Source organism: Bombina bombina, chromosome 12 (genome assembly GCF_027579735.1).
Source record: "Bombina bombina isolate aBomBom1 chromosome 12, aBomBom1.pri, whole genome shotgun sequence".
NCBI classification, from domain to species: domain Eukaryota; kingdom Metazoa; phylum Chordata; class Amphibia; order Anura; family Bombinatoridae; genus Bombina; species Bombina bombina.
In genome coordinates this window covers 63,952,118-64,024,206 of record NC_069510.1, presented here as the reverse complement: position 1 = coordinate 64,024,206, position 72,089 = coordinate 63,952,118, and the positions used below count along the sequence as shown (strand labels likewise).

The 72,089-nt window shown below is 39.4% G+C and overlaps 1 protein-coding gene across 1 annotated transcript; it reads left to right on the top strand.

The window, feature by feature from the left end:
- The first annotated feature begins 26,487 nt into the window (after window positions 1–26,487).
- On the top strand, window positions 26,488–49,752 carry LOC128643038 (ficolin-1-B). The gene is made up of 6 exons (XM_053695959.1): window positions 26,488–26,595; window positions 29,198–29,311; window positions 29,829–29,882; window positions 38,422–38,457; window positions 38,745–38,872; window positions 49,619–49,752. Exons 1-6 carry the CDS (start codon window positions 26,514–26,516, stop codon window positions 49,703–49,705), a joined length of 501 nt encoding a protein of 166 aa, XP_053551934.1. The 5' UTR covers window positions 26,488–26,513; the 3' UTR covers window positions 49,706–49,752.
- The last annotated feature ends 22,337 nt before the right edge of the window (window positions 49,753–72,089 follow it).

The following is a 72,089-nucleotide window of genomic DNA, read 5'->3' as shown; positions in this document are numbered from 1 at the left end:
AGGCTAAATCTGTACCTCAGACTGTGGGGCCTATTTATTAAAGTGCGAGCGGACATGATCCGATATTGCGGATCATGTCCACTGCACATCGATAAATGCCAACAGCATACACTCTTGGCATTTATCATTGCACCAGCAGTTCTTGTGAACTGCTGGTGCAATGCCGCCCCCTGCAGATTGACGGCCAATCGGCCGCTAGCAGGAGGTGTCAATCAACCCGATCATATTTGATCGGGTTGATTTCTGGCGATGTCTGTCCGCCGCCTTAGAGCAGACAGACAGCTTATCTTTAGACTGCTGCTTCATAACTTCTGTTTCTGGCGAGCCTGAAGGCTCGCCAGATACACGGGACATCAAGCTCCGTATGGAGCTTGATAAATATGCCCCTGTGTATCGACTTCCTGCCTGTCTTGACTACACTCTTGGATTACCCCTTTGTGCCTCATTGCCTGCCTGTTGCTGACCTTGCCTGTTCCACTACATCTTTGCTTTGCCCTCAGCCACTTCTCCACTATGAACTATAACAAACGCTTATGAATGCTCCAACTAATGCAGACTATTGGCTAGTAATTAGAGGAGGGTGTACTTTGCTGTGGTACCTTACAATATCTGCCATTTAAAATGTTAGATCTATTCAACCTTGGACACTATGGGGGAGATTTATCAAGGAGCTGATGCTGCTTGCTCCGCCCAATGTTTTCAGCAGCGGTCGTCTGAGGTGGCGGACTGCAATCATCCCCATCACCAGAAATGCGTGTGCAATGTTAAATTTAGCAATGCCAGGCAGACATGATTCACTACAACAAATCATGTCAGCCCACCATTTCTTAAATCGGCCCCTATATGTTGAGGTATCAAAATATTTAGGATGTCTGATTGGGTAAATATAATAGGGTTAGCAGCTATAAGGAGAATGTCATTGCCTGACAATTTATAATTTATTTCATCCAATTCTATTTCATACATATCATTATTTGCTCTGTAAGATATCACTAATTCAAAAGTGAGAACAATAAGAATTGGCAATGGAGGCATCCTTTTCTAATGCAAATGTAGATTCTGAATGACTCAGGTAGGGTACTGTCACGGATATCAGACGGCTAAGGCTACACCCCACCCCCCTACAACCTCACCCCTGTTGTTTCTCAGTGGTTTTGGGCTCCTCAGAGCAACCACCATCTCTGGAAGCTGCTTGTTTTCTTTGTGTTGGCTTGTTTTTGTGTTCAGAGAAAAGTTGGTGTATGACCAGGAAAACCCTCCTAGGCTGGCCGGGCTCCTGGAACTCCCTGTCGGCCGCCTTACAACGGACACCCGCCTAACCCCTCTCAGGCTGGCGAGGCTCCTGGAACTCCCGGTCGGCCACAGGACAGCAGAACACCCGCTGACTTTAACCCAGGTCGCTCCAGCAACTATGTGCCCCAGAGCTCCGCTCTTTTGGGGATTAGTAGCCCCTGGGGAGTACAAGGGGTGGGGGAATTGCCGGAGGGGAGCTCCTTTGGGAACTGGGGGTTTTGGACACCCCTAACCCCATAACTTCATTGGACTGTAACTCCGGTCCCCAGTAACGAATCATGCTGATTTTTGGACTGTGAAATCTGTGGACCGAGAGCTTTAAAATGACACCCTGGAAGTTCCGCCGCTCCACCGGGATCACCCCGAAACCACCACCCATATGTATTGGGATTATGTGGGACTGTGGCTCCTATGGAGGTGCCGGGCTGTCTGGAGGGGCGGAAATGGGGGGAAAATAGTGGGATTGTCCAGGGTCTTATCAAGATGAGCTGACTGTATAAAAGGAGTGTGTGTTTTAAATAAAATCAGTTCCTGTTAAACCTGAATGCTAGGCTGTCTAGTTATTTGGGTTTGCTCCAGCTAAAATCACTTTTCCTGGGCTACATAGCAGCCTGTTCCAGGCAGAGGAAGGACACTCTGACAGAGCTACCTAGTCTGGTAGCTGGAGTCTGTCACAGGGTGGGACCCTGAGTACTGGTGCTGTCGGGCATCAGGGGTGGCTACAGGCTGTGGTCACTTGCCAGTTACATAGCTGCAGTCGGCAGGGAGGAAGCAGGACCCGTTTGGCGGAGCTACCCAGTCGGGGTAGCCGGGGGTATCCGTCACATTGGCTGGCAGCGGTGGGATCTGCTTCTTTTACAAGGTTCCTGCTGACAGAGGAGACGTATCACAGTAGCCGGTAAATATGGAGGCAGAGTTCCTAGGGAGAGTACAAAAGATGCGTACCGGAACAAAGGATCCTTGTTCGGAACAGGACATTCTGACATGGAGGAACCTTGCCCTCCGAGACCTTTGGTGGGAGGCTCTGCAACAGGAGCAGGAAAATGGAAAGGTCCTCCCCACGAATGACACGAGATTCCGGGTACGCTGGACCGTGAGACTGCCTTTCCTGGGAGAACAGCCAAAGAAGGAATGGCTAGCTGTTCTACATAGACTGATCCAGCAAGAGATGTGGGTGGAGGACGGCTATCGAGCCCTCCAATGGCTCGCTATGCAAGTGCAGCCATGGCTGGAGGAAGGATCCCCCACAGAGGGCTTTGGCTTCAGCGGCCCTGGATTGTTGTTTACAAAAAGGGCAGAGGACCCACAGTTTGGGAGCGAGACAGACCAGGGTCTGGAGGATATCTCTGGGCTCCAAGAGGAACTGCTGGATCTCTTGGAGGAGACCTGGCTGCTGGACGATCTGGATTTTATAATTGACCAGGAAGAGGCACTGGTCAAGGAATACAAAAGGCTGCTGGATCTCGCTAAGCAGCGTGCCAGGGGCATACAGATATGGGATGCAGCCCTCTGGGATTCATGGAGCTCGACTATGGAGGAGTGGCAGCAAAGAGAAAGGGAACCAGGGCTGCTGGATCCTGATCAGCAGTCTGGCTCTGAGATTTTAGACTTGGACAAGGGAGAGATGGATGTCGATAACTCTCCCCATGTCAGGATTTATGTCTTGCCGTATCCTGTAAGGCAAGGAATTTATTTTCAAGAACCTCAACTGCTGAGTTAAAAGGAAAAAACTTAAAATAGTATGTGTGTTGTTCAAAGAATACTGGGAATTATCATTAATTACTATCAGAGTAAAAGATAATCCCAGACATCATAGTTCAGTTATTAGCAGGGGTTAATGGTGATTACACTACAGCTGCCACCTTTGAGTAAACACTAAACAATTGCAGCAGTGTAACACATAGAAACCCCAGTATGGATACATAGAAAAATATATTTACAAACTAGTTCGGAATTTCAGTAGTACTGGCAATAAAAAGAGATCAGGCAAAAGGCTAAATAATAAGTAACTAACTTTAGTGAGCATTATTAAGATAGCTAGTTAAAGTTGGCTCATATCGATTTAGCAATTGCATATACATATGTTAAACAAGAGTCAGGTATGCGCATATATGATTTGAGTCACAGGAGAGTGAATGTTAAGAGCAGGTCTTACTTGAGAAATTATTAGATGGTCCGCAGGAATTAGGAGCTTGCAAGTCCTGGCAGTCTGGGAGACAGTGTAGCTGAACAGTGTGTTGCTGCTGTGTGAAGCAGAATGGCGTGTGACGTCACCGCTCTGTGAAATCCGGAACTGACAGGCAAAAAAAGGCAGAGGCAGACTCGTTTTGCAGAGAAGGTAGGCTTGGCTGTAGCAGTCCTATAGCAAAAGACTCCAATACTAAGCAACTAGGAGAGTGTGGTGAGGAGTTATATAGAGCTGAAGCAGGATAGACACTCCCATATTTAAAGGTACATGACATGACACCCCCTCAAGGAGCAGCTCCGCGGCTCATGGATGCGGGCGATCAGGATTCCGCTGATGGAACCTAGAGATCAACCGAGGAGCAGAAATGTTGGCTGCGGGTTCCCAGGAATCTTCGTCAGGAGAATACCCTTTCCACCTGACAAGGTATTGAAGAGTACCTCTCATCTGTCTGGAGTCCAATATGTCTTGGACCTCGTATTCTGTATCAGGGTCCACAGTTACTGGAGTAAGTGGAACTTGGTCAGGAGGTGATCTAAGGGCTCGATACGGTTTCAGTAAGGAAACATGGAAGGTAGGGTGTACACGTATCGTAGGTGGTAACCTTAATCTCATAGCGTTCTCATTTATGATACGATCTATTGGATACGGCCCAACGTAGAGGACCGACAATTTCTTAGAAGGAGTGGTTAACTTCAGATGTTTCGTGGAGAGCCAAACTAGATCTCCAATGGAATACTTTGGTGCAGGAGTTCTCCTCTAGTCATAATGTAGCTTGTGTATTCGCTTAGCATCATCAGTAGCAGAGCGGACAGATGAGAAATTAGTTGCAATGTCATTAGTAATCTGTGTGACAGATGGAGATGAAGAGTAGTTGTCAGGTAGAAGATGGAAGGTGGGATGGAACCCATAATTAACAAAAAACGGAGTGAGCTTGGTAGTAGAGTGTACTGTGTTATTATAAGTAAACTCTGCGTAAGGAAGGAAAGATGACCATTGATGTTGCTGATCACTACAGAATCCTCTGAGAAATTGCTCCAACCATTGGTTGCATCTCTCGGTCTGCCCATTTGTCTGAGGGTGGTAAGCTGTAGACAATCTTTTCTCTATTTGAAAAGCCTTGCAGAATTTCAGCCAAAACTTACTCGTGAATTGGGTTCCCCGATCTGTTAGAATAGTCTTAGGTAATCCATGATGTTTAAAAACATGAGTGAGCAGTAATTGTAAGGTTTCTGCAGCAGTGGGTAACTTCCGATATGGTATAAAATGACACATCTTACTGAACAAGTCTACCACAACAAGGATTGTGGTATCAGTTCCTGAGTGTGGTAAATCCACAATATAATCCAAGGCGATTTCTTCCCAAGGTCTACTTGGTGTTGCTACCGGCATAAGTAATCCATAGTGAGGCCGTTTGCTTCTTTTAGATAAGGTACAAACTCCACAGGAAGAGATATAATCTGAGATATCCTTATGCATTGTTGGCCACCAGAAAGATCTATTAGCTAAATCTTGTGTTTTACGAAGTCCTGTATGCCCTGCTAAGGGTGCGTCATGTATAGAGTGTAAAACCATCTGCCTGGTGGATGGGGGAATATATAACTTGTCTTGATGATAATGTAAACCATCTGAGCCCCGTTGCATAACACTTAGTGGTTTGGTAATATCTTTCTCTTGTTCTTCCTTAAGGAATGATGTGGAATCAAATGAAAAGGCAGTGAACTTTTCTGTTGGAATGACAGTATCCTTACTAAGTAGGTTTGGTGGTTTCTTGTATTGTCTTGATAAGGCATCAGCCTTGCCATTCCGTGAGGAGGGTCTGTATGTGATAAGAAAATTGAACCTGGAAAAATATAAATTCCACCTTACTTGTCGTGCGGTGAGAGTCTTGGTGGATTGGAGGAATTGAAGGTTTCGGTGATCCGTGAAAATAATGATAGGCAGAATGGTACCTTCCAACAAGTGTCGCCAATGTGCAAGGGAGACCTTGATTGCTAACAGCTCCTTATCCCCAATGGGGTAATGTATTTCAGATGGAGTCATGATACGAGAGTAGAAGGCAACTGGATGTAACGGTTTCTTGAGAGAGAGTCTCTGTGATAGAATGGCGCCTACAGCATAATCCGAGGCATCGACCTCTAAAATATATTGTAGTTCAGGATCCGGTATACTAAGAATAGGTGCAGAGGTAAACTGTGCTTTAAACAATTCAAAAGTCTTTTGACTATCTGGGGTCCAACGAAATGGAACATTTGCTTTAGTGAGGTTTGTTAATGGTCTTGATAAGGAGGCAAAATTTTTGATGAATTTGCGGTAGAAATTGGCGAACCCCATGAATCTTTGAATGTCCTTTTTATATTCAGGGGTAGGCCAATTCTTAACAGCATCTATCTTATTATCCTCCATGCTAATGCCCGAAGCACTAATGCAATAACCAAGGAAAGTTATGCTATTGGAGTTGAAGATGCACTTCTCAGCCTTGGCATATAAGGAGTTGCTTCTCAATCTGCTAAGGACTTGTCTGACATGTGATATATGTTCAGGTAGGGTCTTGGAATAGATTAATATGTCCTCCAAGTAAATAACAAGATAGACATCCAGGATATCCTTAAAGATATCATTTATCAAATACTGGAATGTCGCGGGAGCATTACAGAGTCCGAATGGCATGACGGTGTATTCAAACAACCCGTAACGGGTCCGGAACGCCGTCAGCCATTCGTCTCCAGATCTTACTCGAATTAAATTATAGGCTCCTCTAAGGTCAAACTTGGTAAAGAATTTAGCTCCCTGTAGTCTCTCAATAAGCTCCGGAATCAGTGGGAGAGGATAACGATTCTTTACTGTCCTTTTATTTAGTTGTCTATAATCGATTATCGGGTGTAAAGATCCGTCTTTGTTTTTTACAAAGAACATCCCCGCTCCTGCTGGGGATGTAGAAGGACGTATAAAGCCTTTCCTTAGGTTATCATCAAGGTATGTTTTCAAGTGGTCTAGTTCAGGTTTTGACAATGGAAAGATGTGTCCATAAGGGATATCTGATCCTGGGAGGAGCTCGATAGGACAGTCATACTTCCTATGTGGTGGAAGTTTTTCGGACTCTTTTTTACTAAAAACGTCATTGAAGTCAGCATACTCCTGAGGTATGTCAAATTCTAAAGGGTTCTCTATAGTATGCAGTATAAGTGGTGGGAAACAAGTTGTCTTACAGTAGTGAGAGTTAAAACAAATGGAGAATGGTGACCAGACTATACAGGGGTTGTGTAGTGATAGCCAGTTTAACCCTAGAATGATGGGTACAATGGGGGATGAAAGGACATCAAAGGTTTGAAATTCCCTATGATGGTCTTGTCACTACAAGTAAAGGTACAGTTTCATACATTACGGGGCCTGAGGCCATATTATTACCATCAATAACTCGCAAATACACAGGAGTCTGCTTTTTCACCAAAGGTATTTTATTATCCTTAGTATATTGTACATCAATATAGTTTGCAGTTGCTCCTGAATCAATGATCCCACTGGCGTTGAGGCGACATTGGTCCCACTGTAAAAGAAGTGGGAATTTATGGTAGGTTGTAGCAGAGGTATAACTACCTAAACATTCAGTATGTGACATTGTCTTACCGCGGTTCTGTCGCTGAAGCGCAGGACAGTCCTTAACCCCATGGTCCTCTGCTGCACAATACATGCAGAGATTTTGACTGCGGCGTCTTAGTTTCTCCTGTGCTGTAAGCGGTCCTTTCACAAACCCAATGTCCATGGGCTCAGTGGGGGGCTTTATTGGTGGTATGTGTGCAGGGGTATGGGTATGACGTTTTTGAGTGGTGTCCTGGTAAGACCTTTCCTGTTGCCTTTCCCTAAGGCATCTATCAATAGTGATACTGAGATTTATTAATTCTTCTAAGGTGGGGGGAAGGTCAACTCGAGATAACTCATTTTTAATACCATCAGACAAGCCTAGTCGGAATTGATTCCTTAGAGAAAGGTTATTCCATTGGCTATCTTTTGCCCATTTCTTAAATTTAGTGATATACTCCTCTACATATCTTTTCTTTTGCTTCAATGACCTCATGGCATTTTCGACAGTCATTTGTTTATAAGGATCATCATACAACTGGGCTAAGGCGGTAAAGAAAGCATCTAATGAATTGAGTATGTTATCATTTGTTTCAAAAAAACTGTTTGCCCAGCTCCTGGGCTCACCTCTAAGAAAAGATATGGTTGTTAGAACCTTTACTCTATCTTTGGGATATGTCTGTGGTTTTAGGGTAAACAAAAGAAAACATGCATTTCTAAAATCTCTAAACCTTTAAATAATTCAGGGAGACTGACTTGTGGTTCTATAGCATGAATTTTTGTTTCTACAATATCTTTTATATAAGCTTTTAAATTATCATTTTCTGCCTTTAGGGTATTTAACCCATCAGTGAGTAAATCTACCCTATGACTAAGGGTTTGCATGTGTGCGGTTATCTCAGCTGGGTCCATGCTTATTTTTTCTGGCTTAGTATTCTGTCAGGATTTATGTCTTGCCGTATCCTGTAAGGCAAGGAATTTATTTTCAAGAACCTCAACTGCTGAGTTAAAAGGAAAAAACTTAAAATAGTATGTGTGTTGTTTAAAGAATACTGGGAATTATCATTAATTACTATCAGAGTAAAAGATAATCCCAGACATCATAGTTCAGTTATTAGCAGGGGTTAATGGTGATTACACTACAGCTGCCACCTGTGAGTAAACACTAAACAATTGCAGCAGTGTAACACATAGAAACCCCAGTATGGATACATAGAAAAATATATTTACAAACTAGTTCGGAATTTCAGTAGTACTGGCAATAAAAAGAGATCAGGCAAAAGGCTAAATAATAAGTAACTAACTTTAGTGAGCATTATTAAGATAGCTAGTTAAAGTTGGCTCAGATCGATTTAGCAATTGCATATACATATGATAAACAAGAGTCAGGTATGCGTATATATGATTTGAGTCACAGGAGAGTGAATGTTAAGAGCAGGTCTTACTTGAGAAATTATTAGAGGGTCCGCAGGAATTAGGAGCTTGCAAGTCCTGGCAGTCTGGGAGACAGTGTAGCTGAACAGTGTGTTGCTGCTGTGTGAAGCAGAATGGCGTGTGACGTCACCGCTCTGTGAAATCCGGAACTGACAGGCAAAAAAGGCAGAGGCAGACTCGTTTTGCAGAGAAGGTAGGCTTGGCTGTAGCAGTCCTATAGCAAAAGACTCCAATACTAAGCAACTAGGAGAGTGTGGTGAGGAGTTATGACACCCCAGCAGCAGAATCCCTTCCTGGGAGCGGAGACAGTTGGTGTCTCTCCCCAGCGGCAGAGCCATCCCCTGGGAGCGGAGGTAGTCCTCCTCCCTCCCCATAAACAGAACTCCTTCCTGGGAGAGGAGACAGTCGGTCTCTCTCCCCAGCGGCAGAGCCAGGAGAGGAGACAGTCGGTCTCTCTCCCCAGCGGCAGAGCCATCCCCTGGGAGCGGAGGTAGTCATCCTCCCTCCCAGTAAACAGAACCCCTTCCTGGGAGAGGAGACAGTCGGTCTCTTTCCCCAGTGGCAGAGCCAGGAGCCGGGAGAGGAGACAGTCTGTCTCTCTCCCAAGTGGCAGAGCCATCCCCTGGGAGCGGAGGTAGTCATCCTCCCTCCCCGTAAGCCGAACCCCTTCCTGGGAGAGGAGACAGTCGGTCTCTCTCCCCAGTAGCAGAGCCAGGAGCCGGGAGAGGAGACAGTCAGTCTCTCTCCCCAGCGGCAGAGCCATCCCCTGGGAGCGGAGGTAGTCGTCCCCCCTCCCCTTACAGAGAAGCCCTTGCAGGCAGAGACGGGTATCGATATCTCTCCCCAGCGGCCGAACCCCTTCCTGGGAGAGGAGACAGTCGGTCTTCCTCCCCAGCGGCAGAGCCAGGAGCCGGGAGAGAAGACAGTCGGTCTCTCTCCCCAGCGGCAGAGCCATCCCATTGGAGCTGAGGTAGTCTTCCTCCCTCCCCATAAACAGAACCCCTTCCCAGGAGAGGAGACAGTCGGTCTCTCTCCCCAGCGGCAGAGCCAGGATCCAGGAGAGGAGACAGTCAGTCTCTCTCCCCAGCAGCAGAGCCATCCCCTTACAGAGAAGCCCTTGCAGGGAGAGACGGGTATTGATATCTCTCCCCAGTGGCCGAATCCCTTTCTGGGAGAGGAGACAGTCGGTCTCTCTCCCCAGCGGCAGCACAGTTTCCCATGGAGCGGAGGTAGCAGACCTCCCTCCCCAGCAGTAGATATCCTTCTCGGGAGAGGAGACAGACGGTCTCTCCCCTCAGTAGCTTGGCAGGGTCTATACCCTTTTCTTGTCCTAGAGTATATCTCACAGGGGGCAAGCCAGGGGAGTACCCGCTCATGCAGTTGGTGCCACAAGTTTGGGCACCCGAGTTTTGCCTGCCCCACCAAGGAGCAACTTCCACCAACAGTCTGGGGTGGGTATACAGCCGGGAAACCGGTACTGGCTTTGTTTGTGGGTGGGTCAGCCGGTACTCAACATAGTGTCACAGAGGGAAACAGTTTGGCCATGGAACTTAAGGACACTGGAACTTGTGGAACAGCAATTGTTTGGGAGCCGGCCTTAGCAAACTTGTTTGGGACTTTGCATTTTGTGACTATCCCTGCGCCCAAGGCGCAGGGTATAAACGCCAGCAGAAACCCCCCAGGATGCCCCAAGATCAGGAGAGATGGGATAACCATCTCAGCAACCGAGAAGTGGAGGGCCACTGTCGGACAGCCCCAGGCAGACCCGTTAAGGGTCTAGCCGGGTCTGCCGAACTGGAGGGGGGGAGATGTAACAGATATCAGACGGCTAAGGCTACACCCCACCCCCCTACAACCTCACCCCTGTTGTTTCTCAGTGGTTTTGGGCTCCTCAGAGCAACCACCATCTCTGGAAGCTGTTTGTTTGCTTTGTGTTGGCTTGTTTTTGCGTTCAGAGAAAAGTTGGTGTATGACCAGGAAAACCCTCCTAGGCTGGCCGGGCTCCTGGAACTCCCTGTCGGCCGCCTTACAACGGACACCCGCCTAACCCCTCTCAGGCTGGCGAGGCTCCTGGAACTCCCGGTCGGCCACAGGACAGCAGAACACCCACTGACTTTAACCCAGGTCGCTCCAGCAACCATGTGCCCCAGAGCTCCGCTCTTTTGGGGATTAGTAGCCCCTGAGGAGTACAAGGGGTGGGGGAATTGCCGGAGGGGAGCTCCTTTGGGAACTGGGGGTTTTGGACACCCCTAACCCCATAACTTCATTGGACTGTAACTCCGGTCCCCAGTAACGAATCATGCTGATTTTTGGACTGTGAAATCTATCTGTGGACCGAGAGCTTTAAAATGACACCCTGGAAGTGCCGCCGCTCCACCGGGATCACCCCGAAACCGCCACCCATATGTATTGGGATTATGTGGGACTGTGGCTCCTATGGAGGTGCCGGGCTGTCTGGAGGGGCGGGAATGACGGGAAAATAGTGGGTTGTCCAGGGTCTTATCAAGATGAGCTGACTGTATAAAAGGAGTGTGTGTTTTAAATAAAATCAGTTCCTGTTAAACCTGAATGCTAGGCTGTCTAATTATTTGGGTTTGCTCCAGCTAAAATCACTTTTCCTGGGCTACATAGCAGCCTGTTCCAGGCAGAGGAAGGACAATCTGACAGAGCTACCTAGTCTGGTAGCTGGAGTCTGTCACAGGGTGGGACCCTGAGTACTGGTGTTGTCGGGCATCAGGTGTGGCTACAGACTGTGGTCACTTGCCAGCTACATAGCTGCAGTCGGCAGGGAGGAAGCAGGACCCGTTTGGCGGAGCTACCCAGTCGGGGTAGCCGGGGGTATCCGTCACAGGTAATATTGAATTTAACTCTATCTTTGTGTATGTGTATATATATATATATATATATATATATATTATATATATATATATATATATATATATATATAAAAAGTCTTCCTGAAATCCATAAATGAGTGAAAAATTAGGTCAACTTATGCAACCATCTATAGCTATTACTGGTCACACTGCACTATTCTCTGCTATGTGTCTCTTATTGTACAATGATGTAATCTTTCTGTATGGCAAGATCTTTAAAGGGACATGAAACCCAACATTTTTTTTTCATGATTCAGACAGAGAATACAATATTAAACAACTTTCCATTTAACTTCTATTATTTAATTTGCTTCCTTCTCTTGTTATCCATTGCTGAAATGTTTATCTAGGCAAGCTTAGGAGCAGCACAGAAACTAGGTTCTAGCTGTTGATTGGTGGCTGGATATATATGTTGATTGTGATTGGCTCACACATGTGTTCAGTTAGAAACCATTAGTGCATTGCTGCTCCTTCAACAAATTATACCAAGAGAATGAAACAAATTAGATATTATAAGTAAATTAGAAAGTTGTTTAAAATTATATTCTCTATCTGAATCATGAAAGAAAAAAATTGTGTTTCATGTCCCTTTAAGGACCACTTTATTAGGTTAGTTTAGAACCTTTGCATTTTGTGTGATGATACATAAGGTATGTTTACTGATTGTAATTAATATTATGAGGGCAATATATCTCACTTGATCTGTTAAGGATAGAAATTTAATATAGCCTTGCTCACCATTCATGTTGCTATAAGGAGAGATGCACTATATAATGATGGTATTGAAAGAAAAGAAAGGGTTTTATGCAGAGATAATTGTTTTTTGATGTGTGCAGTATTGGTAAGCAAGGAGGCAGTGTGGCCAGGCTTGGTGAACTCTGAGTAGAAGGTGATGGAGTGAAAATGGTAAATGGTGGTACTTGGACAGTTCTTCAGATATTTGTCACTGCTCCTTAAAACCTGTGACATGGTATATTGGTAAGAAGCCCAGGCAGCTTGCAATGCTCCATTATATCCAGGGTGTCACAGAAAGTGGGTGTCATGTTCTAGCTAGCAGTGCAGGCATGGTCCGACTGGGAATAAAAAGCAACCCTGAAAAATTTGGAGACCAGCCATATTTTCTGTTGACTCAGTATAATGTGCAAGCCCCATTTTACTCAAAGGGGTTTACTGGGATACAATAATTTGTATAGAAAAGTAACTAGCGCCTAGGACCGATATCTGCTCACTATAAGGAAGACCCCCTAATAGGTCTAAAGACAGAACACAGATAATAGGATATATAGGAGCGGCACTGGCTTAGATATACCACAGGAATGGAACAGATCTCTAACTAATGTCCTTAGAATTGGTATAATCCTAAGTATTGTCTGGAAACTCAAGATTAATGATTCACCGAAATTCCATACAAATATATTTAATTAAGCTCATACATAAAAACCACAGTTTAAAATTAATAATTAGATGTAAAACAAATCAATGCTGACCTTAACAATGAAAGAATAAAAGTAAAAATAAAAATAAAAAATAAATATGGAATCTTGTAAGACAGAATATGGTCCGGTTATTTCAACCAGATTGATGGATTACTTGAGATACAATAATCTTGGGTTATTAACCCTCTTGTGTACAAGTGTGTAAATCCTTAACCAAAGATTTGATACAATGTTCTACTAGATTTGGGTTTATCTAGAATTAATACAAATCCTAGTGGTGTCTGTAAGACGATGTTATCTCATACAATGTGAGCAATATGTGAAAAAACAAACTCTAAATAGTGGTGCGTGACCCGTGCTATAGGTCTACATGTGTTTGCATTCAAACAACAAAAAGCAAAAATAAAAATAAAAAACAATTTTGTAATAAATTCCGTGTGTAAAGTGCAATCAAAAACACTCCAAAACCAGTAATAATGATAAGTTATCCCACTTGTGAAAACCTAAACTAAACTGGTACCAGCCAATAATGATGTTATAAACCTATTTCAAATCTAAATTGTAAAAATTGTGTACTTGTGGAGTCGGCGGTCCGTGTGAAGCTGGGATACTCCTTCCCCTAAAATTTTGTATTACATTAGTTTATATGTAAAAAAAAAAGTGCCAGATTGTTGTTATATGCCCTCTAAAGCCCAGTTACATCCATTAATAACCTCTTCAAATTGTAGCTTTCCAGACCCAGCTGCTGCAGCCCACCAGGAAATCTCCTGGTATCCTGGTAGGTCAATCCGTCCTTGAGTGCAGGGTAAGTACACACACAGTATAACTGCAGGCATTTGCAAGACCATGATATGCCCCCTCAAAGCCTGAGAAAAGGGACAACAGCCCAGAAACATAGCTGTTTGCTTTGCACCACTGCTATGAACAAATAATTGATATTTGGAACATTAGGTGTGTCTGCCTTTACTTTTAAAAGAGGCCCCTCAGATGATGCTATGTATACATTGGAATTTACCTTTAATTATAGTGTATGCTTTTACCAAGCATTCATTTATTCATTTACTGCATCTTCCTTTACCATCTCTGCTAGGAGGCTATTCCATGTATGTATTTCCATCACTTAACTTGGAACTTAAGTTAGCAAAATAAAAAATAAAAAGCTATTGATTTATGATAGATGTCACTTTTGTTGTTATCTACATTATAGAAGATATTTTGGTTTCATTTGTTGAAATGGCTAAAAAAAAGAGCAAGTTTTTTTCTGCAGTTATTTCGCCCTGAGTAGCTGCCGCCAAAGACCACACATTGCCCAACTCAATATTTCTTCACTTAGTAGTTTCAACATAGGAAAATTGCGACATTGTAGTATAGATCTGCAATTGTGCTAATGATTATTTCACAACATATTATTGTGTGATTAAGCAATCTAGTGTTGACTACCAGATTACATGGTTCACCCATGGTTCACCCATGTCTTGTACTGGTTACAGGATATTGTGATGACAGAGCTCATTCCAAGTTATCTGAAGTCTTAGCGTCTCAAGGTCACAGATAGTTTATATAAACAGACTGAAATTGCACAAACTGGTTCTAATGGTGAATTTTGACTTCTATCTGAGATTAAAGGATCCAATCCAAAAAATTTGAATTTCAAAGCTATTTAATAACCCACTATAATCCATTTATCTTTTTTAATGTAATGCAATAACCCCCTATGCTGTGTGCGAGGATAATTAGCATTATATATATAGCATTATGGGCAAGAGGCGTAACTAGAAACCACAGGGCCCCAGGTGCAAGATCTAAGAAGGGCCCCCCCCACCACCCCTCCCCCCTCCAAAAAAGGTGAATTTAATACACTTTTTTTTACATTTAACACAGAAAAAAATGTGAATCAGATTACGTCTGCAAAAGGAGGTACCCTGTGCCCACAGTCTGTGAGATGGTCTGACCCCCTATTACTGTGTATATATATAGTGACACCTATTTAACCCCCCCAGTACTAGTAAGATAGTGACACAGTCTGTAATCTGCTGGTGAGATGGCTGGCCTGACCCTACCCGCCCAGTACTTTATAAAGTGATCATAGTAGTCAGTGACATGGTCCACCCCCCATACTGTATATAGTGGTAATGTATAGTGACACTGTTTACCCCCTGCCCCCCCCCATGCTGTAGTAACAAGGTCTGTAATTTGCTGGTTCCACAAACACATACATGCATAAATACACACACAGTCACATACATACACACACACCATACATACACACATAAACACCAATGGGTATAACAGAAACACTAACCCCTGTAGTCATGTCACATTCACATGATATCAGTGCAGGCAGTGGTAGGTTAACGTTTTTTATTTAAAAAAAAAAAAATTATAAAAAAAAAAAACTTTTTTTTTTTTTTTTTTAAGCTGGGCCCCCACCCTCAGGGGCCCAGTCGCACCTGCGACCTCTGCACCCCCTGTAGTTTCGCCCCTGATTATGGGATTTTTTGACTATTCTAATTTGACATCCTGGACATCTTTTGAACAGTTTTGGATGGCATATCTTAGCTGTTGCATTGCTTTTTCCAATCTTAAATAGACAGTAAACACCAGAATTTGTTTTGTTTTAAGAGATAGATAATCCCTTTATTACCCATTCCCCAGTTTTGCAAAACCAACACTGTTTTATCTGTATACATTTTACCTCTGTGATTACCTTGTATCTAAGTATCTTCTGACAGCTCCCTGATCACATGACATTTTATTTATTATATATTGACTTTCATTTTAGCCAATTAGTGCAGTGTCTGCCACAATTCACGGACGTGATCACAATTTCCACCGCTCACCTCCCTACACCTCCCGCCGCTATTACTGGTTTTCATAAACCCGGCGTTAGCAGGCAATATGTGAACATTGAGCAAAATTGAGCTCCATACCTCACACAAATACCAGAGCTGCTTTGAGCTGGTTTTTACGTGCTTGTGCAGGATTTCCCCATAGACATCAATGGGGAGAGCCGGCTAAAAAAAAGCCTAACACCTGCAATAAAGGAGCGTAAAGCTCCGTAATGCAGCCCCATTGATTCCTATGGGGAAACAAAAGTTATGCTTACACCTAACACCCTAACATAAACCTGAGTCTAAACACCCCTAATATGCTGCCCCCGACATCGCCGCCACCTACATTACACTTATTAACCCCTAATCTGCCGCCCCAATGTTGTCGCCACCTACATAAATTTAATAACCCCTAATCTTCCGCCCCTAACATCGCCGCCACCTACATTATACTTATTAACCTCTAATCTGCCGCCCCCAGCGTCGCTGCCACTATACTAAAGTTATTAACCCCTAAACCTAACCCTAAGTCTAACCCTAACACCCACTAACTTAAATATAATTAAAATGAATCTAAATAAAAATTAATATCATTAACTAAATTATTCCTATTTGAAACTAAATACTTACCTATAAAATAAACCCTAAGCTAGCTACAATATATATTGTAGCTAGCTTAGGGTTTATTTTATAGGTAAGTATTTAGTTTCAAATAGGAATAATTTAGTTAATGATATTAATTTTTATTTAGATTCATTTTAATTATATTTAAGTTAGTGGGTTACATTGTATCTATCTTAGGTTTTATTTTTATTTCACAGGCACGTTTGTATTTATTTTAACTAGGTAGACTAGTTAGTAAATAGTTATTAACTAATCAATCAATCAATCAATCAATCAATCAAAATAAAACCCCCCCCCCAAAATAAAAAAAAAACCCTAGCCTAAACTAAACTGCCAATAGCCCTTAAAAGGGTCTTTTACATGCCTGTAAAAAAAATAATACAACAACCCCCCAACAGTAAAACCCACCACCCACACAACCAAACCCCCCAAATAAAATCCTATCTAAAAAAACCTAAGCTCCCCATTGCCCTGAAAAGGGCATTTGTATGGGCATTGCCCTTAAAAAGGCATTTAGCTCTTTTTCCGCCAAAACCCTAAGCTAAAAAAAACCCCACCCAATAAACCCTTAAAAAAACCTAACACTAACCCCCAAGATCCACTTACAGTTTTTGAGGACCCGACATCCATCCTCAACAAAGCGGCAGAAGTCCTCATCGAAGCCGGCAGAAGTCTTCATCCAAGCGGGCTGAAGTCTTCATCCAAGCCGGCAGAAGTCTTCATCCAGACGGCATCTTCTATCTTCATCCATCCGGTGCGGAACGGCTCCATCTTCAAGACGGCTTCAATTGACGGCTCTTCCAGAATGAAGGTTCCTTTAAGGGAAGTCATCCAAGATGGCGTCCCTTGAATTCCGATTGGCTGATAGAATTCTATCAGCCAATCGGAATTAAAGGGTTAAAAATCCTATTGGCTGATGCAATCAGCCAATAGGATTGAGCTCGCATTCTATTGGCTGATTGGAACAGCCAATAGAATGCAAGCTCAATCCTATTGGCTGATTAGTTTAGGCTAGGTTTTTTTTATTTTGGGGGGGGCTTTTTTATTTTGATAGGGCTATTAGATTAGGTGTAATTAGTTTAAATATTTGATAATTTCTTTTTTATTTTGTGTAATTTAGTGGGGGGGGGGTTGTAATTTAGTTAATTGTATTTAATTTATGTAATTTTTTTAATTGTAGTGTAAGGTTAGGTGTTAGTGTAACTCAGGTTAGGTTTAATTTTACAGGTACATTTGTATTTATTTTAACTAGGTAGCTAGTAAATAGTTAATAACTATTTACTAACTAGTCTACCTAGTTAAAATAAATACAAACTTGCCTGTGAAATAAAAATAAAACCTAAGCTAGCTACAATGTAACTATTAGTTATATTGTAGCTAGCTTAGGTTTTATTTTACAGGTATTTAGTTTTAAATAGGAATTATTTAGTTAATGATAGTGATTTCTATTTAGATTTATTTTAATTATATTAAAGTTAGTGGGTGTTAGGGTTAGACTTAGGGTTAGGTTTAGGGGTTAATAACTTTAGTATAGTGGCGGCGATGTTAGGGACAGCAGATTAGAGGTTAATAATATTTAACAAGTGTTTGCGAGATGGGAGTGTGGCGGTTTAGGGGTTAATATGTTTATTATAGTGGCGGCGATGTCGGGAGTAGCAGATTAGGGGTTAATAATTTTGTTTTAGTGTTTGCGATGTGGGAGGGCCTCGGTTTAGGGGTTAATAGGTAGTTTATGGGTGTTAGTGTACTTTTTAGCACTTTTAGTTACGGCGTTGTAACATAAAACCCATAACTACTGACTTTAAGTTTACGGTATGGATCTTGATGGTATAGGCTGTACTTTTTGGCCGGGCAGGCAAACTCGTAATACCGGCGCTGTAGAAGTCCCATTAAAAAAGGACTTTTTAAAAGCTGCAGTAGTTACATTGCATTACGGCCAAAAAAGTGTGCGGTGCAGCTAAACCTGCAAGACTCGTAATACCAGCGGTAGTGAAAAAGAGCTATAACGCTGCTTTTTCACTCATACCGCATAACTCGTAATCTACCCGAATGTTATCTATATTGCTTACATGAACTAGCTCTCCCCTGTTGTGAAAAGCAAATAAAAAAGCATATGATCAGAGGCGGCCTTCAAAGGCTTCGAAATGATCATATGAGCCTTCCTAGGTTTAGCTTTCAACTAAGAATACCAAGAGAACAAAGCAAAATTGGTGATAAAAGTAAATTGGAACCTTGTTTAAAATTACATTTTATTTGAGACATGAAAGTTTTTTTTGGACTTGACTGTCCCTTTAAATATTTGCACTTGTTTTTTTGCTCATTTAGTGTAAGGTGGTTTAACCAGAAGCGGACTTAAGGGTTAAGGTTTTCTCTAGCACGAGGAATGTAGTGTGCGACAATGTTGCGTGTAGAGGGGACAGAGAGGGCTTGAACTTACCTTTTAAAGAGGGTGCATTGAGGTCAAACCCTCTTTCTGCTCCCTGAAGATTCAAGGAAGATTTTCCACCCCTCCCTGTAAAGTGTGGAGGCTCTTAAAGGGACAGTAAATTCAAAATTAAACTTTCATGATTTCGAGAGAGCATGCAATTTAAACAACTTTCCCACTTGCTTCTGTTATCAAATTTGCTTCGTTCTTTTAGTATCTTTTATTGAAGAGTAAAACTTGGTAGGCTCATATGACCTCAGGAGTGTGCATGTGTCTTTAGTACTCTATAGCAGCAGTGTTCTACATTATTTGTAGCTTTGTTATAGCTTTTTTAAAAGTTGCAAAACACTGCTGCTACAGAGTACTAAAGACACGTGCACACTCCTGTGCTCTTAGGAGTCTACCTAGTTTTACCCTTCAATAAAAGATACTAAGAGATCAAAGCAAATTTGCTAACAAAAGAAAATTGGAAAGTTTAAAATTGGATGCTCTATCCGATACATGAAAGTTTAATTTGGACTTGAGTGTCCCTTTAAACTTACGGCTACCTTATGGTTGCTTAGATCTTCTTGGCAAGGACAGGGCTAGTCATTCCAGTCTGCAGTAAGTCTGAGACCCCTTGTCCTCAACATTTGTTGGTCTATTTGTCACAAGGCCCTCCAGGGGTGGAGTGTTATTTTTGTGCCCTAAATTGTGGTTGGTCATGCCCAAGTTACGGCACAGTGGGAGGAGTGATGGATATTTACGAAGGAAGGATTTATTAAGTAATAATATAACAATAGAAAAATGTAAAAAGAATAAAAGAAAAGTACTTACAAATAGCATTCTTGCCTCAAATCTATGTAATCAAATATGATAGCTATAAATTAATATTGCCACCTACACTGATAAAGACTCAACAGATTGATATAGAGTATATACAATTATATTTATTAACAATGATTAAACCAAATTCAATCAAGCAAAGTTCCCCATATGTCAAAAAAGGTATAGAAGTCCTTGGTGAAGGATAATCATACAGTTACCACCAGGGCCGCCATCAGGGGGTGACAGGGGTGACTCCTGTCAGGGGCCCAATGGGCTAGGGGGGCCCCATGAGGCAAGAACTAAACATTTTGGCAGCCACCAGTGGGTACTACAGCAGAGTGCTAATTGAGCATGGGAAATGTTATTACAAGGAGTAAAGTATTAGCATTTGAGAGGATTTCTGAGTGTGCACTAAACCACTATGCACAGTGTGAGACAGACTGGCACTTTGTTTGTAGAGTGTGTGCCTGAGTCAGGCGGCTGATCACTTTCATTTGCAGAGGAGGTAGGAATTACTTAGCAAATGTTTTTTATTTCTTTGTGCAATTTAAGATTGTAACTTCAGTGTGGTAGTAGTTGTATGGTGGGGCCAGGGGTCCATAAAAACACATTTTTTTAGCAGCAGTGTATTTATGATTATTTGACAATGCTGTAGAAATTCTATATTTAAAACCATGCAGAAATGATTCCTCCTCAATACACAAATGATATATATTACATTCCAGTTTACTGCCCCTTTATGCAAGGACTTTCCAGATACAAGCAGGCATTTTATCTAAGATTTTTACATCTGCATAACATGTTATACTCTCAGACTAAGATTCCTCAGTGTTGGAAATGAGACAGGTTAACTTAAAACTGTTCAGTTTACTCTACAGTTGACTTAATTTTGAAATGCATACCAATAAGCTTAAATCCTGCATTTAACCAGATCTAATGGTATGAGTACCACAGCTTATGGTTCCACCAAGACCATATAGAGTACAGCATTTTCAAAATCCACAAGTATAGCTGACAGATGGAAACATTTGTACACAATATTTGAAGTGGTGCTCTTGGTTGGGGAAAATGGGGAAAATATCAAACAAACATATGTCAACCTTTTAAAAGTACTTTTCTTCATCTAGCCATCTACCCAGATCATTAATATACAATTTTGAATTCACAGAATTATTTTTATTTGCACATTTACAAATATGATTCTTTAAAAAGTGATCTCTTAATTTCTGCATTTTTTTATCATGCATGTCACACACTGTTGATTTAGGGGATGCAAGGTGCATAAATGTTTCCTCCTGTGAGTGTTTCTGTTGGTGTCTGTGTTTATGTCTTTGTGCTTTGGTTTGTGTCTCTATGAGTGTGTATGTATTTTTTTTTTCTGTTGGTATCTCTGTGAGGGTGGGTGTGTATGTCTTTGTGCATTTTCTGTGGATGTCTGTGAGGGTGTGTGCATATGTCTTTGAGCTTTTTTTATGGGTGTCTCTGTGAGGGTGGTCGTGTGTTTGTCTTTGTGTATTTTCTCAGGATGCCTCTGTGAGGGTGGGTGTGTATGTCTGTGTTTTCTGTGGATGTCTCTGTGAGGGTGTGTGTATGTATGTCTGTGTTTTCTGTGGATGTCTCTGTGAGGGTGTGTATTTTCTGTGGGTGTCTCTGTGAGGGTGGGTGTGTATGTCTGTTATCTGTGGATGTCTCTGTGAGGGTGTGTGTGTGTGTATGTATGTGTTTTCTGTGGCTGTCTCTGTGAGGGTGTGTATTTTCTGTGGGTGTCTCTGTGAGGGTGTGTGTATGTCTTTGTGCGTTTACTGTGGATGTCTCAGTGAGGGTGTATGTATGTCTTTCTGTGTTTTCTGTGGGTGTCTCTGTGTGTGTGTGTGTGTGTATGTCTTTGTGTGTTTTCTGAGGCTGTCTCTGTTGGCGTTTCCTTGGGTGTATGTGCAAGTTTGAGTTTGTGTGTGTGTCCATTGTCTGTTCATTTTTAGGACATTTTGACCTTACTACTGATTATTCACATCTTTCTACAGACTTATGAGACTAATGAGACCTTTCCGGAAGTCACCAATCTACCATTTAACCTTTAAATTATTGTTTAGGCATTTCAGGGCCCTTCCTTTCAGCCACTGTAAAGCTGTTGTCATCATTTAGTTGGCATCATCCTTTACAAAAAGATAATCAGAACTCCATATTTTGTTTTCTAAATCTCTTTTTTTACAAAACTGTAGTTGTAGTTGTTAGAAAAACAAGTTAAAAGCAAGTAAGATCTCACAGCAGGCGGATGTCTTACGCGTTTCGGCTATTCGCCTTACTCATAGACATGATACTTTAACCTTATGACTATCTTTTAATTTTGTTTAAAGACTAATTATTATATCATTTTCAGGATGGATATTTCAAGAATAAGGAAAACAATAATTCTTCATTTAAACCCCCTGGGGATAGGATGTCTAGATTATAGATCCAGCGACTTTCATAGTGTAAGAGAATTTTATCTAAATTTCCACCCCTAATCCCAAACTTGACTTTTTCAATCCCTATTGGACTAGGACTTGGACTGGGGGAGGAGTTGGGAAATTTCTGAAAATGTTGCGCAATGCTGGAGGTTTTCTCTACATGTTCTATGTCAAGCACGTGTTCCAACGCGCAATCTCATAGAACATCCACATTTAGCAATATTAATTAACCCCTCTGTTCTAAAGCTAATTTTAGCCCTAATCTGATGTACATCCTGTTTTTGAGACAAAAGGGACTATTTATTAATGTGAGAGCGGACATGACATGATGTAGCATATCATGTCCGCCGCACATCGATAAATGCCGACAGCATTACGCTGTCTGCATTCATCATTACAAAGCAGTTCTTGTGAACTGTTTGTGAAATGCCGCCCCTGCAGATTCGCGGACAATCGGCCACTAGCAGGGGGTGTCTTTCAGCCCGATCATATAGGATCAGGCGGATTAATGTCCGCGGCCTCAGGGCAGGCGGACAAGTTATGGAACAGCGGTCTTTAGACCACTGCTTCATAACTGCTGTTTCCGGCGAGTCTGAAGGCTCGCAGGGAAACATTCGGAGCTTGATAAGTCTGCCCCATTGTATTTAGCTTTCTGTATATAAGTACAAGCTTTACAACATTTACATGGGTAACACCCTGGTTCATTTGTTGAACTTTGCAACCAATTTGAGGCAGTAGTTGGTTTAGTAAAGAAGCTACGTACCAAATTATTACCTAAATTAGGGGCCCTTTTTGTTGTCATAAGGGGATATTGTCCTTAAACTTTGCTCAGGTCTTTATCAGTCTGTAAAATTGGCCAATGCTTTCTTAATATTGATTGAAGGTCCGACCATCCCTCACTGTATTGGGTGATAAATCTATTTTTTTTTTTGGTTCGATTTCCTATCACTTGGTGAGGTGCGGTATAACGCTTCAGTTTGACTAGTTTTGTTGACTCTCTGGAAACCTTTTCTGATAGTGTTGTTGGAATATCTATGTTCCTTAAAGGGACATTAAACACTTTGAGATGGTAATATAAAATGATAAATTGTATATAATAAAACAACTCTGCAATATACTTTCATTATTTATTTTGTCCTCTTTGCCTGTAATTTCATTCTGAAATTGTGAGCTTTTCAGTTCCTGTTAGAAATGGAAGTGCAGAACACTGTTAAATCCAGCACAACCATTGGCTGCACACTCTAGTGACCTATTTATAACTGACCCTAATAGGCCACAGCAGAGAAGGTAACACAAGTTACAACATGGCAGCTCCCAGTGTTTTATAGACACTAAAACTTTACACTTATTTTGTCACTTTTTAAACAACTAATGAAACTTTAAAAAATACATCTACATGTTAGTCATGGACTAATCTTTTCTTTGAATGCATCATTCTATCTAGCATGTATTTAGTGTTTAATGTCCCTTTAAATCTTTTAGTCAATAATTTTGATTCTTTTAGGAATTCCGAATTACTGGTGCCCTTTCTTCTAGCTCTCACGAACTGTGAAATTGGGATTCCCTTTATTAAGGAATGAGGAGGATGACTTTCTGCTCTAAGAAAACTATTGGTAGAAGTAGGTTTTCTATAGATGGTAGTGTACAAATGATCATATTTATAAATATCTAAATCCAGGAATTGAATTATATCCTTGTGTACATTCATTGTATATTTGAGATTCATTACCTTATTATTTAGTTTCTGCACAAAGTCCCTTAAAATAATTTCTGAACCTTCTTAGATTAACAGCACATCGTCAATGAAGCGAAGCCACAAGTTGATGTGCTGTGAACCTGGGAGGTCATTGTCAAAGATGAATTTCCCAATACCCCTATAGAGGCATGCATAGGATGGGGCGAATTTGGCCCCCATAGCAGCGCCTCCAATTTGGATATAAAATGTATCATCAAATACAAAGAAATTGTTTTGCAAGGCAAATACAAAAATTTAGATTACAAAATATGTGCGGTTGGAATTGGTTAGAAATGGATAAGTGTATCCAGTTAAGGAAGTTGGAAAATGAATCAATTAGTAAGTGGTAAAGATTACTGGTTGGAGAAAGAAGGTATTTAGAATATCAGAAATATGGTTTTAAAAAGGCATGATAAAGGGCTTACGGGAGTAGATACTGATGCATTTAGTTACAGTCTAACAAGAGCCAGAAAAGTAAGAAAAGGCAGAGGGGCCAAATTTATGAAAGTGCGAGCGGACATGTTAAATTCAAACAGCATACGCTGTTGGAATTTATCATTGCACAAGCAGTTCTTGTGAACTGCTTGTGCAATGCCGCCCTCTGCAGATTCGCTAGCAGGGGGTGTCAATCAGCCCGATCATATAGAATCGGACAGATTGATGTCCGTAGCCTCAGAGCAGGCAAACAAGTTATTGAGCAGCGGTCTTTAGATCGCTGCCTCATAACTGCTGTTTCGGATACAGGGGCATCAGCCCCAGAGTCTCATTTGAATGTATTACACAAAATTACTCCAAAATGGTTGAACTGACCCATTATTGCTGGCATTGCTCCTTAATTAAAGGGACATGAAACCCAATTTTTTTCTTTCATGATTTAGGTAGAGCCTACAATTTTAAACAACTTTAGTTCTATTATCAAATTTGCTTCATTCCCTTGGTATGCTTTGTTTAAGGAGCAGCAATGCACTACTGGTTGCTGATTGAACACATGGGTGAGCCAATGACAAATTGACAATTGGTATATATATGCAGCCACCAATCAGCAGCTAGAACATAGGTTATTTGCTGCTCCTGAGCATTCCTAGATAAACATTTCAGCAAAGTTATCAAGAGAAGGAAGCAAATTAAATAAATTAAATGGAAAGTTGTATAAAATTGTATTCTCTATCTAAATCGTGAAAGAAAAAATTTGGCTTTCATGTCCCTTTAAAGGGATACTAAACCCAATTTTTTTATTTCATGATTCAGATAGAGCATGAGATTATAAACACCTTTCTAGTTTACTCCTATTATCATTTTTTCTTTGTTCTCATGCTATCTTGATTTGAAAAAGCAGTACTGTAAGCTTTAGAGCCAGACCATTTTTTGTTCAGCACATGGGTAGCTCTTGCTGATTTGTGGCTAAATATAGCAAACCAATCAGCAAGCTCTACCAAGGTGCTGAACTAAAAAATGGGCCGGCTCCTAACCTTTTATTACTACTTTTTCAAATCAAGATAACATGAGAACAAAGAAAAATTGATAATAGGAGTAAATTAGAAAGTTGCTTAAAATTACATGATCTATCTGAATCATGAAAGAAAAAATGAGGGGTTAGTATCCCTTTAATCAGTTTTGGAAAAAGATCAGTTTTAGTATTTCTAAAATTATGAACGAGTCTATACAATTTAATGGGGAAACAATTATTTTCCTGCCCCCCAAAAAAATAACAGATATATAAATAAGGAATTTATTTATTTTGGAATACTAACAGCTAGAAATCTAATTCTGAGGAAATGGATTTCTAAGAAAATGCCTGGGATAGCAGGATTAAAAAACAAAACGTATGATCATTTCATAATAGCGCAATGTGCAACAAAAGTGAGTCAAGAAAAAGAAGTAATATTGTTCATGAAGAAATGACTTGCCTTGATTAAAGGGATAGAGTATGCAATTTTAAGCAACTTTCCCATTTACTCCTTTCTATTCTTTGTTCTCTTGGTATCTTTATTTGAAAAAGCAGGAATGTAAAATTATGAGCCGGCCCATTTTTGGTTCAGAACCCTAGATAGCGCTTGCTGATTAGTGGGTACATTTAGCCACTAATCAGCAAGCTGTACCCAGCTTGCTGAGAGGAGAAATTTTATTTGATATTTACATAATTTTGATCTTTTTCAGATAATAGAATTAAATTGAATTTAATTGTTGAACTCTGTTTTTGTTATCTATGTCTGGAGATAATAGATGATATTGTATTTATTTCATTATTGTGATTGCTTTTTCTTTTTATGAATTATGCTTTCTTGATTTGTTTTTTATAAATTTGATGTAAAATTGATAAAGAAGAGTGTCGGGTTAGAGCGTGAGCGAGTGAGGTTTTTTAACGCTCCCACAGAAGTCTATGGGAGAAGGAGTATGCGTGCAAGCGATATCCGAAGTCCTGAACTTAGAGCGCCTCAGTCTTTTGCTTGGGCACAAACAATTTACATACGTTAATAGTTTACTTCCAGTGGTGTTTGTGTGCGAGCAAAGGCTCTGAATAGCGCCCGCTTGTAAATCTAGCCCTAAATACTCTATAAGGAAGATATTGTCGGACGTATTCATTTTATGTTGCAAATAAAAATAATTGAAAAATCAACAGATGCCATTGTATTAAAAAGCTGCTGGGGGGGAAAAAAGAGACTGATATCAATTAAATTATTTTTATAACACGAGAGATTTCTAAACCCTAGAAAAACTATTTAAACCTAAATATTGTGTAACTAGGTTACAAGTCAGTTTTAGGAAGGATGCAAGATGTTAATGGCAGAAGTTAATATAAAGGACCACAGTATCCCCCAGCCCCTGATACCTTACACAGCCATGATGAAGTCTGCTTCCAGTTTGCTGATGCTGATACTTTGGGTCACCATCATTCACTGCTATGCTGAGGACACCTGTCCAGGTAAGTTATAGTTGTGTTACCAACCAAAAGTCCAGCTCATAATCTAAAGGGCTGATATTTATGTAGCACCAAAACCAGCATTAATCTAATGATAGATGTCATAATATTAGGTATGGAATATGTTAACACATTTCTATTCCCTTGTTGTTCAATGACATGGATAACTGGGTTATTATCAGGTCTCCAGAAAAAAAAATAGAGGTATAAAGGGATTTAACAGCAGCAACAAAGAAGTTAAAGGGAAAGTCTACTTAATAAAAAAATATTTGTTTAAAAGACATTCCCTTTAATACTCATTCCCCAGTTTTGCATAACCAACAGTGTTATATTAATATATTTTTTACCTCTGTGATTACCTTGTATCTAAGCCTCTGCAGTCTGACCCCTTATTTCAGTTCTTTTGACAGATTGCATTTTAGACAATCAGTGCTGACTCATAAATAACTCCATGGGAGTGAGCACAATGCTATCTATATGGCACACATGAACTAGCACTGTCTGGCTGTGAAAAACTGTCAAGTTTAAGGGCTTAGAAATTAGCATATGAGCCTACCTAGGTTTAGCTTTCAGCAAAGAATACCAAGAGAAAAAAGCAAATTTGATGATAAAAGTAAATTGGAAATTTTGACTAGAAAAATATATATAGATAGTAGAGAAAAGAATATATATATATTAATTTGTTTCTTGGCATCACAGTTTGTATAATCCTGTCATGCAGAAGTGAACATTATGTTTTCTGTGTTATTTAACTTTGGCTGCTAAGCCATTTCCCACCTGGGTGCTAAGCTGGTTTTGAGCTTTTTTTTATTTTTTTTAAATATATTTATTTTCCAGATCCCCAAGATTACCTTTCCAATGGTGGGTCTTGGGGGTCTGTAGCTGCTAAGATGCCTGAGATACAGGCTTCTAAGCAGCATGCCCCCATCTCCCTATACTTGTCCATTGTCATCTTTAAATAAAGTTGCGCAGTGACGTCTTCACGTCATTGTGGGCTGACGTCACTGCACCAAATGTGAAGCCCCAGTGATGCCTGTCACTATACAGGCCAGATCGCCGGGGTGTCCAAAAGACCAAAGAGACAGCACCGGGAAGTCCAATTATCCAAAAAATCTTCAGGAACAGGATATAAAAGCAAAAAAATCACTCTTTATTTATATAGCACAAAAACAAAAAATGCACAGAGTACGAGGTACAAACCATCAACAAAAGAAATGGTCAAACATGTTTCGTAGGTAATTTACATATTACTTTCTCAGTGATGCCTCCATCTCCTTATACTTGTCCATTATCAACTTTAAATAAAGTTGCGCGGTGACGTCTTCAAGTCATTGCGCAGTGACGTCTTCAAGTCATTGCGCAGTGACGTCTTCAAGTCATTGCGCAGTGACGTCTTCAAGTCATTGCGCAGTGACGTCTTCACGTCATTGTGCGTGACATCACTGCACCAAACGTGAATCCCCGGTGATGCCTGTCACTATACAGGCCAGATCGCCGGGGTGGGAGTCAGTGGGAGCCCCAGATTGCCCTCAAGGTGGGTGAGTGCTAGCGATGGCTCTGAGCCCTCGTCAGCACGTGACTGGGACAATTTGCGACGGTTCAGAAGCCGTCGTTAGCATTTAAAGGGTTAAGTGTGCATTTTGACTGCTATGATACTTTTATGCATTGCGCCTAATTACTCTCTCTCTTCTGTATGGTATTTGTCAATAAAAGCTAGATCTCCTATGGTTCCCTTAAAGGGACATGGAACCCACATTTTTTCTTTCCTAATTTAGAAAGAACATGCAAATTTAAACAACTTTCTAATTTACTTCTATTATCTAATTTGCTTCATTCTCTTAATATTATTTGCTGAAAAGCATATCTAGATATGCTCAGTAGCTACTGATTGGTAGATGCACATAGATGCCTCATGTGATTGGCTCACCTGTGTGCATTGCTATTTCTTCAACAAAGGATATCTAAAGAATGAAAAAATTAGATAATAGAAGTAAATTGGAATGCTATTTAAAATTGTATTCTCTACCTTATTCATTAAATATTTTTGGGGGGTTTAGTGTCCCTTTAATGCAGCACAATAGGATTTTTGTAATACAAAATAAGTACACACTTACTTTAAATAGGGAAATCAGCTCTTACCTGCTCTGTCAAAAACACAATATTTAAAACAAATGTTATTGTTTGGCCATTAAAGGGACATGAAACACAATTTTTTTCTTTCATGACTCAGATAGAGCATGCAATTGTAAGCAACTTTCTAATTTACTCCTATAATTTTTCTTTGTTCTCTTGGTATCTTTATTTGAAAAAGATGGAATGTTAGCTTAGGAGCCAGCCCATTTTTGGTTCAGTACCCTAGGTAGCGCTTGCTGATTGGTGGCTAAATGTAGCCAGACGCTGAACCACAAATGGGCAGCTCCTAAGCTTTACATTCCTGCTGTTCAAATAAAGAAACCAAGCAAACAAAGAAAACTTTATACTAGGAGAAAATTAGAAAGTTGCATGCTATATCTGAATCATGAAACCTATGAAAACTATGAAAGTGTAATTTTGGCTTTACTGTCCCTTTAAATTTTACAAAGACCAGAAATATATCTCCCAACAGATGTGAAGGTCATTGGTGTTGGAGACTCAGACAGACTGACAATACTGAGAGGATGTCCAGGAACCCCGGGAGCCCCAGGACAGCAGGGTCAGCCTGGGCCAGCAGGAATTAAAGGTAAACCAGCCTTGTTCTGTATCATATCAGACATTAAAGGGACATGAAACCCATTTTTTTCTCTCTCTTTATTCAGATAGAAAATACAAATTAAAAAAAGTTTCCAATTTACTTCTATTATCAAATTTGCTTCATTCTCATGTTATTCTTTTTCCAAGAGATATCTAGGTAGCTAGCGTGCACATGCTTGAAGCCCTACATGACAGGAAATACTGCTGCTATCTAGTGCTTTTGTTAATGTATAAAATTGTTGCAAAACTGCTGCCATATATTGCTGCAAACACGTCCACACTCCTGAGCTTTTCAGCAAATGATAACAAGAGAACTACCAATAGAAGAAAATTGGAAAGTTGTTTAAAATTGTATGTTCTATCTGAATTATGAAAGAAAATTTTGGTGTCCCTTTATCCTTCATTTAGAAAAATGGTTCTACAAAGACCTGCAATGTTGCTACAAGTTTACCCCCCCATTATGATTTATTGCATAAGCCTTGAACTTGTTTCTCACATATTTCTAGGAGATAAGGGCCTTCCTGGAATTCCTGGGAAAATGGGACCCACTGGGATGCAAGGTAAACACACAATATTTATTCACATTTCCTATGGGATATTATAAGGCATTTTGTTAAGAGATGTGCACTAAATGACTATTTTTTATAATATAATATTTAGACATGTGCATGGCGAAAAAATTCGGTTTGGTTCGGTTCGGATCGATTCAGAATTTTTCGAAGTTCGGTTCGGATCGATTCGAATTCGGAAAATTCTGAATCGATTCGTTTCGGATTCATTCGGATTCGAAGAAATTCGTCTGGATTCGGTTCGATTCGGTTCGGAAATTCAGCATTTCGGTAAGTGTTAGGTGGGATTAGACTAGTATTATGTACTGTATATTAGGTGTTAACCTAACATACTGTACAATACTAGTGTAATCCAATGGCCATCCGAATTTACGAATCGATTCAAATTAATTCGGTTCGATTCGGAAAATTCGGCAGAATTTTAATTCGGTAATTCGGTTCGATCCGAATCGCCGAATTTGCTGAATTTTCCGAATTTCCGAATCGAACCTAATCGCACATATCTAATAATATTCTGGTTAGGCAGGTGACACTTAAACAACATCTGCAGCTAACACTCTGACTTCACCATGACACTGATAATACTGGATCACAAAAATTAGCAGATATATGCAAAAAGAATCACAAATATTCATCACACAAGCAGCAGATCAACCACATCATGCACTGATTGGCAAAGCCAGTCTTTTAAAGGGACATTGTATTGTAAAATGTTATCTCATTTTTTAAGAATGCTTGTCAGTACTACTATTTCACCAGTGGAATTATCTAATACCGTATTTCCCAACTCCAGTCCTCAGGAACCTTAAAATGCCAGATATTTTTATATCTTAACTAGAGCGCAGGTGAAATAATCAGCTGATCAGTAACCATGGTTACTACCCTGCTCTCACCCATCAGATGATTTATTTCACCTGTGCCCTATTAAAGGGCCAGTAAACCTGGGAAATAATGTTATATAATTCCTAGGTTTACTGGCCCTTTAAGATATAATGAAAATCTGTTAAGGGTCCTGAGGACTGGAGTCGAGAAACACTAATCTAAAGCAAGTTTTTACCCTAAAACCAAGGTGTCTTGCTAACGGGAGTATATTGCATTATCTTATTGGACGCAGAGGCATACATTACTAAAGTGCACAATGAAAATCATATAAAATGAACCATTCACACAAAAAAAAAAATCAGGAAAAAAAATGTATTGTTAGGGTGCATCAAAAATCGTAACAAAAATTGTTCACCAAAAACCGTATTTTATCAAAAACATAAACAAGTATTAAATATGCACAGCATAAATCGTAATTAAGTACACTGGTATTAAACAAGTATTAAATATGCACAGCGTAAATCGTAATTAAGTACACCGGAATTAAGTATTAAATATGCACAGCGTGAATCATAAATAAGTACAAAATACAAAGCGTAATTGTTCAAACTTTTATATAGCAGAGAGCTATTTTTATGCGAGATATCTTGCCACTCGCAGAGATAGCCCCCTTTTTTTTATAGAATTCCATGAGGGCTGCCCTTGTGAGTAAAAAACATGTCTAGACTGGAACATTTTTTAGAATGGGCCCCTTAAGACCGTATGTTCTATAGCTCTCTGCTTAGATGAGATTATATAAAGTGACCCTCCAGCACTGTGATATCCTCAGAAGATTCCAAAAAGGCAGATTGTTATATTCCTGTGAGTGGGCTCTGAAGTAGATAGCTGTAATACTGAGATACCTGGTTCAGGCTTCTGGGATTTACTCTTTTTAGGCATAGTAGTACACAAAATGAGATAGACCCAAGACAATCCGGATATGTTGAAAATCTGCAGGATGTTTATTAAACTTGAACAGAGTGGCAGAATAATTTGACAGGAATGAAATAGGCACAGTAAAGGCAGGTAGGCATAGCAATAGTAGGCAAGATACATATATATGCTGCAGTCAGGTAACTCTGTAATAGTAGGCAAGATACTTAGATTAGCAGTAGACAGGTAACTTTGCAATGGCAGGCAGGAAAAGTAGATATGCAATAGACAGGTAACTCTGTAATAACAGGCAGGGTACATAGATATGCAGTAGACAGGAAGCTCTGTTATAGCAGGCAGGGTACGTAGACATGTAGTAGACAGGTAACTCTGCAATACCAGGCAGGAAACGTAGATATGCTGTACACAGGTAACTTTGCAATAGCAGGCAGGGTATGTAGATATGCTGTAGACAAGTAACTCTGCAATGGCAGTCAGAATACGTAGATATGCTGTAGGCAGGTAACTCTTCAATAGGAGGCAGGAAACATAGATATGCAGTAAAAAGGTAACTCAGCAGTAACAGGCAGGAAACGTAGATATACGTAGACAGGTAAACTTCAGATAGATTCTGTATACAGCAGAGTATTTAGAATTACGATTTTGCAAATTCTTATTATACTTTCACAGTTTCTGAGTAACTTTAACAAATTAGGCTCATACTTTGTATATTTATATATATCTTTTACAGATCACATTGCATTTTGTGATTTTTGGGCTAGATGATCAAAGAGTCTCTAATTTGGAGAGGAAATATAGTGCAGACTTCATAGGGGCTTTCACAATTTTAGGTTTCTCATTAAAAATTATTTACAAACAGCTTGTGCAATCATGGCAAACATGGTTGTAAATGCTTCTCTAGGATCCCCTTTGTTCAGATATAGCAGACATATATGGCTTTAGCATTGCTTTTTGGTAATTAGAAGGCCGCTAAATGCTGCTGCGCACCACACTTGTATTATGCCCAGCAGTGAAGGGGTTATTTAGGTTAGCTTGTAGGGTTAATTTTAGCTTTAGTGTAGAGATCAGCCTCCCACCTGATACATCCCACCCCCTGATCCCTTCCTGACCCCTCTCAAACAGCTCTCTTCCCTCCCCCACCCCAAAAGATCACCCCTATCTTAAGTACTGGCAGAAAGTCTGCCAATATAAAAATAAAATTTGGTTTTTTTATATATATTTTCTGCAAGGTAGTATCCCCCATTATTTCCCACCCTCCCTGATCCCCCCAAACAGCTCTCTAACCCACCCCTGCCATCTTAGGTACTGGCAGCTGTCTGCCAGTACCCAGTTTCCTGCAAATTAAAAAAAAAATTAAAATCCTCATTTTTTCTGTAGTGTAGCTGCCCCCCCTCCCCCTCCCTCAATGATGCAGTTTTTTTTGTTTTTTCTTAATTCCCTGTAGCATGGCATAGCGATCCCGCCCTCCTTCCGCCTCCCTGCAGTGATGGGCCACCCACCCGCCTCCCTCCTTACCCTCCCACCCACCAACGATCGTCACCACCGCAGTCTGATACAGAGAGGGCCACAGAGTGGCCCTCTCTGCATTGGTAAACCTGCAAATCTTTTTCTGAAGTGTCCCACTCATGGAGCATGCAGAAACAGCGCCATCTCGATATTTTTAGCTAGATCGCGGTAGAGAGAAGCCCAGGACTGCAGCAACTTACAGGGTACGGCAGTGGTCATTAAGGGGATAAAATTGCATGCTCTATCTGAATCATGAAAGAAAAAAAAATTGGGTTTAGGATCCCTTTAACTCCCTATCCATATTGACTTTTAAAAGAAGTACTAACCTGAATAGGAATAGTAGTACCCAGGGCTGCCACTATAAATTTTGGGGTCCCTGACAAACCCCCCTCCTTTGATCTGTGCAATTTTTGGCCAAGTGACTAAAACGTATGCACACTTTGTGTGTAGTCAAACAAATACACAGACACCTACAGAAAACACACCCAAAGAAACACTCACACAGACAACCACAGAAAAAGACACAAACATACAAAAACCCACAAAAACATACAAAGACACACACAGAAACACACATACACCCACACACACTTACCCAGACACCAACAGAAAAAGACACAAAACACAAACACCCATAAAACGTACAAAGGCACACACTCACACAGACACACACTCACACAAACGGCCAAAAAAAAACACACAAAGACACATACACTCACACAAATACCCACAGGAACAAACAAAGGGGCCGATTTATCATGCCCCATATGGTGCCGTATGCACCTGTTTCCACCCGAGCCTTCGGGCTCGTCGGAAAAAGGAGCTAAGAAGCAGCGGTCTTAAGACCACTGCTCCTTAACTCATCCACCACCTCTGAAGAAGTGCACAGCAATCCGCACGATCGCATACGATCGGGTTGACTGACACCCCCTGCTAGCGGCTAATTGGCCGCAAATCTGCAGGGGGCGGCATTGCACCAGCATTTCTAGTGAAATGCTGGTGCAATGATAAATGCCAACAGCATATGCTGTCAGCATTTATCGATGTGTGGCGGACATTGATCATTCGGCCCCAAAGACGCACATTCCCAGGCTAAAACCATATAATTATAATTTATACATGAGAATTGTTAATGAGAAGATAAAACTGCATCAAATGAAAGTTGAACATAAGAAAGTTGATGGTTTTTCTGCTACGGCAGTAATTCACCTTTCAAGTAGCCATGTGTCTTGTGTGTCTGTCAGGATAAAGACATGGGGGTAGATTTGTTAAAAGTCAATTGGACATGACCTCGCTAAATGTAACATTGCACAAGCATTTCTGGTGAAATGCTTGTGCAATGCCTCCCCCTGCTCACTGGTGGCCAATTCGCTGCTAGCAGGGGCTATCAATCGGGATGATTTCAATCCGCCACCTAATAGGTGGCCGTCAAGTTAGGGAGCAGCGGTATTATGACCGCTGCTTCTTAACTTCCGTTTCAGGCTCGCTGCTCATTAAATGGAGCCCTGTGAGATCAGCTGCATTTTTATCAACATAAAAAAAATAATTATAATGTTACTTTATCTCCAGATTTTGAATAAGGCAACCCAGTGATGACATAGTTAATAGACATGTGTAGCCGCGAAAAATTCGGTTCGGTTCGATTCGGACCGATTCGAATTTCGGTTCGGATCGATTCGAATTCGGAAGAAATCGAATGAATTCGTTTCGGATTCATTCGGATTCTTTCGCATTCGTTGGAAATTCGGTTCGATTTGGTTCGATTTGGTTCGAATCGATTCGGAATTTCGGTGGGATGTGCTGTGTATTACACTAGTATACTGTACAATACTAGTGTAATACACGGCCATCCGAATCTACCGAATAAATTTGAATCGATTCGGATTTATTCGGTAGATTCGGCACTACCGCAATTCGGAAATTCGAATCGATCCAAATTCTGAATTCGGCAAAATTAGTCCGAATTTTGATTCGGACCGAACCGAATCGCACATGTCTAATAGTTAACATGAAATAACCAAAATTAGATTTCGGGACCAAATTATACATTTAGCTGCTAGGAGAAAAAAAAACCTGTATGTTTTCAATGTACATTCCTGTGCTGAGAAAAACAATCTTTTCTTTTCCTTAATGTGGGGCAGGGGCCTTAGCCTACCTTTCTGCAGCATGCATCCCTTCCTTCTCCAGTCCAGTGTGCGACCATTATTTCTATTATGCCTTTAATTATAAGGTCAGTCACTTACCAGGCACTATTTTGTCCTGCCTACCTTCGCGACCCCCTCACCAATCAAATCAGCTTATCTTGTGTGTTAGATATTGATTGATTTGTACTGCAGCAAAGTAAAAAGCAAACTTTGACTGAGTCTGGCTTGCAGAAGTAGGAAAGTGGGTTGAGCCGGCCCGGTGGATGGGAGTGCATGATGACATCATCGGCAGCTGGGCCCACCCCTCCCGGGCCCTCCCGGTGACGTTTCATAAAGGTTTAAAAATGTAATAGCCAAATAGGCAATGCTAAGGAATGCAGACACAATCATTGATAAGCATCAATAAGTGAGTCACTGTCACCTCTGGCTTTTACTGCAAGCAGGACTAGCGCTCTGTAAGTCAGGCAAACAGCGGGCCCTCCTGGCCGACCGGACCCCTGACTGTAGTCACCCCTGTCACCCCACGATGGCGGCCCTGGTAGTACCTAGAGCCAAAGTAGAGCTAGCCATATCTAGCTTAGAGATAGTTACCCAAAGTTCTATGTCAAAAAAGGAAACATCCTTTTAAATATTAAGGGCCATTGCGAGTGGATCGCTAGAAGTAAACTTTTTGCATCCGTTGGGTTGCGCTGCTATTAAGAGTTGAAAGTAAAAAGTTTACTTCTAGCGCAATTAGACTGTCATGCAAACGATAACCTATTCCCCCATTGAAGTGAATGGAGAAAAAAAAAGTGGAAACACCCCACTCGCACGCTAACCCGAACTCATATTATCATATGCGCTAACCTGATCACATATTTACATATGCCCTAACTGACATACGAATATTTCACATTCCAATGTTCTTCACAAAGAAGAATATGTTCTATTTATTCATAAATACATATTTCTATATATATCTGATGGTATTTTGGTACAATATATATCTATACCTATATTTACAGATGATTATATATACATACAGATATATTAGGAATATCTAAAACACATAGAGAAAACCCTGCACTCACCAGCAAGCTCACAGTAAAGATTTAAAATAAAAAATGGAAAGGTTAGTTACCACATCTGGCCAAATGGGACAAGCCCAGGTACCACGTCAAGGTCCTTTCCAATACCTGAGTCCCTAACACAGCCACACAATGCAAGCTCTCAAGTCCAAACAAACTGGGAACAAGGGATAGGGGTATTCACTGTAAATATTACACATTCCAGTACTCTGCACATAGCATCTATATATATATATATATATATATATATATTTATATATATAGGTATAGATATATATTTTACCAAAAACATAATATACAGTATATATATATATATATATATATATATATATATATATATATATATATATATATATATATATATATATATAAGAATAAATGGAACATATTCTGTTATGTGAAGAAGGAATGTGAAATATTCATATTTTATGTCGGGTTAGCGCACTTGAGAAAAGGTGATCGGGTTTGAGTGTGATTTTTTTTTACTTCTATGGGGCAATATGTTAACGCAGTTCTGATATTCTAACTTCGGCTTTTTGCGTTTGTCGATTAGCGCTTGTGCAAAACCTTTTTACTTTCAACTTGTAATACGCGTGCTACCTGACGCATGCATAAAACTTACTTCTAGTGCAGTTAACGTACGAGCGGGAGTGTAAAATACCGCTCCACTCGTAATCTAGTCCTAAGTGTACCTACTAATAGCCTATTAGTGAGTGCCAACATAAATATTAACTATTAAATATTAACTATGACATCACACAATCCCGGCACTGAAGAAAATATTCAAAGCAAAGTCAGTTCATCTTTATTCAAAAAATAAAAATACACAGGGACACAGCAGTATCCAGTGACATATTAGCAAGGTGATAGAAGGACCTTAGTCCACCCGTATCATTCGCGTTTTGTGCGTCCAAAGCACTTGTTCACTTATAAATTTTACTTTCCTAACAAACACCCACACTACTGAACTTACCATCTGCAGAAAGAAACAGCTTCCAGTAGTAGCCAATCCAGAGCAGTAAGCGTTAAAGCAGGGATCTGTCTATGTGGAGTTAAATGATTATCCAACAGCAGGAGACTAAGGACCAGTCCCCGTGACACCTGTGGCTGACTCCCACTGGATGTAATTGTGCCACTACCCAGTACTCCATTAGCTTCCCTCTGTCCAAACCTCTCAGGGGAAAATGGACCTCAAAACGGTCTGAGGACCGCTCTCATGAAAAAACACCTGAAGCAACTCCAATGTTCACCTTCCTGCAATGACAAGACTCATTTACTAGTGAGGTGGGAGGGTTTTTAAGGCCTTTAGAGTTTTGGGAATCTTTGCCTCCTCCTAGTGGCCAGGGAAATAAAATCCAAGGAGGAATTAGTCGTGGACTTGCCCACCTTTATGAAAAAAAAAATATATTAGCGATTGATTTATACTATGAGAGCAAAAATGCAAGCCGTATGGATTTTACACATGATATTTGTGTGTCATACAACTTGCATTTTTGTGCTCCACTTGTAATCTAGGTCTAAGTGCTTTAAAGGGACACTGAACCCAAATGTTTTCTTTCGTGATTCAGATAGAGCATGACATTTTAAGCAACTTTCTAATTTACTCCTATTATCAAATTTTCTTCATTCTCTTAGTATCTTTATTTGAAATGCAAGAACGTAAGTTTAGATGCCGGACCATTTTTGGTGAACAACCTGGGTTGTTCTTGCTGATTGGTGGATAAATTTATCCACCAATAAAAAAAGTGCTGACCAGAGTCCTGAACCCCAAAAAAGCTTAGATGCCTTCTTTTTCAAATAAAGATAGCAAGAGAACGAAGAAAAATTGATAATAGGAGTAAATTAGAAAGTTGCTTAAAATTGCATGCTCTATCTGAATCCCGAAAGAAAAAAAATTGGGTTTAGTGTCCCTTTAATTAGACCTTTGTAATACTGCAGAAAAAACCTTGTGCTTACTACAGGAATATACACATGTACTATAAATGCCCTCTAATCTCAATAAAAATACAGTTGGTTGTGGTGTTAATACAAAGTTCTTCATGTAAATTTATTTTTTAGGAGAAAAAGGAGATTCAGGCAAGCAAGACTTTTACAGTGAGTATTTTTTGGCCACTAGCTTAAATATTTGTTTTATTGTTTTTTTTTTGCCTTGCGCACTTGGACTTGTTTGGAGTTTCCATCAGTCTTTCTCGCTTTTTTGTGTATTTTAACAAATCCAGAAATCAACAGTAGAGGTAAGATATAAACATTCATCATTTGTTTTAACAGTTTGATACCAGCGTTTTGAAAGTGATGCACATTACCTATTGATGATTATGTCGGTCCCTAAACATACCACTGTAATCAGTATGTATACCTTTTTTTAATGTTTTTCTACTCAGCCTCAAGAGACTGCAAGGAACTAAAGGAACAGGGTTCAGTATTGAGTGACTGGTACACAATTTACCCTGATGGCAAGGAGCCATTGAAAGTGATGTGTGATATGCACACTGATGGCGGGGGATGGATTGTAAGTCAAAACAGAATGGTGACTGTACCTTTAAGAATACACCTATACAAATTATACTTCTCATTCATCCAAAATACCTACCAACTTAAAGGGACAGTCTACACCAGAATTTGTATTGTTTAAAAAGATAAATAATCCCTTTATTACCCATTCTCCAGTTTTGCACAACCAACACAGTTTTATTAATTTACTTTTTACCTCTGTGATTACCTTGTATCTAAGCCTCTGCAGACTGCCCCCTTATTTCAGTTCTTTTGACAGACTTGCATTTTACCCAATCAGTGCTGACTCCTAAATAACTCCATGTGCGTTAGCTCAATGTTATCTATATGGCATACATGAACTAATGTCCTCTAGTGGTGAAAAACTGTCAAAATGCATTCAGATAAGAGGGGGCCTTCAAGGTCTAAGAAATTAGCATATGAACCTCCTAGGTTTAGCCTTCGACTAAGAATACCAATAGAACAAAGCAAAAGTTGTTTAAAATGACATACCCTATCTGAATTATGTAAGTTTATTTTGGACTAGACTATCCCTTCAAAGGGACACTAAAATCAAAATTAAACTTTCATGACTCACACAGAGCATACAATTTTAAAAAAAAACTTTCCAAATTACTTCCATTTTCAAAACAAGCACACTATTTTTATATGCAACCTTTCTGAGGCACCAGTTCTGCCTCCTACTGAGCATGTGCAAGAGGGCACAGTATATATGTATATGAATTTTGTGATTGGCTGATGGATGTCACATGATACAGAGGGAGGGAAAATGAAAGTAACTGAAATTTGTCAGAAAAAAATAATCTATTACTCATTTAAGATTTAAAGTAAGTGCTATTGCATTGTCTTTTTAGTATGTATTTATTAATTATGCATTTCTCTACTGTATTTAACGGTCCTTTAAGATGGTCATTTCTGAATCGCTCCTTCTCATTATTTGTTGCTGTAATTGATCTATTAAGATGGAATCCTCTACATCATACACTGAATTTTAGAGATATACATTGGGGCATATTTATCATTGTGTGAGCGGGCATGATACGAACTACCGTATCATGTCCGCTGCACATCGATAAATGCTGTCGGCATTTATCATTGCATTTATCATTGCAGCAGCAGTTCTTGTGAACTGCTGGTGCAATGCCGCCCCCTGCAGATTCGCGGCCAATCGGCTGCTAGCAGGGGGTGTCAATCAACCTGATCGTATTCGATCGTTTTCAAACAAGGGGCGTCATGCTCCATTCGGAGCTTGATAATTCGGCCCCATAGTCTTAAAATGTACACAATTCCCAATAAAAATGCTGCTATCTAAACACAGTTTCAATCCCTGCTTTTATCATACAACAATCATACAAATGGATAAACACACAAGATTACACATGAGACTTGTATTATGGGCTCGATTTATCAAGCTAAGGCAAACAGGGACATACATATGCGCCCCTATCGACCGCAGCTCGCCTGTCGAATTTGCGCTCACTTGCTGCCGCCCCTGCCCACGCACAGCAAATCACGCGCGGGCAGGAGCTGAAATTCTCTAAGAGGTAGAGAAGAGTGTTGGAAGCAGCGGTCTGATGACCGCTGCTTGATAAATATGGACTGCAGGTTCTCTTGTGAGAACCTGCAGTCGTAGGGTTGGAAAAAGCTTGATAAATCGAGCCCTATTTATTTCATATTCCTAAAATCTTGTTGCTTTGCCTGTATTTGGAATACTCCAGAAACCTATGAGAAACTATAAAATCCTAATGATCTCTTTATGTTTGAATATTCTTTATTAAATTTTAGTAATAAATTATAACAGAAATAAACATACCCTCTTCTCTGGTTACCTCTACCATTCGGTGGTCCAGAAAGAAGGCTTACAAAATGGCAATGTTATTCAACTTTTGATTCACAGAGAGGAAAAGAAAACCGTTATGAAATGCAAATAGTTCACATTCTATTATTCTAAGTCCATCATTATCAAATGATAACAGAGTCCTGTAGTCGTGAGATTAAAAGTGATCAGTCCATATTCTCATTATTTTCCGGGTCTCTTCTATTTTTAAAGTTTGAGAAGGGGATTATACTGTTGAAACATTTTTGGGTTTGAACTTATGCTATATGAGTAAGAAACAATATAACATTTTGAATCTACTAGTACCTGAATCATCTAAAGGTTTTCTCGATTAGATAGGTCACCTTTGAGAGAAGGCATATCTAAGTAACAAAAACTGGGTTGAAGAAGGACAGAAAAAGAAAGGGGAGGGGGTAAGGAGTGACGACATATCCTCTTTTTTTAGTCTGTATTTTATGTGCGTCTATGGGTGAAGTTGGTTGTGATTATTTTAATCACCTAAAGGTATTTTCCCTGACTCTCCTGCCCAACTAGGAATCACTTACTTATCCAATAGTACCAGACCGCTTGAACTGTTTCTCTGTTATCTAGAGACCCAGATGCTAGCTCATACATAGTATAGGTATGTTGTATTTTGTTATATATTTCCGTCCATGTTGGGCTACCTGTTTTCAAATATCTAGCTATGCATGTCCTTGTGACTGTGCTTAGGATCCTGATAAATGTGTTAATATGTTTATTGTATATGCTAATGTGTTCATGTAGGAGGGCCTGTGATATTGTGAGGACAATATTTTCATTCAAGATTTGACTAAGGAAGTTGGATAGCTGTCTCCAGATTCCTGCAATTTCCCTACAATGCCACCACATATGTCTGTATGTTCCTATTTCTCCACACCCTCTGTAGCAGTAAATACTGCCTTGTGTATGCATATGTGCAGTTCTCGTAGGTGTTAAATACCAACGATATATCGTCTTAATGACATTTTCTTTGAGGTCCACACTTATAAGCCCTTTCTCTGCATTCTGAAATAATGTTTCCCATTCTTTAGCGTCTTTATAGATAAGTAGTTCCGTTTCCCATGCCACCATAGTCAATGTTTTTGTGTTGGATTGTGTAGCTTGTATGGCTATGTATAAGATAGAAATAGCATGTTTGTCACGATCTGTTGTTCTACAGAAGTGTTCTATCGGGGTGGTGTTGTTATCTCTCGGGATTCTCAGGTATGTTTGTATTGCTGACTGTATTTGTAAGTACATGTACCAGTATAATTTCAATGGGTTTAGTTTTGTTTGAAGTTGATTGAATGGCATTAAAGTTCCACCCTCTAAGTAGTCTGCAACTCTATATAAGCCTTTGTTTTCCCATTTTGTAAGTTGAGCCCCTAGTTCGTTAGGCAACATAAATGTTATTGGTATGTATAAGGAGTGTTTTGGGATTAGTTTGTATTTAGTTTTTGCTAATTTCCAAGTGGCTATTGTGAGATTTGCAGTGTAGGGTCTAGGTGTCTCTTTGGTGACCTGCGTTTTCACTGGATCCCAGATGATTGTATCACTTTCGTTCCACCCGCCCAGATTTGCCTCTAGTTTAGGCCATATAATCTCTTCAGATCTCTTTAGCAGGAGGACATCCTGTGCTAGTCTGGCAGAGTTATAATAATCTATCAAATTGGGGACCCCAATGCCTCCCAGTTTTTTGTGTCTATTTAAGATTGATTTCGCTATTCTGTTCGTTTTATCACCTCTAATGAATATTTGAATCTCTTTTTGTAACGTCTCTAAATCCGCTTTCACTATTTTAATAGGCAGGGTCCTAAATAAATATAGTATCCTTGGCAGGGCATTCATTTTTACCGCTGCCACTCTACCCAGCCATGAGAAGTTAAAACTTTTCCATTTCGACAGATCTTTTTTAATTTGTTTAAATAATGGTGTGTAATTTACTCTATATAGTTGTGTGGGGCAGTTTGGAAGATGAATTCCTAGATATTTTAGGGACTGTTTCATCCACCGAAAGCGGAAATTTGACTCTAATAGCATTTGAATCTGTCTGGGGATCATAATGGAGAGGGCTTCACATTTTTCTTCATTGATTTTGAAACCGGAAATGGCAGCAAAGTTTGCCAAGGTTTGATAAAGATTAGGTAGCGATATCAGTGGGTTCGTCACCGTTAGTAGTATATCATCCGCAAAGAGAGCTAGTTTATATTCTGCATTGTTTAACTTAACTCCTGCTATATCTACCTGTGAGCGAATCTTGGCGGCAAGTGGTTCCATGCATAGGGCAAAGAGTAGCGGAGACAGGGGGCATCCTTGTCTGGTCCCGTTACGAATTGGGAAAGGTTGAGATTTATAGCCTGCCGCTGATACTTGTGCTCCTGGTGAGGAGTAAATAGTTTTTAATGCTTTAATGAGTGCCCCCTCAAATCCCATCTTATGTAGTACCAAGAACATATAGTCCCAGTCAATTCGGTCAAACGCCTTCTCCGCGTCCGATAGGAGCAGAGAAGGCGTCCGCGTCTCTTTCAGGGCATGAATTAAATTGGTAACTCTACGTATATTATCCGGGGCTTCCCTACCTTTAATAAAACCCACTTGATCTGGATGGACCAAGTGGGGTAGTATATGCTTTAGTCGGTTTGCTATTATCTTTGTAAGGATTTTAAGATCCTGATTGATAAGGGATATTGGGCGATAGTTTTGACATTTTTTATGGTCCCTTCCAGGTTTGAGGATAACTACTATTTTGGCAGCTAGTAGTTCAGATGGAATATCCCCTCCCTCCATAACGTAGTTGCAAAATTTAACAAGGTGTGGAATTAATTCTATTTTAAAGAGCTTATAATATTCGCCTGGAAAGCCGTCCGGGCCTTTTCCTGGTTTAAGATCTTTGATTGCCCCTAATACTTCTATAGTGCATATGGGTGCATTTAATGTTTCCTTTTGTTCATTAGATATGGATTGTAATAAGTCTGGAGTAAAGAATTGAGATAAGTGTTTCTGTTTCCGTGTTATGCAAGACTTTTCTCCCGTTATACAGCTCACTATAGAATGACGCAAAGGTATCTACTATTTCCTGTGGGTGTGAAGATAGTTTGTTATTTGGTGTTTCAATGTGGGTAATCGTTGAGGCCCTATGTCGTTCTCTTATTTTATATGCCATGTATCTGTCTGGTTTGTTGGCGAATATAAAGTATTGTGCCTGAAGTTTCTGAATAGCTCTAGTGGCTTGAGTTTGGAGGAGTGTAGCTAGCGCTGATTTTTTAGCTTGGAGGGTCTGTTGAGTTATTCTTGCTTTAGTAAGTTTATGTCGCCTTTCTAATTTTTCGATCTCTGTGTGTAGCTGTTTTAGATTCTGTCTGTACTTCCTAATCTGCAATGTTTTTTCCTTGATCAGTATCCCTCTTAAAACTGCTTTATGAGCTGCCCACGTGATACCAGGATTAGACGCAGTGTCTGTGTTTATATGCCAGTACTCTGTTAGTGATTTAAGTATGTTGTTATGTGTTTGGGGGTTACTAATATATGTTTTGTCAAAAGTCCATGTTTTACTTCGTCTTGGGTCGCTCAATCCCTCTACCTGTAAGGTTACAATCGAGTGATCGGACCACACTCATACATATATCTGAGAACTGCTTAGTAAAGGTTGTAATATCTGGCTAGCAAATATGTAGTCTAATCTGATGTAAGACTTGTGTGCTGCCGAGTAGTATGTGGTATCGTTGGTCAGACCATATAATGTAGCCCATGTCTCTATCAGGGAATGAGGTAACAAACTTTCAGTAATTGATTTAACAATGCGGTTATGTCTAGCTTGCTTATTAGTTAGAGGTTTAATGTCTGTTGGACTGATAGGTCTCATAGTAATATTGAAGTCCCCTGTCAAAAATATCCTGGTGTGGGACCACTGCGTGAGCAAATGTGAGATGTGTTGAAAAAAGGTGTGTTGATTCTCATTTGGTGCATAGATATTGCATAGCGTGATTTCTGAGTCTGATATTCGCCCTTTGACTATAATATATCTCCCTTCAGTGTCTGTAATTATATCTTCTTTTATGAAGTTAAGTGATGAGTGAATGAGTATAGATGTGCCCCTTTTTTTGGCTGTTGTTGTAGAGTGATAATGGGTGTTGAAATGTTTTGCCCAGTATTTAGGGATTTTTTCTTTAATCAAATGGGTCTCCTGAAGGAATAGGATATTAGCATGTAATGAAGTGCATTGTGACATCGCCATTCTTCTTTTTACATCTGTGTTTAAGCCCCTTACATTGTGGGACAATATCTTTATGTTAGGAGTCATGTTGGCATGTCTATGGTAATATGCTGTGGAGTTGCTTTTGTTACCTGTAAATCTCTGACATGGAACTCTATTTGAGTGGTATGTGGATAATCAGGGTCACCCTTGGTGGTCTGTGGTATGTCGTCACTGGGAAGGGGTAAGGAGCTAAAGGAAAGAAACATTGTCAATAACATAGGAAACAGTAATCTAAACTCCTCAATTTGAGGGCTTCCAAAGAATAATTTTTAACATATCATAAGAGTAAAATAAGAATGCAAAAAAATAGAAAACACAGTGCGCCTGGGGGGGGCACATCTCAACATTATCCTAAAACTTTTGTTTCTATAACTCAGTGTGAGATCCCTAGGAGCAGATTACATTAGTTAACATCCACTCCCAGTTGTCATTCAAGTGTTGAGGATTATGTAATCCCCATATCCATCGTACTACATTGTTTATGATGTGGTCTAGGAGATTTTTCCTCTCGTTTCTTTTATTTTTTGTTTCTTATGGTTGATTGTCTGCCACTTGGATGTATCTGAGTGCCTGTCTGGGTCTTTGCTCTTCGCTGGATTAGATATCATGTTTGGAATAGTAGGGGGTTCTAGCTCCAAGATCTTACATATCTCTGGTATGTCTTCTGGCTCTTTAAGTGTAATTGTCCTAGAGTCTTTTGTGATATGTAGGGCAAATGGGAACCCCCATCTATATGAGATCTGATGTTTTCTGAGAAGACTGGTGAGGGGACGTAGGGCACCTCTCCTCTGCAGAGTCTTGATGCTAAGATCCTGATAGAATTGGATTACATTGCCTTGGTATTTATAGGTTGGGTGCTTCCTTGCTGCCTGCAAGATTTTTTCTTTATCTGGGAAAAAAGTCAATTTGGTGATGACATCTCTTGGGGGTAGCCCTGGTTTAGGTTTTGGTTTTAGCGCTCTATGCGCTCTTTCTATGTGAAAGGTGTAATCAGCCGGGGAATTCGTAATCTGGGTAAATAGTTGGGTGAGGTAGGCTAGTATCTCCGACTGAGCAACTTCTTCTGGTATTCCTTTAAGACGGATATTATTCCTCCTGCTTCTATTCTCCAAGTCTTCCATTTTATCTTGTAGTTCTTCCAGTGTTTGTTGTTGTGTGGAGATAATTTGAGACATTTCATCCATTTGATCTACCATGGAGTCTTTTTGGTCTTCTAGCATCTCTATCCTGTTACCCATGTCCATTAAGTCTGATTTGATTTCAGAAAGGCTGCTGGTCACGGATGTATGTATGGAATCAATTTTTTCCCACAGTTTTTCAAAATTGTCTGCAATATCCTTTTTGGACACTAGGTTTCTGAGGTCAGCTTTTGTTAATGGACTTTTATCTTGCTGCTGTTGTTGCGAGTCAGTGTCAGATTCGTCATCTACCTCTGCTTCCGTTGTTGATTTGCTTGCTTGGGTAGATTTAAAAAATGCAGACACAGCTGTAGATTTAATTGTTTTGTCCCCTTTAGTGGGTCGTTTAGAAGCCATTTCGGTGATGGTTGGGTATACCTAAGGCAAACGGTGAGGAGATTAGAAGTTTGTCCCTCCTATTTAAGTACAAGAAGAGACTATTTCTTCCTAAGCAATAAACAGCAGGCTATTTAATCTAAGGGGAAACCTGATCCAATCCCTGTTTTTCTGTAGGAGTTATAATCCAGCAGGCAATCTCTGTAGGTAGAAACTTGAGAGATATCTGCGTTTTCACATCATATGGGGACTCACATTTAGGTTGTTTTCATTATGACAGTTAATGTTTGACTCCCCCCACAGCGGCTAGGGTGTCGCTCACATACTAATTGATGGAATGGTTGTTCAGGGTTATAGGTGGGTCTTCAATTTGTCTTCAAATAGCAGATTATAACCCAGAGGCGGACTACAACCCTCTACTGTGTTGCTATATATATCTTCAAGGGAGGCGAAGGTAGGCCAAGTTGTGGCTAAATGAGGTTGTGTTATTTGTTGAGTCTTCAGTTAGCTATTAGCTGTATAGAGAAAGAAATGTTCCCCCAGACAGTCCACAATCTGATCTTTAGGTATTGCAATAGCTTGGTGGTTTCCCTCTCCCCGGGGCAGTTATCCTCACAGGATGATCACGGGAAAGGGTAAAAGGGGTATGACCTGCCACCACTCTAGGCTGACAGGAAAGGGGGGGGGGGGAGGGTGATAGAAGAGACCAGGATCAAGTTACTTCTGTAGCACTGCTGTGGCAATGCAATTTATCTCTGTAAAGGCACCCAACTCAGTGTTAAGCAGGATGTATAGGGGTCAATCTGCAAATCCAGAGGGATTATAAAATTTCTAGGATATCTACTGCTCTCTGTATAGAGAGGATTTGAGATGACTCAGTCTCTAATGTTATTAAGTGGGGTCTCTGTAGGCCTGCAGGCTCCCTGTGTATGTACTGTGTTCTCCCCAACAAAGTGGGCCCTCCAAGTTCTCTGTGTTCTGGCTTAGTAGGGCAACAGCATCAGGAGTGTCTTTTTATTTTTAACTGCGTAGTGATGTCTGGCCCCTCTGCTAAAGTCTGCTGTACTGGGATGTAATATTCCCCTGCTCCCACTATCTCTCTCAGGGGACAACAGCAGTCCGATTAGGGCAAATCAATAATATAAAATGAGCTTACCATCCCCTCGACCTCTCCTGATGCGGATCGCCGCAATCCACCGCTGCTTATGTAGGCCCAGCAAAGATGGCGTCCGTTCGCGCCACTGATTATGTTAGTGCCGTTTAGGATTGAGTTCGCACTTGTGGCTCCGGCTGTGCCAGGACGAAGCTACGGTCCCCTGTCCAATCCACCGCCGCTACCGTTATGGGGTTATCTGGCTGGATGGTAAGCAGTAAGCCGCCGATCTGTCCCTATCCCGAAGGGCCCGCTTCCTCTGTTTAGGGTCGGTCTGTGGGTTAGCTGCATAACACTGGAGGCCGCCTGACACAGTGCCCAGATCTTCAGCTCCGGAGCGGATCCCCGACCCTCCGGAGGTCAGCTGTTCCTTTGGTAGACCTGAAGTTGGGTGGCTTCCTTATCCGTCTGTCTCCTCTTTGCAGGTGCTGGGTGCCGATCTGGAGGTAGTACAGGGTTGCTTAGCAAGCCCAAACTACTGATATGAAGTGTGTCTATACTCAGTCCACTTATGCTGGGAGCTTTTAAGCAATTTGGGCCACTTTTAATTTACTTAATATAAGTGCGTCTGCTTCTTTAGGCTGTTGGCTCCGCCTCTAATGATCTCTTTAAAGGGACAGTCTAGTCTAAATTAAACTTTCATGATTCAGATTGGGCATGCAATTTTAAACCACTTTCCAATTGACTTTTATCATTAAATTTGCATTGTTCCCTTGGTGGTATTTTTCAAAAGCTAAACCTAGGTAGGCTCAAACTGATTTAGAAACCATTGAAAACCGCCTCTTAGCTCAGAGCATTTTGAAAGTTTTTCACAGTTAGACAGTTCTAGTTCATGTGTGTCATATAGATAGCATTGTGCTCACTCCCGTGGAGTTATTTAGGAGTCTGCACTGATTGGCTAAACTGCATGTCTGTCAAAAGCACTGAGATAAGCTGCAGTCTGCAGAGGCTTAGATACAAGGTAATCACAGAGGTAAAACATATATTAATATAACTGTGTTGGTTGTGCAAAACTGGGGAATGGGTAATAAAGGAATTATCTATCTTTTTAAGCAATAACAATTCTGGTGTAGACTGTCCCTGTATCAGCATCACACATGCATACCTCACATTCATTTCATATTACAGGGGTCTAGTAGTGGGTAGAAAAATGCAGACATGTAAGTTTACCTTAAAAAAGTAATATTACCATAGAGATATATACATTAGATATATTATAATTATAGTTTAAATAAATTATATATGTGCATCAGGTGGCGCACGTATTACAAGTTTAAAGTACAACGTTTGTTCTCTTGCAAAACACGTTACATTTAGCCACCAATCAGCAAGCGCTACCCAGGTGCTGAACCTAAAATGGGCCGGTTCCTAAGCTTACATTCCTGCTTTTCAAATAAAGATACTAATCGAACAAAGACAACTTGATAATAGGAGTAACTTAGAAAGTTGCTTAAAATTGTATGCACTATCTGAACCATGAAAGAAAACATTTGGGTTAAGAATCCCTTTAACATCTCAGTGAATAACGTTTTCATTTTTGTGCTCATATTACAAGTCCAAAGTTATTTTTGTATCACATCTGTGATGGTTTAGTGCACGCTAACATCTACATTTCGGATAGTACAGGTGTGATAATTCCCTCACATGGATGGAAAGGAAAAAAATCTGCTCAAAATGTTCATTTTGTTCTGTGCTATATTATTTCAATGAAGCTTAAAGGGACATGACACCACAATTGTTATTTGATAATACTGATAGATCATACCATTTTAAACAACTTTTTAATTTACTTCTATTATCTAATTTGCTTCATTCTCTTGGTATCATTTGTTGAAGAAACAGCAATGCACATGGGTGAGCCAATACCATGATGCAGCCCTATGTTACTTTGTATGTATTAGTGTAATGAGGGGCACATTAATCTCTACTAAATGCATAAGCTATTGTTACGTATATGATTTCTCTCCATTTTCCCGTAACTATAGGTTTTCCAGAGACGTCAGGATGGCTCAGTATATTTTTTCCGTGATTGGAAATCCTACAAGATGGGGTTTTGGCAACCGTATGAATGAGTTTTGGCTGGGGAATGATAATCTGCACAAGATTACTTCATCAGGTAACATTAAAAAATATATATAATTTGCATATGATAGGGGGGGTAAAATCTGCACAAAAAATGTACTCTTAAAGGGACATTAAATATTTTGAGATGGTAATATAAAATGATAAATCGTATATATATATATCTGCATTATACTTATTTATTTTGTTCCCTTTTCCTGTAATTCAATTCTGAAATTGCTTCTCAGTTCCTGTTATAAATGGAAGTGCAGAACACTGTTATATTCCACACAGCCATTGGCTGCACACTCTAGTGACCTATTTATAACTGTGCCTAATTGGCCACAGCAGAGAAGGTAACCTAAGTTACAACATGGCAGCTCCCATTGTTTTATAGATACTAAATCTTTACACTTATTTTGTCAATATTTAAACAGCTAATGAAACTTTTATAAAAAATACATCTTCATATTGTTATCAGACTAATCTTTTGTTTGAATGCTTTATTCTATCTAGCATTTGTTTAGTGTTTAATGTCCCTTTAAAGATGACTTGAGCTCCAGACTATACTGCATGAATAAATATGTACTGAACAATATTTACATTGATGTGAATGAAAGGGACAGAAAACATTAAAGCCTAGATTACAAGTGGAGTATAAAAATGTTAGTGCTATGGTGCTTTAAAGGGACATGAAACCCACATTTTTTCTTTCATGATTTAGAAAGAGCATGCGATTTTAAACAATTTTACAATTTACTTCCATTATCTAATGTACTTCATTCTCTTGATATCCTTTGTTGAAAGGCATATCTAAATAGGCTCAGTAGCTGCTGATTGGTGGCTGCACATAGATACATTGGGGCCAATTTATTAAATGCCGGGAGCGGACATGATTCGCTGTAGCATACTCTGTCAGCATTTACCATTGCACAAGCATTTCTTGTGAAATGCTTGTGCAATGCCGCCCCCTGCACATTCGCGCCCAATCAACCGCTAGCAGGGGGTGTCAATCATCCCGATCGGCCTTACGTCCAATGCTTTTTAACTTATGTTTCCGGCAAGCCGAAAACTTCTGGGGTAGAAAGCAGCATCCGCTGATTAATAAATCTACCCCATTTTGTGATTGGCTCACCCATGTACATTGCTATTTCTTGAACAAAGGATATCTGAAGAATGAAGCAAATTAAATAATAAAAATAAATTGTAATGTTGTTTAAATTTGTATTATCTATCCGAATCATGAAACAAAATGGTTGGGTTTCATGTCCCTTTAAGGGACATTCCAGCCAAAATTGAGATCCACATGGACGCATTTCAGTTTTGGATAGAACCAATTCTGTAATATACATGTATTAGCAAACATGCTTCTAATAAAATCTATAACTGTTTTAAAAGTGTATTTAAGTATGCACGTGCACCAGCATTTTAAACACAGCACTTGCTCAGAGAGACTAAAGTGCTTGTTTTATCTGGTAATGATTCAATTTATTTATTGTTGACATGATAGAAGCCCCACTGGTGCTCAGTGCAGCTGCAGTTTTTAAAATGCTGGTGCACTGAGAATACCTAGCTATGCTTCACATGCACGTGCAGAGAAATGTTAACACTAAAACAGTGATAACATTTACTAGAAGCATTTTTGCTAATACGTGTATATTGTATATGTTTCTATTCAAAGGTGTAATTCATCTATGTGCATTTAAATTTTGACTGGAATGTCCCTTTAACATTGCTAAAACGCGATCAATAAAACTCTCATTTTTACTTCCATATTTGAAGTTTAAATTAAAATGTTATTTGCGCTAAATCCCTCACCTAATAGATATAGGACACACTAGAAAACTCACGCCTGGCTTTTTCTTATATAAATATACAGTGTGTATACATATACATATATATATATATATAAATTAATCCCAAGGCACAGGCACTCAATGGTCTTTGAATAAAAAAATATTTATTTCATAATTTTTAAAAATAAAGACATAACGTTTCGGGCACATTCCTGCGCCTTTGTCAAATGTCAAAGATACAACAAGATGACTTAAAAGCAATGACAAACATACAACAAATTACACCTTATATACTATCTAACAATAACCGTAGTTTGAGTGTCCCGCCCCTGTTAGTGACATCATCAGTCAGCCGCCAACATGCGCAATATCATGACGTGAGTACCGGCGTTGTCAAGGTAACGGTATACATAAACAATGACATATGCGTTATGAAAAATACTAAGGTGTGTAACCGGTATATAACAATACCTATGTTGATCACATATTGCATTCGCTTCAAAAAGTAGGGGGAAATGAGAAACTCTATCAGATGCAAATTGTATTATGCATGGTGGGGGCAGAAGTCCTCTGAAATGGGAGCGTGGGATCAGTCCCCACCACCGGCCAATATCGTCGCATAGCCTTTGTCAAATCCTTACATCCCGGTGTATATGTGGTAACCATGTTGAGTAGTTGTACAGGGTTGATCAATAGCCACTGAATCCATATTCATTGCCAGTATCGGTATTCAATAACTTCTCCTGTACTCATCTCTATTTCCTCCCTATGTATACCGGTACCTTGACAACGCCGGTACTCCACGTCATGATATTGCGCATGTTGGCGCTAACTGATGACGTCACTAACAGGTGTCTGACCGCGGGACACTCAATCTGCGGTTATTGTTAGATAAAGTATATAAGGTGCAATTTGTTGTATGCTTGTCATTGCTTTTAGGTCTTGTTTTATCTTTGACATTTGACAAAGGCGCAGGAATGTGCCGAAACGTTATGTCTTTATTTTTAAAATGATGAAATAAATAATTTTTTATTCAAAGACCATTGAGTGCCTGTGCCTTGGGATTAATTTGGATACATTTTTGCAGTGCACCGTGGCACTCTAAACAATTGTAAGATTGTGCAGTCCCATCTGGATATGTGAATATATGTATATATATATCTATATATATATATATATATATATATTACATACATACATACATACATACATACACACACACACACACACACACACACACACACACACACACACACACACACACACACACACACACACAGAGAGAAGCAAACTCATAGGAACACGAACAACCAACTCTATAACATTGTTAGCCGGTTCTATGGCGATTTACCACAGCTTTTTTTAAGCCCAGTATTGCTGTTCACAGAGTAGAACTTTCCTGTAGAATATCAGTCTGATCCCGCCTATTACGGTCAGTCCAGCTGAACAAGGAACACAGTACCCCTATTGAGCTGGTTGTTGGCACCTATGAGTGTGCTACTCTGTGTGTGTGTATATATATATATAAGTTTAGGAGTGGACCAGCACATCCAGACCGGACTGGGTACACATCCCATAACTCACAAACAGGCTCAGCTTTGGTTGCTATCGCACTCACATAAAGATACATCCACTTGCAGAGTCACAGGCAGTTAACTCCGTGCCTGCCTGGGTGCAGGTCCACAGGGTGAATTACAGAAACAAACACTGTCACACACATAAAAAGTCCAGCACTCGCTCACAAGCTCACAGCTTAAATAAAAGCAAAACTGGAAGAGTTAGTTACCGCATTTGGCCAAATGGGACAAGCTCAGGCACCACGTCAAGGTCTCTTCCTAGTGCCTGAGTCCCTATTGCAGCCACACAACTGCAGCCACACACACAAATGCAGGCTAATAAATAAACTGGGGAACAAGTCAGGGTTCACAGACTTATGTAATCACTCCCGGGCGGTTAACTGCCTGTTACTCTGCAAGTGGATGTAGCTTTATGTGAGTGCTATAGCAACCATAGCTGAGCCTGTTTGTGGGTCATGGGATGTGTACCCGGTCCGGTCTGGATGTGCTGGTCCACTCCTAAACTTTGCTTACGCCCGGAGTGATTACACAAGTCTGTGAACCCTGACTTGTTCCCAGTTTAATTTATTAGCCTGCATTTGTGTGTGTGGCTGCTGTTGTGTGGCTGCAATAGGGACTCAGGGCACTAGGAAGAGACCTTGACGTGGTGCCTGAGCTTGTCCCATTTGGCCAAATGCGGTAAACTAACTCTTCCAGTTTTGCTTTTATTTTAGCTGTGAGCTTGTGAGCGGAGTGCTGGACTTTTTTTGTGTGTGTGACAGTATATATATATATATATATATATATATATAATATATACACACACACACAGAGATCGATAGATATATATATATATAAATGTGTATTTAAGAATAAATAGAACATATTCTGCTATGTGAAGAATATTAGAATGTGAGATATTTATTTCATGTCGGGTTAGCGCACTTGGTTAAACAAGATTGGGTTTTGCGTGACTTTTTGTGTGTTACTTTTCCCCCCCACTTTTTCCATTGAAGTGTATTGGTAGAATATGTTAACGTTGTCAAAATATTCTAAGTTCGGCTTTTTGATCACGTTGGGTTAGCGCTCGTGCAAAAACATTTTACTTTTAACTTGTAAAACGCGCGCAAAAAGCATGTTAACGCGTGAGCAAAAGTGATAAATAGCGCTCCACTTGAACTCTAGCCCTTTAAAGCTCAGCACATAACTTCACAACTTGTAATATGAGTACTAAACATTTGCTTATTCTGTTCTACCATGGACTTGTAATAATAGATTGCGCACTAGTTTTATATGTGCCATATTAAGACACACACTCTAAGCTATCAATAGTGCTCCAATTGTAACCTAGGCCTGTATTTTTTAACTGAAAAATATTTTTGTTATTTTGTTCCTCAAGTATACATCACAACAGTAATATAACAGTAAATGAATCTTACAGGTACAGGTCACAGTCATAGTTAACAAGTCACAGCCAAGGGCGTATGGAAGGAAAAATAGTTGGTCATTACAATATGCACTCCAGGTCAGAAAGTAAAGTGCCTCCTTCACATCATTGTTGTCCCGACCCAAAGGGGTTTCCACTAATCAAACCTTCACCTCTACAACTATGATGAACAACCATGTTACCAAAACCTTGTGCATACAGCTTTAGCATCTATTCTTGAGCAATGCTTCCAGTATAGTAGCAAACAATCTTATCTAACCCATAGTAACTAATACGTAGCACAGGGCGAACCAATGTGGTAAAGTGTATTTGCGCTTTATTGCCTTCTAGTGCTAGACTCTGAGTACATAATCCATGGTTCCCATATGGAGATGAACTGTTCTTTAGTGTCTAAAAGGTCAGCAGCATTACTGCTCATTTGGTAGTAGTAGGCTATTTTGTTCAAAATAATCTGAAAGGTTGGAACCACTGACTTCCAGTATCGAGCTATAGTTAATCTGACTATTGTACAGATAAAGAACAAGAGTTTATTTCTTGATTTGTCCAGCCCAGGCAGGGGTTCATGAAGAAGGGCCTGTGTGGGCGTTCATTTTATAGAAGTATCAAAAATGGAACTCAGTAATTCTGAGGTTTGTGACCAAATGTTGGAAACATGCCGACAACCACATATGAGGGTAAGTCCCTTTCTCATCACAGCCTCTTAAACAATTCCCCCCCCCCCCATGGGTCTGGGCCATGTAATCTGGAAGGGTGGAAGTACCCCCTAAATGCAACCTTCATATAATTTTCTTTTAAATGTGCACAAATGGAGAATGAGGTGCCCTTATGAAGGGCGGTGTTCCATTTCTCGAGTGACCAAGAAAAATTAAAGTCTTCTTCCCATTTAAGCATAAAGGGAAGTTTAGGTGATGCTAATGGGCTATTAAATATGGAATATAATCTAGAAATAGTTCATTTTAATCTGTGAGTAGCTAAACAAAGATGTTCTAGATAGGTAGAGCCTTCCCTGCTGGAATTACCTATAACGTCAGCCACTCGCCCTAAGCTGCAAATAATGGAACAAACTAGGTCTGTCTTGGCCGACAAGGTCAACATATGTCTTAAAATCCATGAAGGATTGGTTACGCAATGTATCTGCGATTCTATATAATCCCTTATTTGCCCATTTAGTCTGGAGCCCCACAATCTGGGGTCGAAGAGAAAGTCACTAGTGGGGTTGCTCTGGATTTCTCTGAAAGTAATTTGAACTTCATGGTCAGGGGAATCCCATAGTGAGACAATGTGTGAGATAGATAGGAAAGGTCTTCCAGTTTGAAGGTCTGGAAGGCCTACTAGACCAAAGTAATTTATAAATTGGGTCAGTCATAACCATATCAGATTCTAGCTGGACCCATTGAATGCTATCTGTTTTGTTATGGCCATAGAGATGTTTGGGCTAACCGTGCAGCATAATAGTAAGTTTGAAGATCTGGTAATCCCATGCCTCCTCCCCCTCTACCCCTACACAAAGTGCGTCTATTAGTTCTGGATTGCCTTCCCTGCCAAATAAATGATATAACGGCTTTTTGGAGTTCATTAAGGACTTGGGCAGGGACCGAGACCGGGAGGGATCTAAACAAATATAGTAATTTTGGAAGTATCGACATTTTGACTCCGATTATTCGACCATATAGTTAAAGTTTAATTTTCCCCCACTTCTGAAGTAGGTTTCTTATTTGGGGACAGCATAGGTTGATAGTTGTTTTGGTACAGGGAATCTACTCTGCCTGAAAGAGATACTCCCAAAATATCGCATACCTTTTTCTGCCCAGGAAAAGGAAAAACTGATCTCTACCAGTTTTTTAGTATGCGGTGGTAGATGCACACTGATAGCTCACATTTGTCGTTTATTAATTTTATATCCTGAGATTATAGCAAACTGTGCAATAGTAGAGTAAATTAGGGGGAGGGACAATAAAGGGCTTAGTGATTGAAAGGATGATATCATCTGCAAACAGACTTATCTTATATTCTTTAGAATTCACAGATATCCCTGCTATATCAATGTTTTGCCGAATATGGACTGCAAGGGGTTCAATGCAAAGTGCAAAGAACAGTGGAGAGTAGAGGGCAACCCTGCTAGTCCCATTAGCAATATTTATAGGTTTCGATTTGTATCCAGCTATTTTAACATAGGCAGAGGGATATTAATATATAGACAAAAATGCAGTCCCTAAATTCTAGGCCTGTATTTTTTAATGAAAAGACTTAGGAGTTGATTCAAATTCTTTAGAAAAATGTATATTTTGTTTTTCACGTTAAAGTTATTAAAATTGTCGTAGATAAATAATTTTATAAGTATATTTTGAATATGTTTTTTTTTTTTTGCAGATTCAAATGGGGTCATTGACAAGCTCTGATCCTGCACAATTGTTGCATGAGAGCAGGGGGGCAGCATTACAGAAATGTTTTAGGGATGTGCATTTGTTCATTACAAATTTACCAAAAAATTACCAATTTGTAACAAAACTACGGATATTCATTTTGTTTTAATGATTTGTCTGAAATGAATTATTCAGTGCTCCACCAGTCTAGAAATATTCGACTGTGCAAGGATAAATGCAGAGAATGAATGTGCTCTGAAATTCGTGATCTCCAGGGGACAGGGGACTACCTGGTGAACCATATCTGTCCTGAGAATAAAAAAATATCTATTATAACACAGTAACATAGTAGATGAGTTTAAAAAAGACCGAGAGTCCATCGAGTTTAACCTATACAAATCTAAATATACTTACAAAAAATCTCCAGTTGGGCTTAAATTAATCCCATTAAAAGGTGACCCACAAGCAATCATAACCCTGAATTCTGTTTCTAGACAGAAATGTATCCAAATGATTTTTAAATGTATCTAAGGTATTGGCATTCACTAGCTCCTTTGGTAATGAGTTCCACAATTGTATTGCTCTTACAGTGAAAAAAAACATTTCCATTGCAGGAGATTAAATCTCCTTTCCTCCAGCCTTAAATTGTGATCTCTTGTCACTGAATTATAAATTACAAGAATCAATGGGGTAGATTTAACAATCAGCGGATGCTGCAATCTTCCTCCGTAGTTTCCAGATCGCTGGAAACTGGAGTTAAGAAGCAGCGGTTATAAGACCGCTGCTCCCTTACTCGGATACGATCGGGTTGATTGACGCCCCATGCTAACGGCCAATTGCCGGAAATCTGCAGGGGGCGGGATTGCAAGAGCATTTCACGAGAAATACGTGTGCAATGATAAATGCCGACAGCATATGCTGTCGGCATTTATCGATGTGCGGTGGACATGATCATGTTCACCCACACAATGATAATTCTATAAGTCTTAGATATAGCACTGTATATTCAATTGTAAAGGATGAAAATATGAAAATGCAGTACAAAACAGATAATGATAGGATATTGAATCTCAGGAAGTGTAATGTGACAAACATTCTTTGGAATTAATTACACATGTTTATCTGTATTTCCAGGTACCTGGAGTTGCGTATTGATCTGCAGGATTTCAGAGAGCAAAAACCAGTATGCTAAATACTACACTCCTTTAAAGTACTTGGTGAATCAGAAAAATACAATTATTATTGGGACATTCTACAGAATTAAACAGCAGGTAATGTAGCTGATATGGGGTTAATTTTATGTGCAACACTATGTGGATACCCCTACAATTATTGAGTTTAGGTGTTTCAGACAGACCTAATCTAATAGATGCATAAAATCCAGCACATGGCAAAGAAGTCATCGTAAACAAACATTAATAGCACAATTGGTTGTACTGAAGAGCTCAGTGACTTTAACCCCTTGAGCCAAGTGGTTGTATATATATATATATATATATATATTTTTATATATATATATATATATATATATATATATATGAGGAACAACAAAAGAACTAATGGCACTGCTAAGGTAGAGGATTGGGGTAGCCTATTAATCTCTGGATTTATAGATAATATATACACCTATTTGTGTCTATAATCCAGGTTAATTATGGTATGGCTGAGGTGCTGTGTACTGGTATAATGGAACACAAAAATTCAATCCGAGGATTGATAGAATTGTACACCTGGGTAGCACTCATCCCCCTATCATAAATGGCATAAATTGGATAGAGACTGAATATCTAGGGAGGAGGAGTGCTTTGAAATTTTAAAATATAACCTTTATTGGGTAGTTTTTAAAAACAAAAAACAGAAACTCAAACAACAATCCACATATTTACAATGTTAATAAACACAGGATTTGGTCGGATAATTTTAATCCAATATTATCTTATCAAATAAAGTAGTTGTATTATCTTTCAAAATGATTTAATTGATCTTAAGTCTGTAGTTTCTATGAGGGTCAGTTTGATCTGATCCTCTGGATATTTGAATTATATATATAGAGCTTGTACTACTGTAATAGTGAGTAAAGTGTTTAGAGTAAACACCAAGTTGCACAGTTTAGGACTGGTCTAGGAATTACTATTTACTTTGTCTAGTTGTATTCTGTCTTGTTACTTATATTGTAATTTTGCTATGCTGTTTTTACAGGTCCTTAATAACTATTAGTATAGAGGATTAAATCCTATGTTTGGTATTGAAGTAGGCAGTACTGTCAATCTTGTAACCACTGTTTGGTGATATCCTAAATTCTGTCACTAGTTTCAAACTGCTGTTTTAAATATGCTTGACTTCTAATTTACTGTATTACTAAAATGTTTATTGCACTAATCTGGCAGTTTGACAAAAATATATATATCTATATATATATATATTATATATATATATAGATATCTCTGATGATTTCTTATGGTCTCATCTGATTTTAAGATCTTTTGTACTTTATAGTAAAATATTTTTCTTACAGTCTCATGAAATGTTAGATCTTGTATAATATATAATTGTTTCTTTTGCTTAAAAATATATATATTTAGGCTCCTTCATTTACCAGTAGATAATTCTATAGAGGGATGGTCAAGGCTTAGCTTAATCTCAGTTTATATTTTTTTGGTGTATTTGAAATGGAGTGTTACCCCTTCCTTGTAAAGTACTGGTTGTAGTGGCAGTACACGTTAGCAGACTTCTTAATAAGTTACTTTGTAATTATTTCATTATGTTAGAGAAATATTTTGTGACTGATTCCTCTCAAATGGTTATAACCAAGCACTGCTAGTACCACTCTAGTATTGCACAACTAAGCAAGTTGCTTTACTCATAGATTTTACTAGTAGCTGAATTTATTAATGTGTATTACTGGCGTGTTTTTTAACAAAGGATAAACAGAGTACTTTGATGAATCTTCGCTACCCACACTTTGGATTGAATTAGATATTTGGTATGTTTGATCCAAATGTAATGGTTGCAGCGGTTAAACAAGTTTGCTCTAATATTGTTACAGACTTAATATGTATTAGTAGCGTTTGTCTGCTTGACTTCTACACACAATATCTGTTATTTCGTATTATCTAACTATAGCTTGCCGTTCAGCGTTTTTGTAATCACCATTTATTTGGTATTAAGGGTATTATGTTTGTTCCCCTTGTCCCATATTGATAACCTTGTAATAACGCTTAGCTGCAAGTGCCGGTTGCTAGTAATAACAAGTAAGCGAAGTTAGACTTATTTCTAAGTTTTGTAGTTTAGCTGTAAGTACAACTACTTAAATTTTTTAAATTAAGGACCAAGTTTCCTGCTAGTTAAAAATGTTAGGAGGCATTCACAACAAACACACAAGTCCCTAACATGTTTCGCCACTAACGTGGATTCGACCAATGACAACCAATAGGAACAGGAGTGCGAGCCAATAAAAAGACACAATTTTGGCCGCGCCGTACCCTTTGAAAAAGCCACGTTAGTGGCGAAACATGTTAGGGACTTGTGTGTTTGTTGTGAATGCCTCCTAACATTTTTAACTAGCAGGAAACTTGGTCCTTAATTTAAAAAATTTAAGTAGTTGTACTTACAGCTAAACTACAAAACTTAGAAATAAGTCTAACTTCGCTTACTTGTTATTACTAGCAACCGGCACTTGCAGCTAAGCGTTATTACAAGGTTATCAATATGGGACAAGGGGAACAAACATAATACCCTTAATACCAAATAAATGGTGATTACAAAAACGCTGAACGGCAAGCTATAGTTAGATAATACGAAATAACAGATATTGTGTGTAGAAGTCAAGCAGACAAACGCTACTAATACATATTAAGTCTGTAACAATATTAGAGCAAACTTGTTTAACCGCTGCAACCATTACATTTGGATCAAACATACCAAATATCTAATTCAATCCAAAGTGTGGGTAGCGAAGATTCATCAAAGTACTCTGTTTATCCTTTGTTAAAAAACACGCCAGTAATACACATTAATAAATTCAGCTACTAGTAAAATCTATGAGTAAAGCAACTTGCTTAGTTGTGCAATACTAGAGTGGTACTAGCAGTGCTTGGTTATAACCATTTGAGAGGAATCAGTCACAAAATATTTCTCTAACATAATGAAATAATTACAAAGTAACTTATTAAGAAGTCTGCTAACGTGTACTGCCACTACAACCAGTACTTTACAAGGAAGGGGTAACACTCCATTTCAAATACACCAAAAAAATATAAACTGAGATTAAGCTAAGCCTTGACCATCCCTCTATAGAATTATCTACTGGTAAATGAAGGAGCCTAAATATATATATTTTTAAGCAAAAGAAACAATTATATATTATACAAGATCTAACATTTCATGAGACTGTAAGAAAAATATTTACTATAAAGTACAAAAGATCTTAAAATCAGATGAGACCATAAGAAATCATCAGAGATATATATATATATATATTTTTGTCAAACTGCCAGATAGTGCAATAAACATTTTAGTAATACAGTAAATTAAGCAGTCAGCATATTTAAACAGCAGTTGAAACAGTGACAGAATTTAGGTTATCACCAAACAGTGGTTACAGATTGACAGTACTGCCCACTTCATACCAAACATAGGATTTAATCCTCTATACTAATAGTTATTAAGGACCTGTAAAACAGCATAGCAAAATTACAATATAAGTAACAAGACAGAATACAAACTAGACACAGTAATAGGTAATTCCAGACCAGTCCTAAACTGTGCAACTTGGTGTTTACTCTAAACACTTTACTCACTATTACAGTAGTACAAGCTCTATATATATAATTCAAATATCCAGAGGATCAGATCAAACAGACCCTCATAGAAACTACAGACTTAAGATCAATTAAATCATTTTGAAAGATAATACAACTACTTTATTTGATAAGATAATATTGGATTAAAATTAATCCGACCAAATCCTGTGTTTTTAACATTGTAAATATGTGGATTGTGTTTGAGTTTCTGTTTTTGTTTTAAACTACCCAATAAAGGTTATATTTTAAAATTTCAAAGCACTCCTCCTCCCTAGATATTCAGTCTCTATCCAATTTATGCCATTTATGATAGGGGGATGAGTGCTACCCAGGTGTACAATTCTATCAATCCTCGGATTGAATTTTTGTGTTCCATATATATATATGACCCTGATCAAAAGTTTACATACCCTGGTGATTTTGGCCTGATAACATGCACACAAAGGGGTTTGAATGGCTATTAAAGGTAACCATCCTCACCTGTGATCTGTTTTCTTGTAATTATTGTTTGTGCATAAAAGGTCAGTGAGTTTCTGGACTCCTGACAGACCCTTGCATCTTTCATCCAGTGCTGCACTGACGTTTCTGGATTCTGAGTCATGGGGAAAGAAAAAGAATTGTCAAAGGATCTGTGGAAAAAGGTAGTTGAACTGTATAAAACAGGAAAGGGATATAAAAAGATATCCAAGGAATTGAGAATGCAAATCAGCAGCGTTCAAACTCTAATCAAGACGTGGAATAGAACAACCAATGGGATGGCGTGTAGGGGCTTGGGGAACCACCTATCTACAATTGTCTGCAATATACCTGTCTTATGACAAATCATGCCCTTTGACATGATTGGATAACATAACACATTACCTTCCTAAGTAATGTAAGTGGGCTACATTATCAAAAATAGCGCTACCATTTAGTCTTTAAAATTGATTTTGTATTCGAATGCGGATATATTAGACCCCAACTGCGGTGTCTATATCATATTTTATTAAGAATATATAATAATATTAAAAAACAATAATCAGAAAATAAAAAGTGACCCAATTCATTTCGTATAAGGGCTTGTCTATGGCTACCAATGAGAACACATTGGTATTGATAAAATTAATATTTTTAAATTTATACGTGTATAGAATAATATTTTTAAACATATATATATACTAATAAATGTGTTAAATATTATAAAGTGACAAGCACTGTGCTATTATATAACCTATTGTTACCTAAAGAGCATAGAACTAAATAATAAAAATGAACTGTAACGCAAACAATACATTTATTCCAATTAAGGTAATTTATATAATAAGTGTTTAGCCAATTTTTAAAAAGCTGGGTTGTCTATAACTTCATTTAGGCCCTCTGGATAAAGGGACCCAAATTTATATATCCAATATGCTTTGCGTTGGCGCAGTCTAAACATTGTATTATTAAACTTCTTTGGTAATATAATTTCCAAAGGTGTAATAGTCATCTTACATTGACCAATACCATGTCTATATGTATGGTGTTTAGACGTGCTATATTTATTTGGTTTTGGAATATTTTTCCAGCATCGCTACACATTGCAATGTATAGTAAAACTCATAGTAAAGTCACACTCGCCTAGATTTAGAGTTGGGCGGTAGCCGTGAAAACCAGCGTTAGAGGCTACTAACGCTGGTTTTTACCGCCCGCTGGTATTTGGAGTCAGTCAGGAAAGGGTCTAATGCTCACTTTCCAGCCGCAACTTTTCCATACCGCAGATCCCCCTACGCCATTTGCGTATCCTATCTTTTCAATGGGATCTTTCTAACGCCGGTATTTAGAGTCGTGGCTGCAGTGAGCGTTAGAAATCTAACGACAAAACTCCAGACGCAGAAAAAAGTCAGTAGTTAAGAGCTTTCTGGGCTAACGCCGGTTTATAAAGCTCTTAACTACTGTACTCTAAAGTACACTAACACCCATAAACTACCTATGTACCCCTAAACCGAGGCCCCCCCACATCGCCGCCACTCGATTACATTTTTTAACCCCTAATCTGCCGCTCCATATACCGCCGCCATCTACGTTATCCCTATGAACCCCTAATCTGCTGCTCCTAACACCGCCGACCCCTATATTATATTTATTAACCCCTAATCTGCCGCCCCCGCTATCGCTGACCCCTGCATATTATTATTAACCCCTAATCTGCCGACCGCACATCGCCGCCATCTACGTTATCCCTATGTACCCCTAATCTGATGCCCCTAACACCGCCGACCCCTACATAATATTTATTAACCCCTAATCTGCCCCCCTCAACGTCCCCTCCACCTGCCTACACTTATTAACCCCTAATCTGCCGACCGGACCACGCCGCTATTATAATAAAGTTATTAACCCCAATCCGCCTCACTCCCGCCTCAATAACCCTATAATAAATAGTATTAACCCCTAATCTGCCCTCCCTAACATCGCCGACACCTAACTTCAAGTATTAACCCCTAATCTTCCGATCGGAGCTCACCGCTACTCTAATAAATTTTTTAACCCCTAAAGCTAATTCTAACCCTAACCCTAACACCCCCCTAAGTTAAATATAATTTTATTCTAACTAAATAAATTAACTCTTATTAAATAACTTATTCCTATTTAAAGGTAAATACTTACCTGTAAAATAAACCCTAATATAGCTACAATATAAATTATAATTATATTGTAGCTATTTTAGGATTTATATTTATTTTACAGGCAACTTTGTAATTATTTTAACCAGGTACAATAGCTATTAAATAGTTAAGAACTATTTAATAGTTACCTAGTTAAAATAATTACAAAATTACCTGTAAAATAAATCCTAACCTAAGTTACAATTAAACCTAACACTACACTATCAATAAATTAATTAAATAAAATACCTACAATTATCTACAATTAAACCTAACACTACACTATCAATAAATTAATTAAATACAATTCCTACAAATAAATACAATTAAATAAACTAACTAAAGTACAAAAAATAAAAAAGAACTAAGTTACAAAAAATAAAAAAATATTTACAAACATTAGAAAAAAATTACAACAATTTTAAACTAATTACACCTACTCTAAGCCCCCTAATAAAATAACAAATACCCCCAAAATAAAAAAATGCCCTACCCTATTCTAAATTACAAAAGTTCAAAGCTCTTTTACCTTACCAGCCCTTAAAAGGGCCCTTTGCGGGGCATGCCCCAAAGAATTCAGCTCTTTTGCCTGTAAAAAAAAACCATACAATACCCCCCCCAACATTACAACCCACCACCCACATACCCCTAATCTAACCCAAACCCCCCTGAAATAAACCTAACACTAAGCCCCTGAAGATCTTCCTACCTTGTCTTCACCTCGCCGGGTTCACCGATTGGTCCAGAAGAGGGTCCGAAGTCTTGATCCAAGCCCAAGCGGGGGGCTGAAGAGTGACGTCCATCCTCGGGCTGAAGTCTGGATCCAAGCGGCGGCTGAAGAAATCCATCGTCAGGATGAAGTCGGAAGTCCATCATCGGGATGAAGTCTTCTATCAAGCCGCATCTTCAATCTTCTTTCTTCCGGAGCGGAGCGGAGCCATCTTCTTCCCAGCCGACTCGGATCCAACCTCTTCAAGCGACGCCTACTAGCCGAATGACGGTTCCTTTAAATGACGTCATCCAAGATGGCGTCCCTCGAATTCCGATTGGCTGATAGGATTCTATCAGCCAATCGGAATTAAGGTAGGAAAATTCTGATTGGCTGATGGAATCAGCCAATCAGAATCAAGTTCAATCCGATTGGCTGATCCAATCAGCCAATCAGATTGAGCTCGCATTCTATTGGCTGTTCCGATCAGCCAATAGAATACGAGCTCAATCTGATTGGCTGATTGGATCAGCCAATCGGATTGAACTTGATTCTGATTGGCTGATTCCATCAGCCAATTAGAATTTTCCTACCTTAATTCCGATTGGCTGATAGAATCCTATCAGCCAATAGGAATTCGAGGGACGCCATCTTGGATGACGTCATTTAAAGGAACCGTCATTCGGCTAGTAGGCGTCGCTTGAAGAGGTTGGATCCGCGTCGGCTGGGAAGAAGATGGCTCCGCTCCGCTCCGGAAGAAATAAGATTGAAAATGCGGCTTGATAGAAGACTTCATCCCGATGATGGACTTCCGACTTCATCCCGATGATGGACTTACGACTTCATCCCAATGATGGATTTCTTCAGCCGCCGCTTGGATCCAGACTTCAGCCCGAGGATGGACATCACTCTTCAGCCCCCCGCTTGGGCTTGGATCAAGACTTCGGACCCTCTTCTGGACCGATCGGTGAACCCGGCGAGGTGAAGACAAGGTAGGAAGATCTTCAGGGGCTTAGTGTTAGGTTTATTTAAGGGGGGTTTGGGTTAGATTAGGGGTATGTGGGTGGTGGGTTGTAATGTTGGGGGAGGGGTATTGTATGTTTTTTTTTTACAGGCAAAAGAGCTGAATTCTTTGGGGCATGCCCCGCAAAGGGCCCTTTTAAGGGCTGGTAAGGTAAAAGAGCTTTGAACTTTTGTAATTTAGAATAGGGTAGGGCATTTTTTTATTTTGGGGGTCTTTGTTATTTTATTAGGGGGCTTAGAGTAGGTGTAATTAGTTTAAAATTGTTGTAATTTTTTTCTAATGTTTGTAAATATTTTTTTATTTTTTGTAACTTAGTTCTTTTTTATATTTTGTACTTTAGTTAGTTTATTTAATTGTATTTATTTGTAGGAATTGTATTTAATTAATTTATTGATAGTGTAGTGTTAGGTTTAATTGTAACTTAGGTTAGGATTTATTTTACAGGTAATTTTGTAATTATTTTAACTAGGTAACTATTAAATAGTTCTTAACTATTTAATAGCTATTGTACCTGGTTAAAATAATTACAAAGTTGCCTGTAAAATAAATATAAATCCTAAAATAGCTACAATATAATTATAATTTATATTGTAGCTATATTAGGGTTTATTTTACAGGTAAGTATTTAGCTTTAAATAGGAATAAGTTATTTAATAAGAGTTAATTTATTTCGTTAGAATAAAATTATATTTAATTTAGGGGGGTGTTAGGGTTAGAATTAGCTTTAGGGGTTAAAAAATTTATTAGAGTAGCGGTGAGCTCCGATCGGCAGATTAGGGGTTAATACTTGAAGTTAGGTGTCGGCGATGTTAGGGAGGGCAGATTAGGGGTTAATACTATTTATTATAGGGTTATTGAGGCGGGAGTGAGGCGGATTAGGGGTTAATACATTTATTATAGTAGCGCTCAGGTCCGGTCGGCAGATTAGGGGTTGATAAGTGTAGTTAGGTGGAGGCGACGTTGGGGGCGGCAGATTAGGGGTTAATAAATATAATATAGGGGTCGGCGATGTTAGGGCAGCAGATTAGGGGTACATAGGGATAACGTAGGTGGCGGGGGTATACTGATCGGCAGATTAGGGGTTAAAAATAATATGCAGGGGTCAGCGATAGCGGGGGGGGGCAGATTAGGGGTTAATAAGTGTAAGGTTAGGGTTGTTTAGACTCGGGGTACATGTTAGGGTGTTAGGTGCAGACGTAGGAAGTGTTTCCCCATAGGAAACAATGGGGCTGCGTTAGGAGCTGAACGCGGCTTTTTTGCAGGTGTTAGGTTTTTTTTCAGCTCAAACAGCCCCATTGTTTTCTATGGGGGAATCGTGCACGAGCACGTTTTTGAAGCTGGCCGCGTCTGTAAGCACCACTGGTATCGAGAGTTGCAGTGGCGTTAAATTATGCTCTACGCTCCCTTTTTGGAGCCTGACTCACTGAAAACCTAGCCATTCTGTAAACTCTAAATACCAGCTGTATTTAAAAGGTGCGGCCAGAAAAAAGCATGCGTAGCTAACGCACCCCTTTGGCCGCAAAACTCTAAATCTAGGCGTATATTTTTAATAGAAGCTTACGTTTCATTCTACAGTATATTTTCCTCAGTATTTTGTTCTATTGTTTAATCATATAATTTTACTGTAAAAGTGTTTTTTCTATATTTATGAGGGCACGTAAAGACTTGGCATAAGGAATTCAGTGGTTAAGCAGTAAATTCTGACCAAATGTTTGTGCCTAGAGGCATATTATAATATATGAATAGCATTCTGTTGAATTGAAATTGCTAAGCCTTTCTTTTCCTCCAAATAGGTGATTCATTTAGTTATCACAACAACAGTAAATTCACCACTAAGGACCAGGATAATGATGTAGATGTTAATAACTGTGCACAAATCCATAAGGGCGCTTGGTGGTACAAAGCATGTCACTATTCTAACCTAAACGGGCAGTACCTGCATGAACAACATGCCAGCTATGCTGATGGCATCAATTGGAGAGCTGGCAAAGGATATTACTACTCCTATAAGTTCTCTGAAATGAAAATTAGACCTGTCTATGAATCCTAAACTGTATAAATATATTTTTTGCTAAGATTGTCCAACAAACAAATAGGTAGATAATGTGGTTGCATTTTCAAACTGGCTTTAATCTCTCACTGTCTTCAGAAGTGTTTTTTGTTCTTTACAGAGTCTTTAAAATAATTAATTATAATTCATATAAATTTCAATAAAGAACACCAAGGGATAGAGGTTCATTTGAAATTGGAAACGTTTTAAACTAAACAATCTATCTACATGTTTAATTTTTGCCAATGAGATTCCACTTACTAAATAAAAACTTTGACAGTCTTAACATAAAGAGAGCCCTCCCGGAGCAGGTATGGGTTGTCTCCACCTGACCGTGTGATGATCATGAAGCTGACCTCCTTGCATACTCTCTTGATTGCACCCCCTTCAGTGTCTGTTTTACTAGTGGTTTCATCCACTCCCTGCTCAGACTTTCTCAAGGGTTCACTCTTGAGAAAGTCTGCACAGGGAGTAGACGAAACGCATAGGGGATGTTGCTGCAAGCAAAACTGCTAGTAAGACAACCTATACCTGCTCCAGAAGGACTCTTTTTATGTTGTGCCTGTCACAGTTTTTATCTAGTAATTGTAATCTCACGCACATTTTTTATATTGTATTAAATTCTACCTTGAATCCGAAATGCGCTTTTTTTTATCTGTTTTGTTTAATCGTGTTGACATGGAGGAAAGTACAATGGTCCCTCCAAGTGTACATTGCATGAGACTCGAGTCCCTCATATGAAAACATGATTTGGACTGGGAAGTTTTAAGAACTAGAAAACACCATTTAAAATATGTTAATATTTGTTGAAAGTTTGTGACAACTTGGTATATATACTGGTTAACAGAAAGACTGCATTCATTTAAAGGTAATATATTTTACTGTATTCTCTGTCTAAATTATGAATGTTTAATTTTGACAACCAAAAGAATGCAACAGAATGTATCAACTGAATATGTCAATTAATAAAAGCCGTTTGGTACATTGGTCTCCTGAAAATATTCTTCAGAAATTGATATTTTTTTATCACATTTTAAAAAGCACTGTATGATAAATATAGGCTGCATCCTTACAAATTAAATTTTTTTTTTTAATTTTTAAAAACATCAAATGAAAGCATAATGAGGCTGGCAAAGAGTGTCCATGAGGCCTATTTATCAAAGGTCTTGCGGACCTGATCCGACAGTGCGGATCAGGTCCGCAAGACCTCGCTGAATGCGGAGAGCAATACGCTCTCCGTATTCAGCATTGCACCAGCAGCTCACAAGAACTACTGGTGCAACGCCCCCCCCCTGCAGACTCACGGCCAATCGGCCGCCAGCATGGGGGTGTCAATTAACCCGATCGTACTCGATCGGGTTGAATTTTGGCGATTCCTGTCCGCCTGCTCAGAGCAGGCGGACAGGGTTATGGAGCAGCAGTCTTTAGACTGCTGCTTCATCATAACTGCTGTTTCTGGCGAGTCTGAAGACTCGCCAGAAACACGGGCCCAAAAGCTCCATACAGAGCTTGATAAATGGGCCTCCATGTGTCTTGAGCACTATGCGGTCAATATATTAAATCCCAGGTGGACATGATTCTCTGTAGCGAATCATGTCCGCCCGGCATCGCTAAATGCTGACAGCATACACTGTTGGCATTTAACATTGCACAAGCATTTCTTGTGAAATGCTTGTACAATGCCGCCCCTGCTAGCAGGGGATGTCAATCATCTCAATCGTATCTGATCGGGATGATTGCAGTCTGCCACCTTCTGTTTCCAGCGTTTTGGAAACTTGGCATGGAGAAATCGGCTTCCGCTGCTTCTGAAATCTCCCCCTTTATGTATAACTGTCACAATTCAAGAAATGAGGTGGACCCCTTAAAGGGACAGTGTACTGTAAAATTGGTTTCTCCTTTATGTGTTTCCAATTATTTGTTATGCCAGATGCAGGGTTTAAAATATTTGGACAATTATTCCTTTATATATATATATTTGTATATGAAATAGCTGCTAACTGAAACTACAACCCAATTCACTGGGCTGATCTTGTAGGGAGAGAATACCTTGTTATCTTATCTGCCTAATGAATTACCCAAAGTCATCCTTATCTTCTTTATTACGGTTTACTCAAAGGTCAATACTTAGGCCCTGATGATCGAAGCTGCCGTAATGTGGCAATATATTCAAAAGGGGTCCATTGCGGGTTTGAGATTGCCTTTAAAATGTTCAAAACTGCTGGCATGAGTGTCTGAAGGCAGTCTCGCCAAGAGGTATTACATACATTCTTAGCGGATGGCGATGCTGGCGATATATTCAAAGCAGCAATCGCCACCTACATTTAAGATGTAATGTAAATAATCCCTTTACACAGTATTGTATGGCAATACAATTTAAATGTGTCAACAGAAACACAGCCCCTTTTCTTAAAATACAATAGTCCAATGACATCAATAATACACCTACAGGAGCTGAGGGATCGCGGGTATATGATAGATGTATATGCAATGTTTAATGTATCCGTATTGTATAATGTTAAAATATGTATGTAAAGTTTTGTCGTGATTATAAAAATTGCGTATTTTGCTTTTGGCAAGTTTTTTCTTTTTTTAGGAAGCACTGTAACAACTGTGCTATTAATATAGAACAAGTTTGTTACAGTGTGGTCACAATATTATCACTATACTGTACTAACGGCCAGATTATGAGTTTTGCGTTATGGCTCATAACGCTGCTTTTTCACTACCGCTGCTATTACAAGTCTTGTAGGTATAGGTGTACCGCACAGTTTTTTGGCCGTAATGCAACGTAACTACTGCACCTTTCAAAAAGTCCTTTTTCAATGGGACTTGAATAGCGCCGGTATTACGAGTTTTGCCTGGGAGGCCAAAAAGTGAGTGGTAGAGCCCATAACTACAAGATTCGTTCCGCTATCTAAAGTCAGTAGTTATGGGTTTTACGCTACAAAGCTGTAGCATAAAACTCATAACTAAAGTGTTACAAAGTACACTAAACACCCATAAACTACCTATTAACCCCTAAACCGAGGCCCCCCCCGCATCGCAAACACTATAATAAAAATATTAACCCCTAATCTGCTGCTCCGGACATTGCTGCCACTATAATAAACATATTAACCACTAAACCGCTGCACTCCCACATCACAAACACTAGTTAAATATTATTAACCCCTAATCTGCCGCCCCCAACGTCACCACCGCCACTATACTAAAGTTATTAACCCCTAAACCTAACTCTAAGTCTAACCCTAACCCTAACACCCCTAGCTTAAATAAAATTAAAATAAATCAAAATAAAAATTACTATCATTAACTAACTAATTCCTATTTAAAACTAAATACTTACCTGTAAAATAAACCCCAAGCTAGCTACAATATAACTAATAGTTACATTGTAGCTATCTTAGGTTTTATTTTTATTTCACTGCTAAGTTTGTATTTATTTTAACTAGGTAGATTAGTTAGTAAACCTGTAAAATAAAACCTAACCTGTCTTACACTAACACCTAACATTACACTAAAATTAAATAAATTACATTAATTAAATACAATTAACTAAATTACAAAAAAACCCCACTAAAATACAAAAAATAAAAAGTAAAACCAACCACCCACACAACCAACCTCCCCCAAAAAAACCTACCTAAAAAAACCTAAGCTCCCCATTGCCCTGAAAAGGGCATTTGGATGGACATTGCCCTTAAAAGGGCAATTAGCTCTTTATCTGTGCCCAAAGTCCGTAAGCTAAAAATAAAACCCACCCAAGAAAACCCTTAAAAAAAACTAACACTAACCCCTGAAGATCCACTTATAGTTTTTGAAGACCGGACATCTATCCTCATCCAAGCGGGCAGAAGTCCTCATCGAATCGGCAAGAAGTCCTCAACGAAGCCGAGAGAAGTCTTCATCCAAGCGGCAAGAAGTTGTCCTCAAGGCGGGCAGAAGTCTTCATCCAGACGGCATCTTCTATCTTCATCCTTCTGACGAGGAGCGGCTCCATCTTCAAGACATCCGGCGTGGA

Excerpts from the sequence above, each read along its gene's own strand:
- LOC128643038 (XM_053695959.1), top strand. The coding sequence starts at position 26,514 with ATGATGAAGTCTGCTTCCAGTTTGCTGATGCTGATACTTTGGGTCACC. Across the intron at positions 26,596-29,197 it reads TGCTGAGGACACCTGTCCAG|ATGTGAAGGTCATTGGTGTT; the intron begins GTAAGTTATAGT and ends ATCTCCCAACAG. Across the intron at positions 29,312-29,828 it reads TGGGCCAGCAGGAATTAAAG|GAGATAAGGGCCTTCCTGGA; the intron begins GTAAACCAGCCT and ends ACATATTTCTAG.